This window comes from Lagenorhynchus albirostris, chromosome 1 (assembly GCF_949774975.1).
Source record: "Lagenorhynchus albirostris chromosome 1, mLagAlb1.1, whole genome shotgun sequence".
NCBI classification, from domain to species: Eukaryota; Metazoa; Chordata; class Mammalia; order Artiodactyla; family Delphinidae; genus Lagenorhynchus; species Lagenorhynchus albirostris.
This window is the reverse complement of record NC_083095.1, coordinates 43,494,389-43,555,336: the sequence shown is the minus strand read 5'-3', so window position 1 is coordinate 43,555,336 and position 60,948 is coordinate 43,494,389. Positions and strand designations below refer to the sequence as shown.

The following is a 60,948-nucleotide window of genomic DNA, read 5'->3' as shown; positions in this document are numbered from 1 at the left end:
AGAGTCCCATGGCGTGGATTCACTGGGATATGAATTCAAGCACTGTGACTAGTCTAGAACCCTAGCTCTATCTGTCTCCTATTGTGTAATAAATCATAAATCCATGAAGAGGAGCAACTCTACCCTACCCTCATCTTTGTACCATCTCTCACCTCCACCGTCTACATACTTAATCCAGAACCTTCTATATAACAGGCCCGTGTAAGTGTTTATTGGAAGAATGGATATATTACCGGACTTTCCCTCTCTTCTGCACTAGGCTCTGGGGAAGGAATTCTGGGTTTTTAATTAGTGCTAGGTCTTCAAATTAACATAAAGGAAACAAATCCTTAAATTCTCATTAAGCTCCTAATGAGCTTTACTATAGGCACAAAGTAGACAGCAGTGACCAGTTTGGGTCTTGCATCTATTGATCTATAATTGTCCCTATTGTCACGTGCATCGTGAAGACTCCAGTGAAGCATTTTGAGCCCCTCCATTTGAAGAAAATCTTGGATGCAGAAGCTGCTTTTTAAAAGCCAAGATGCGTGTTGGAGGGAATGTACCATAAGGACTGGGGCATGCCCCCTACCCAGAAAGCTGAAGGACCACTCCCTTCCCATGTGTGGTCTGTGCTGCATCCAGGTCTCAGCTGCAACCTTTACTCCCATCTCTGGCCCTTTCACCAAGTCTGCTGACGAGGACACCCATTATGTCGAGGGAGAGCCTTCCTCACTTAGAAGGGGAAGGAGTGTTCCAGTACACTTTGCAGCCTTTATTTTATTTTATTTTATTTTTTTAACGTCTTTATCGGAATATAATTGCTTTACAATGTTGTTGTGTTTCTGCTGTATAACAAAGTGAATCAGCTATACGTATACATATATCCCCATATCTCCTCTCTCTTGCGTCTCCCTCCCACCCTCCCTATCCCACCCTTCTAGGTGGACACAAAGCATGGAGTTGATCTCTGGCTGCTTCCCACTAGCTAGTTATTTTACATTTGGTAGTGTATATATGTCCATGCCACTTTCAATGGAGATGATTTCCAGCTGCCACTGAGTTGGTGGACCGGCCTGCTGGAAGCCAGCATGGTCTGCAGCTACTCTGTCATGTGTTTGAACACTCATGATGAGGTACCATAATGGAAGATATAAAATCAATTGTTACAACTATCAAACTGAGTAAAAAATCTCCACACACCTGGAAAGACTACCAAATGGTGAATCATGATCCCCCTGTATTAAGCAATACTTGACTCAACCCATTCCAGTAGAACAAAAGAGCTTGGAATATCCCTTGAGACAGGGTTTGACCTATGGGCCATGAGGCCCCTATGCCTGAGAATTTCTCATTCTGAGTCATTTGGGTCCTGGCTTCCTCTGTGGGAACAGCAGCCGGTTCTTCTTGTCACATGACCTGATTGAGAGGCAGGAGGTGAGTAATTGAGAGCTTAGACTGAGAAGCCAGCTGCCTGCTTTGAATCCTGGTTCTATCACTTTCTAGCTGTGTAAGTTAATGTCTCTTCATGTCTCAGTTCTGTGTTGTAAAAAGGGAATAAAAATGCTACTTATTTCACAGTGTTATTAAGGTTAATACGTGTGAAGCACTAGAAGAGTGACAGGCATGGTAAATCTTTATATGTTAAGTAATAATAACAGTAATAATGATGATGATGGAAATAAAGCTTTACAACTCTATGAAATAGGCAGCTTTTATTTCTACTTCAAAGATAAGGAATTGGTGGCTCAAAGCAGTTTCTAAGCTACTAAGAGATAGACTTTGGATTCCAAACCATGATCTTACCCACAACACCTCCCTAGACCCAGTTTCCTCAACTATAAAATAAGGGGGCAAGGCGGCTCTGAGGTTCCTTTCAGACCCTAACATTTGACAAACCCACTGCCCTCTGGTCCTGTGCTCTCAACAACATCTGCAGTTTCTCTCTTTCCAAGGGCTTTCCCCTTCCAACTTCAAATATGCCCAGATTGCCCTTAGTCTAAAAATTCTTCATTGTACCTTTCTGTCTATGCCAGCTTCAGTATTCCTCTCCTGTCCTTAAAGTTAGAAGGTGTAGAGACCACTCCCACAAATCACCCATCATCTCCCTCCCTCTGCAGTCTTTTTCTCACCTCTACTGCTCAACTTGTAGTGCTGTCATGAAGGTTGGTGATGACTTCCTTCTACCCAAACCCATTCGCCTTTTCTTATTTCTTCCCTGACTCAGCATCTCTGCATATGGACTATGTCAACATGTAATGATCTACAGTGGCAGGTGTCATCCCTGAAGGACCCTCTATATTTGTCAGACCTCTTTCTCTCTCTTAAGAACATGAACAATTTCAGATATTATATTGTGCCACTTTTTTACCCCTGCAACTCAACATCATGTATTGAGATTGTCCCATGTCAGTCACTAGGAACTACCTCATTAGTTTTGATTGCTGTGTATTATTTCAGCATGGATACACATATTTAATTACGCCTCTATTGATGGACATGTTCTTTGATTGCAAACAATGTTGTTTTTGTCCCCTAATTTAGATCCAGTTCCCTTTAAGTAATTAATTAATTTAAAAAAATGAAGTATAGTGGATTTACAATGTCATGTTAGTTTCAGGTATACGGCACAGTGACTCAGATATATATATATATGTTTTTTCTTTTTCAGATTCTTTTCCCTTATAGGTTATTACAAAATATTGAGTAGAGTAGTTCCTTGTGCTATACAGTAAGTCCTTGTTGGTTATATATTTTATATATAGTAGCGTGTATATGTTAATCCCAACCTCCTAATTTATCCCTCCCCCACCTTTTCCCTTTGGTAACCATAGGTTTGTTTTCTCTGACTGTGAGTCTCTTTCTGTTTTGGAAATAAGTTCATTTGTATCTTTTTTTGTTTCAGATTCCACATATAAGTGATATCATATAATATTTGTCTTTGTTGGCTTACTTCACTTAGTATGATAATCTCTAGGTCCACTCATGTTGCTGCAAATGGCATTACTTCATTCCTTTTTATGGCTGAGTAATATTCCATTGTATATATAGGCCACCTCTTCTTTCTTTCTTTCTTTATTATTTTTGGCTGTGTCGGGTCTTAGTTGCAGCACGCGGGATCTTCGTTGCGGCGCAGGCTTCTTGCTAGTTGTGGCGTGTGGTTTTCTCTCACTAGTTGTGGCACACAGGCTCCAGGGTTCGTGGGCTCTGTAGTTGTGGTGCAGGGGCTCTCTCATTGAAGCGTGCGAGCTCAGTAGTTGTGGCACGTGGGCTTAGTTTTCCCACAGCACGGGACCACCTCTTCTTTATCTGTTCATCTGTCAGTGGACACTTAGGTTGCTTCTGTGTCTTGGCTATTGCAAACAATGTTTTAATGATCATCCTTGAATATGCTTCTTTGGACAGAGGTGTGAGTATTTTTCTAGGGTAAATGCCAAGATGGATTTACTGGGTTATAGGATATTAAATTTTAATAATTAGTTGTCTTTATTTTAGCTGTCATCTTTTAGCTCAGCTCAGCTCAAATCGAGGATTAAGGCATGTTCCTAGCAGGGAGGCTATTCAGAGATCCTACTTCAGCAGTTTAAGATTCACCTAAGCTGACTCTGCCGCTGCCCCACCTCTGACCATGGTAACTCATTGTCTGAGCTCCTGCTTTTGTGTTTCCTTCTCTGTCTCAGCGACTTGCCCTGATTTCCTCTATGCCTGAGTCTCTGAACACTGTACCTGTATCTCTGAGACACTCAGCACCTATCTGTTGGAACCTTCACCAGTTACTGCTCTCCTCTCCTCCCCAGTACACTGGCCTGGATGAACTCATCAGTTCTTGGCTTCTACGCTGACCGACTTGTGGGATTCTGCTCTCATCTGTCCTTTCCCCTTAGTCTAGGGTACTAGTGCTACAGGACCCATTAGAGTCCATATTCTTCAGCTTTAGTTATGATATTAATACCTTAAAGACCCCTTTTTTGGCCTCCTACTCTATCCTGAAGTTCCGTCTGGACTCTGCCACTTCCCGGCCTGCTGGCTGTCCAAGCTTGCACAGTGTTACTGGGTTTCACATTACCCCACAATACTGATGATTTTCTATTTCTAACCATATCTCTTTTTTTCCCCAGTGAGAAACTTCCTTTCTTTTTCTTTTCCCTGTTGTTTGATATCCTTCAAGGCTAGGTCTTCGTTCTGCTATTCTTTCTAAGCACTTACTTCTTCAATATTTTCCTACTCTTACTTACCTTAACAGACTTAAATACAGTTTATTCCCAAGCATAAATATCCAGCCTTCACCCTTCCCCATGCTCCATGAGTGCATTTCCAATTGTCTGCGTAACATCTCCATTTGAATGTTTCCCATCACTTCAATTTCAATATGTCTAAACCCAACAGAATCATCTGCTACAATTTTACCCCATCTGTTCCCTTTCCAGTTTTCTCTGTCTCTGTAAACGATATCACATTTTCTTGATCACCCAGACTAGAAATCTTGGACCTATATCTGATTTCTTTATTTCTTCACCTCTTATAGACAATCCAACACTGAATCCTGCTGAAGTTTTTCCTTTGAAAATAACGTTGTGGGTGACTTCTGAATGAAAAGTGGATTGGGTACATGAATTTATCTCTTTTCCGAAATGCCACTAAAATGGCAGCCAAGGTATGTTTTAAAAGGTAAAACCCCATGCAAGACAGGAAAAGGAAAAAACTACAAGTTGGACAGTACATGATAAATGATAACTTATTTAGCACATCCCTGAAAAAGCTAAACTATGAGCCAAGAGCAAAAGAGATCCTAAGAGCGTCTAATTTTTTTTTTTATCTCCAAGCAACTCAATGGCCCAGAAATTTGGAAGCACAAGGTACATCAAAAAGTGTGGGTGAAGGCAGGATTAAAGAGAAGGAAAATTTGTAAGTCTTTTTAAGGCAGTTAGAACCCTAGTTGTCTTTCCTGATCATCCCCGTCCCAAAAAAGACTAGAGATTTATTCTTAGCAACAATGGATTTCTGGCCTGGGAGCACCAGTAACTGTTGTAGGCTGGTGCTGTATCAACTAAAAGTTTGTATGCTGAGTGCTGAGAGTGTTGGTTCTCTTTACCTGCTAGTCCCCTTTGAGGCAGGAAATGGAGGGTACTTTTCTGGAAACTCTAGCCGGCTCAAGAGAAAAGACCTAGAGATACTAACACCAGTGAGTCGCCAGTGACATGGTCTGGCCATATCATCTTCCAGGAAAACCCACAATAAACAGGCACATCTATTCAACTTTTCAGTGCCCCACTTTTATTATTTTTTGTTTATTTATTTTTTACATCTTTATTGGAGTATAATGGCTTTACAATGGTGTGTTAGTTTCTGCTTTATAACAAAGTGAATCAGTTATACATACACATATGTTCCCATATCTCTTCCCTCTTGCATCTCCCTCCCTCCCACCCTCCCTATCCCATCCCTCCAGGCGGTCACAAAGCACCGAGCAGATATCCCTGTGCTATGCGGCTGCTTCCCACTAGCTTTCTACCTTACGTTTGGTAGTGTATATATGTCCATGCCTCTCTCTCGCTTTGTCACAGCTTACCCTTCCCCCTCCCCATATCCTCAAGTCCATTCTCTAGTAGGTCTGTGTCTTTATTCCTGTCTTACCCCTAGGTTCTTCATGACATTTTTTTTTCTTAAATTCCATATATATGTGTTAGCATACGGTATTTGTCTTTTTCTTTCCAACTTACTTCACTCTGTATGACAGACTCTAGGTCCATCCACCTCATTACAAATAGCTCAATTTCGTTTCTTTTTATGGCTCAGTAATATTCCATTGTATATATGTGCCACATCTTCTTTACCCATCCATCTCATGATGGACACTTAGGTTGCTTCCATCTCCAGGCTATTGTAAATAGAGCTGCAAAGAACATTTTGGTACATGACTCTTTTTTCTTTTATGTGGTACGCGGGCCTCTCACTGTCGTGGCCTCTCCTGTTGCGGAGCACAGGCTCCAGATGTGCAGGCTCAGCGGCCTTGGCTCACGGGCCCAGCCACTCCATGGCATGTGGGATCTTCCTGGACTGGGGCACGAACCCGTGGCCCCTGCATCAGCAGGCGGACTCTCAACCACTGCGCCACGAGGGAAGCCCTACATGACTCTTTTTGAATTATGGTTTTCTCAGGGTATATGCCCAGTAGTGGGATTGCTGGGTCATATGGTTGTTCTATTCATAGTTTTTTAAGGAACCTCCATACTGTTCTCCATAGTGACTGTACCAATTTACATTCCCACCAACAGTGCAAGAGGGTTCCCTTTTCTCCACACTCTCTCCAGCATTTATTGTTTCTAGATTTTTGATGATGGCCATCCTGACTGGTGTGAGATGATATCTCATTGTAGTTTTGATTTGCATTTCTCTAATGGTTAATGATGTTGAGCATTCTTTCATGTGTTTGTTGGCAGTCTGTATATCTTCTTTGGAGATACGTCTATTTAGGTCTTCTGTCCATGTTTGGATTGAGTTGTTTGTTTTTTTGTTATTGAGCTGCATGAGCTGCTTATAAATTTTGGAGATTAACCCTTTGTCAGTTGTTTCATTTGCGAATATTTTCTCCCATTCTGAGAGTTGCCTTTTCGTCTTGTTTATGGTTCCCTTTGCTGGGCAAAAGCTTTTAAGTTTCATTAGGTCCCATTTGTTTATTTTTGTTTTTATTTTCATTTCTCTAGGAGGTGGGTCAAAAAGGATCTTGCTGTGATTTATGTCCTAGAGTGTTCTGCCTATGTTTTCCTCTAAGAGTTTGATAGTTTCTGGCCTTACATTTAGGTCTTTAATCCATTTTGAGCTTATTTTTTTGTATGGTGTTAGGGAGTGATCTAATCTCATACTTTTACATGTAGCTGTCCAGTTTTCCCGGCACCACTTATTGAAGAGGCTGTCCTTTCTCCACTGTACATTCCTGCCTCCTTTATCAAAGATAAGGTGACCATATGTGTGTGGGTTTATCTCTGGGCTTTCTATCCTGTTCCATTGATCTATCTTTCTGTTTTTGTGCCAGTACCATACTGTCTTGATTACTGTAGCTTTGTAGTATAGTCTGAAGTTAGGGTGCTGGATTCCTCCAGCTCCATTTTTCGTTCTCAAGATTTCTTTGGCTATTCAGGGTCTTTTGTGTTTCCATACAAATTGTGAAAATTTTTGTTCTAGTTCTGTGAAAAATGCCAGTGGTAGTTTGATAGGGATTGCATTGAATCTGTAGATTGCTTTGGGTAGTATACTCATTTTCACAATGTTGATTCTTCCAATCCAAGAACATGGTATATCTCTCCATCTATTTGTATCATCTTTAATTTCTTTCATCAGTGTCTTATAATTTTCTGCATATAGGTCTTTTGTCTCCTTAGGTAGCTTTATTCCTAGATATTTTATTCTTTTTGTTGCAATGGTAAATGGGAGTGTTTTCTTGATTTCACTTTCAGATTTTTCATCCTTAGTGTATAGCAATGCCAGAGATTTCTGTGCATTAATTTTGTATCCTGCTACTTTACCAAATTCATTCATTAGCTCTAGTAGTTTTCTGGTAGCATCTTTAGGATTCTCTATATGTAGTATCATGTCATCTGCAAACAGTGGCAGCTTTACTTCTTCTTTTCCGATTTGGATTGTTTTATTTCCTTTTCTTCTCTGATTGCTGTGGCTAAAACTTCCAATGCTATGTTGAATAAGAGTGGTGAGAGTGGGCAACGTTGTCTTGTTCCTGATCTTACTGGAAATGCTTTCAGTTTTTCACCATTGAGGACGATGTTGGCCGTGGGTTTGTCATATATGGCCTTTATTATGTTGAGGAAAGTTCCCTCTATGCTTACTTTCTGCAGGGTTTTTACCATAAATCAGTGTTTAATTTTGTCAAAAGCTTTCTCTGCATCTATTGAGATGATCATATGGTTTTTCTCCTTCAATTTGTTAATATGGTGTATCACGTTGATTGATTTGCATATATTGAAGAATCCTTGCATCCCTGGAATAAACTCCACTTGCTCATGGTATATGATCCGTTTAATGTGTTTTTGGGTTCTGTTTGCTAGTATTTTGTTGAGGATTTTTGCATTTATGTTCATCAGTGATAATGGCATGCAGTTTTCTTTCTTTGTGACATCCTTGTCTGGTTTTGGTATCAGGGTGATGGTGGCCTCATAGAATGAGTTGGGGAGTGTTCCTCCCTCTGCTGTATTTTGGAAGAGTTTGAGAAGGATAGGTGTTAGCTCTTCTCTAAATGTTTCATAGAATTCTCCTGTGAAGCCATCTGTTCCTGGGCTTTTGTTTGTTGGACGATTTTTAATCACAGTTTCAATTTCAGTGCTTGTGAGTGGTCTGTTCATATTTTCTATTTCTTCCGAATTCAGTCTTGGAAGGTTGTGCATTTCTAAGAATTTGTCCATTTCTTCCAGGTTGTCCATTTTATTGGCATAGAGTTGCTTGTAGTAATCTCTCATGATCTTTTGTATTTCTGCAGTGTCAGTTGTTACTTCTCCTTTTTCATTTCTAATTCTATTGATTTGAGTCTTCTCCCTTTTTTTCTTGATGAGTCTGGCTAATGGTTTATCAATTTTGTTTATCTTCTCAAAGTACCAGCTTTTAGTTTTATTGATCTTTGCTATTGTTTCCTTCATTTCTTTTTCATTTATTTCTGATCTGATTTTTATGATTTCTTTCCTTCTGCTAAATTTGGGGGTTTTTTGTTCTTCTTTCTCTAATTGCTTTAGGTGCAAGGTTAGGTTGTTTATTCGAGATGTTTCCTGTTTCTTAAGGTAGGATTGTATTGCTATAAACTTCCCTTTTAGAACTGCCTTTGCTGCATCCCATAGATTTTGGGTCATCGTGTCTCCATTGTCATTTGTTTCTAGGTATTTTTTGATTTCCTCTTTGATTTCATCAGTGATCACTTCGTTATTAAGTAGTATATTGTTTAGCCTCCATGTGTTTGTATTTTTTACAGATCTTTTCCTGTAATTGATATCTAGTCTCATAGCTTTGTGGTCAGAAAAGATACTTGATACAATTTCAATTTTCTTAAATTTATCAAGGCTTGATTTGTGACCCAAGATATGATCTATCCTGGAGAATGTTCCATGAGCACTTGAGAAAAATGTGTATTCTGTTGTTTTTGGGTGGAATGTCCTTAAATATTAATTAAGTCCATCTTGTTTAATGTATCATTTAAAGCTTGTGTTTCCTTATTTATTTTCATTTTGGATGATCTGTGCATTGGTGAAAGTGGGGTGTTAAAGTCCCCTACTATGAATGGGTTACTGTCGATTTCCCCTTTTATGGCTGTTAGTATTTGCCTTATGTATTGAGGTGCTCCTATGTTGGGTGCATAAATATTTACAATTGTTATATCTTCTTCTTGGATCAGTCACTTGATCATTATGTAGTGTCCTTCTTTGCCTCTTGTAATAGTTTTTATTTTAAAGTCTATTTTGTCTGATATGAGAATTGCTACTCCAGCTTTCTTTTGGTTTCCATTTGCATGGAATATCTTTTTCCATCCCCTTACTTTCAGTCTGTATGTGTCTCTGGGTCTGAAGTGGGGTCTTGTAGACAGCAAATATATGGGTCTTGTTTTTGTATCCATTCAGCCAATCTGTGTCTTTTGGTGGGAGGATTTAGTCCATTTACATTTAAGGTAATTATCGATATGTATGTTCCTATTGCCATTTTCTTAATTATTTTGGGTATGTTATTGTAGGTCTTTTCCTTCTCTTGTGTTTCTTGCCTAGGGAAGTTCCTTTAGCAGTTTTGTTAAGCTGGTTTGGTGGTGCTGAACTCTCTCAGTTTTTGCTTGTCTCTAAAGGTTTTAATTTCTCCATCAAATCTGAATGAGATACTTGCTGGGTAGAGTAATCTTGGTTGCAGGTTTTTCTCCTTCATCACTTTAAATATGTCCTGCCACTCCCTTCTGGCTTGCAGAGTTTCTGCTGAAAGATCAGCTGTTAACCTTATGGGGATTCCCTTGTGAGTTATTTGTTGTTTTTCCCTTGCTGCTTTTAATATGTTTTCTTTGTATTTAATTTTTGACAGATTGATTGGTATTTGTTTGGCGTATTTCTCCTTGGATTTATCCCGTATGGGACTCTCTGTGCTTCCTGGACTTGGTTAACTATTTCCTTTCCCATATTAGGGAAGTTTTCAACTATAATCTCTTCAAATATTTTCTCAGTCCCTTTCTTTTTCTCTTCTTCTTTGCAAACCCCTATAATTCGAATGTTGGTGCATTTAATGTTGTCCCAGAGGTCTCTGAGACTGTCCTCAGTTCTTTTCATTGTTTTTTCTTTATTCTGCTCTGCAGTAGATATTTCCACTATTTTATCTTCCAGGTCACTTATCCGTTCTTCTGCCTCAGTTATTCTGCTATTGATCCCATCTAGAGTATTTTTAATTTCATTTATTGTGTTGTTCATCGTTGCCTGTTTCCTCTTTAGCTCTTCTAGGTCCTTGTTAAATGTTTCTTGCATTTTGTCTATTCTATTTCCAAGATTTTGGATCATCTTTACTATCATTATTCTGAATTCTTTTTCAGGTAGACTGCCTATTTCCTTTTCATTTGTTAGGTCTGGTGGGTTTTTATCTTGCTCCTTCATCTGCTCTGTTTTTTTCTGTCTTCTCATTTTGCTTATCTTACTGTGTTTGGGGTGTCCTTTTTGCAGGCTGCAGGCTCGTAGTTCTCGTTGTTTTTGTTGTCTGTCCTAGTGGCTAAGGTTGGTTCAGTGGGTTGTGTAGGCTTCCTGGTGGAGGGGACTAGTGCCTGTGTTCTGGTGGATGAGGCTGGATCTTGTCTTTCTGTTGGGCAGGTCCACGTCTGGTAGTGTGTTGTGGGGTGTCTGTGGACTTAGTATAATTTTAGGCAGCTTCTCTGCTAGTGGGTGGGTTTGTGTTCCTGTCTTGTTAGTTGTTTGGTATAGGATGTCCAGCACTGTAGCTTGCTGGTCATTGAGTGAAGCTGGGTGCTGGTGTTGAGATGGAGATCTCTGGGAGATTTTCGCCGTTTGATATTATGTGGAGCTGGGAGGTCTCTTGTGGCCCAGTGTCCTGAAGTTGGCTCTCCCACCTCAGAGGCACAGCACTGACTCCTGGCTGCAGCACCAAGAGCCTTTCATCCACACGACTTTTGGGAAGTCTGAGGTCTTCTGCCAGTGTTCAGTAGGTGTTCTGTGGGAGTTGTTCCACGTGTAGATGTATTTCTGGTGTATCTGTGGGGAAGAAGGTGATCTCCACATCTTACTCTTCCACCCTCCCACTTTTAAATACGAACAGACATAGAAGGATTGCCAGACGTTTGAGGAAACCCTTTAATATGAAGGAACCTAAAACAAAAATATTAATTGGAGGAAACAGAAGATACAGGGAGAAGAAAACTGGAGAAAAAACAACTACCTTCTATTAATATTCTCAGTGATCTAGGAGAATATTTTACATCTGTGAAGCAAGCTACAGTTGCCATGTAAAAAAGAACATACAGAGAACAAAAAAGAGCTCTTAGAAATTCAAAGTATTATAGAAGCTATTTTTTTAAACTGTAAAGAAAGTTTGGAAAATAAGGTTTAAATTTCTGCAAAATATAAAGGAAAAAGATAAGGAGATGGAAAATAGGCAACAATGGAGAACAACAACAGAAACAAACAACATTCCAATGAAAGAGTAGCAAAAACAGAGAGGAGGAAGAAGGAAGTTATCAAAGAAGTAATTTATGAAAATCTCCCAGAATTGAAGGGCATGAGTTGCCAGACCAAAAGGTCCACTGAGTGCCTAACACAAGGGATGAAAGCACCAAGTCCAACCACTGTGAACTTTCAGAGCACATGGGACAAAGAGAAGATCCTAAAAGCCTTCAGATAGAAAACTCAAGTTTGAAACAAAGAATACAAATAAAATGGTATCAAACTTCTCTATAGGACTGCGGGAAGCTAAAAGACAATGGAGCAATGTCTTAAAATTCTGAAGGAATATTATTTCCACTGTAGAAATTTACACCTAATCACGCAAACATAATTTAGCATGAGTGCATAATAAAGACCTTTTCAGGCATGCTGTATCTCAAAAAACTTAACTGCCACGCACCCCTTCTTAAGAGGGTAATGGTAAATATGACTTACCAAAATGAGAAGGTATGAAGAGAAGTGAAAACTTGGGACCCAGGAAAATGTGATTCGACATAAGTGATAGACAAAAGAAATCCTAAAGATGAAGGTGAAAGCAAAATCCAAGATGATAGCTATGCGGGAAGCGTGGAGCAACCAGCCCATCCTTGGAGCAAGTCGGAGGGCTCAAGGCAAAATTTCTTCAGGATGAAACAAATGGCTGTATTTCTCCTCCTCCTCATTTGCCTCCTTTGCTTCCTTCCTCCTCTTCTTCCTTCTTCTTCTTGTATTATACTTTGGTTCCTTTAAAATTACTTTTGCTGTGAAATATTTTCCCTTTATTTCCGAAGTACTCCTTGATCACTGTAAGAGATCAAACAAAATACTAATGATAGCTAACTTTAATCAAGTAGTTGTTAAGTGTGAAGCACTCTGAAGTGTATTAATATTATCTGAAGATTGAGATAATCTTCATCCCAACCCTGTGAGATTGGAAGCCTTATTATGATGTCCACTCACAGTTGAGGGAACAAGGCACACAGAGGTTAAGAACTTGCCCAGTGACACACATAAAAAGTGGTAGGGTTGGGATTTGAACCTAGTCTGACTACTAAGCCTATGATCTTGACTACTGTGCTACGTTTTAAAGGAAATGTTAAATTCTCTCCCTATTACCTCAAATCCGTGAGGTAGTTTTTCTTAAAAGTTTGGCATGTATCTTGCCATATTTCTTCCATGTTTATATGAATATATGAACATATATATGGAGTTCTTTTCTTTTTAAAAAAGATTGAACCATATTGCATGTTTTCATTTTATTTCAATTAAAATTCACTGAATGCACATTTTGTGCTTGTCACTGTGCTAGGTATAGGGATGAAATAGGAGTTATATAGTTCCTGCTTGTAAGGAGCTCCTAGATTAATCAATTGAATATTCTGGTTTGTGGAGAGTTACTATCATAAAACATGATTTTTTTCAAAGAATTAGAGCACAATAAATATATTCAATGTTAAATTATACCAAATCTAAGCTTTCCTTTGATTCAGACACCACTTTGCTCTCTCGAAATACCTTTGCCTTTGTAGTGTGAACATCAGATATCTTTGAATAATAGAGCAAAAAATTCTGTTATGTGAATTTTCAGGTATTTGGATTCTAGGGAAGTAAGACTACACTAAGCATTTAATCAACCTCTCTGCCAACCCTCTTCTCTTAAATGCCATCCTCCCATGGCCTGATGCTGTGCCAATTTAATAACATTTTCTTGGCCCCAGGCCAGATCTCATGTAAGTTAAAAAAAACCCAAAAACCCAGGTAATGGTGTCTAGGTTGTTGATGTGTCTAATCCTTGAACTAGTGGCAAACTTTATGGTCTATTTAGCAAAGATTTTTGCTTCATCACTTCACCCTTGAGAGGACAAAATGGTAATAACTAAAGAATAAAACCTATTTAGTCAAAGACAAATTGTTGACTCTGGATGATGCTTGTTTGCTGAGTGCAGCAAGGAACAGATTTGTTCCTTGGAACAGATTTGTCTCGAGAACTGCTAAGTTTTTTCTTGTGTGCATTGGTGAATCTCGGTTAGCCACAGAGCTTGAGTTATAGCCGTTTTTACTGGAATTTGGAGATTGTCTCTTTGGCATGACTTGTCTTGGAGGTAATCAGCCACCTTGAATCTGGGTACACTTCCTCATTTGTAATCTTTATCTTGCATAGCTTTCCTATAGCCTTGTATTTTGTCTGATAACAGGAGAAAAAGTATTGATGTTAAACTGTATAAGAGAGTAAGATAATAGATCAGTCTCCAGTTCTTTATCTGTAGAATGCAGTATTCCATTGTAGGTGGTAGTGGTCTGTTTAAGGTCAGGGAATATATCAAATCCCCCAAAGACCTGAAATATGACCTCTCCAGCGTGACTGATGTTCCAGCATCTGGGAGCATGTTTGCTGGCTGTAATCCAGTTCCAGAGGCTACCGCAGAACAGCTGTGATTGCAATCCACAAATGATTTGTGAAGAGAAGTGTTTGAGCATGCTGGGATCACAACAATTTGTGCTGCTGCTTTTTTTTTTTCTTTTTTTTCTGATCAGCTTTACTGAAGAACAGTTTACAAACAATAAAATCCATAAACTTTAGGTGTACATTTCAACAAGTTTAGACAGATTTATACACCTGTGTAACTACTGCCTCAGTAAGTGTGCAGAATATTTCTGCCTTCCCAAAGAGTTCCCTTGTGCCCCATCCCAGTCATTCTTCTCTCCATTCCCCACACCCTTAGCCTCAGGCAACTGCTGATATGCTTTTTTTTTTTTGCGGTACACGGGCCTCTCACTGTTGCGCCCTCTCCCGTTGCGGAGCACAGGCTCTGGACGCGTGAGCTCAGCAGCCATGGCTCACGGGCCCAGCCGCTCCGCGGCATGTGGGATCTTCCCGGACCGGGGCACGAACCCGTGTCCCCTGCATCGGCAGGCGGACTCTCAACCACTGCGCTACCAGGGAAGCCCCCAGTACATGTTCTTTTGTGTCCACCTTCTGTAACTCAGTGTAACAATTTTGCGATCCATCCATGTTGTTTATGTGCATGTTCCTTCTTGATGTTATGTGACATTCCATTGTATGAATATATCACAATTTGTTTATCCCTTCACCTGTTGATCAATTGTTTTGGGTTGTTTCCAGTTGTTGGCTATTATGCGTAGAGTTGCTGTGAACATTTGTGTACAAGCTTTGAGTGGACCCAAGTTTCATTTCTCTTGGGTAAATGCATAAAAGTAAAATTGCTGAGTCATATGTTAAATGTATATTTAACTTTTTAAGAAACTGCCAACTTGTTTTCCAAAGTGGTTGTACCATTTCACATTCCCCAAAAAATAGATGACAGCTACAGCTGTTCCACATTCTTGCCAACATCTGGTATTTTCAGCCATTTAAATTTTGACTATTCTAGTGAGTATGTAGTGGTATCTCCTTGTAATTTTAATTTGGATGTCCATTTGCTTATTTTACATCCATCTATCCTCATTGTTGAAGTATCTGTTATCTTTTGCCCATTTAAAATCTTTATTTGCCCATTAAATTTTTAAAAATTTTCTCTAAGAAAATTTTCTTTTTCTTGAGTTCTAAGTGTTCTTTATGTATTCTGGAGAAAAATCTTTTTATCAGATATATGTTTTGCAAATATCTTCTCCTAGTCTAGATTTGCCTTTCCATTTTCTTAAGAGTATCTTTTGAAAAGCAACAGTTTTTAACCTCTGATGAAGTCTAATCTTTCAAATTTGTTTATGGTTTTTGCTTTTTGTATTCTGAGAAATCTTTGCCTAACTGTTCTGTTACTTTTTTTTTTTTTAAAAAAGCTTTTCTTTTGCTCAGCAAATGAAGATACTATGACTGTGTACTCAGACCAAGGCAATTAACTTAACAATTATGAGAGCTAATGAGAAGTGTAAATAAGGTGACCAGAATGAGATTCAGATCGCAACTTTCTTGTATCAGTCAGGGAGCTGGCAGGATGGCCCACATATTCAAAAGGGGTGACTGGAGGGACTATTTATAGAGGTCTGAGTAGGGTTAAGCACTCAGGATCTAACAACAGCAGGAAGCCAATACTAGCCCTTGGCCAAAGGGGCAAAGCTGTGGTTTTTGGTAGAGGAATACAGCCACTGTCAGCCCATTGCCCAGCAGGGAGTGAGTCAAGTGAGTAGATACTTCAAATTCTCTCCTCCCATCCTTTGAATCCTCTGCCAGTGCCACCCATTGGCCAAACTCAACTGGAAGATGGTAAGGAAGAGCAGCTGACAGAGTCAATAAAAATCAGCCTCTCAGAGCTGACTACTGGTTCATTGGCACAAAGAACCCAAATTGACTAGAGGGCAATCCCAGCTTCCAATTTAATGGAACATTGACTGTGTTTACTGGTGGAACCATTTCTCCCTTGGACAGGATGTCTTACAGAACATTAAGCTCAAGGTTTCAGCATCAACATAAAGAACCAGGACTCCTTATGTGGGTTATTAAGTCTAATAGTGAGAAGAGCCAATCCCAGTTCTATCTCTTGCTTTCCAGACATGAGCACTCTGGCTATGAGATAGCACTATATATTTACCTTGGGTTTGTTACATATACTGTGTCTTGTAGGAAGGCACCGTACCTGCAGAATTAGACTCTAGGCTTGGCTTTCAGAAATCTCAACCCTGAGTCCATGGAGATATGGTTTCTTTCAGAGTGGTCATAGGAGATTTCTTTTCTTTTTTTTTTTTTTAACATCTTTATTGGGGTATAATTGCTTTACAGTGGTGTGTTAGTTTCTGCTTTATAACAAAGTGAATCAGTTATACATATACATATGTTCCCATATCTCTTCCCTCTTGCATCTCCCTCCCTCCCACCCTCCCTATCCCACCCCTCCAGGCGGTCACAAAGCACCGAGCAGATATCCCTGTGCCATGCGGCTGCTTCCCACTAGCTATCTACCTTACGTTTGGTAGTGTATATATGTCCATGCCTCTCTCTCGCCCTGTCACAGCTCACCCTTCCCCCTCCCCATATCCTCAAGTCCGTTCTCCAGTAGGTCTGTGTCTTTATTCCTGTCTTACCCCTAGGTTCTTCATGACATTTTTTTCTTAAATTCCATATATATGTGTTAGCATACGGTATTTGTCTTTCTCTTTCTGACTTACTTCACTCTGTATGACAGACTCTAGGTCTATCCACCTCATTACAAAGAGCTCAATTTCGTTTCTTTTTATGGCTGAGTAATATTCCATTGTATATATGTGCCACATCTTCTTTATCCATTCATCCGATGATGGACACTTAGGTTGTTTCCATCTCCGGGCTATTGTAAATAGAGCTGCAGTGAACATTTTGGTACATGACTCTTTTTGAATTATGGTTTTCTCAGGGTATATGCCCAGTAGTGGGATTGCTGGGTCATATGGTAGTCATAGGAGATTTCTGATAACTTCTGCAGACCTTTAGCTGGAAATGCAAAGCCCTAAGCACATCCGTTTTTTCCTTTAAGCTCTCCAGCTCACTTAGAAGCAAGCAAACAACCCCATAGTTTGTATCATATTTCCACTAAAATATGGGACTACTTGGTCATCCAAAGCCTTTAACTTCTGTAGGGTCTTGACTCTAGGTGACTACAGACAGTACCTGAGGGAACTTTTTGGTCACCGTATGCCATGTGTAACTTTTGCCAGTGGAAACATGGCCATTAATGTCTTTAAATCTAGCCAGTCAGAGAACCAGTTGCAGATTCCCATCCTCACCCTTCTGCTTTCCTGGAAACCTTTCTGGTGTCAATAACTTTTGAAGTCAAGGTTCAGGGAGGAGAACAGAGTCCCTGTGAGAATGGCGGGACAGGGATTTATTACAGGGATTTGACCTTACGTAATTGTGGAGGGAGATGCAGAAGTGAAGGTCTGGAGGTGGGAGCGTCTCCCAAGACAATAGCTTTCCAGTTTTCACAGAAAGTTATATCCATCATCCCCAAACAGTCTTGCATTCCAAATCCAGCCACTAGAAGAGATGGTATTTTGTTGCTCTTCAGTTTGTTTCCACAGCAAAATTAAAGACTCTATGATTAGACAAAAAGACATTGTTTTCTTTTCCCACTTCAACCTGCTACATGTTATTGAATCCACTTGTTCATTCAACAAATGTTTCTGACTCACCTGCTGGAGTTCCAGGAGCTGGAGATACATATGTGAAGAAAACAGGCAGAAAATGCATGCCTTGTGGAGCTTGCATTCTAATAAGGGAAGACTACAAACTAAACAATTCAGTTGTTCTAGGAGGTTGGAAGATGAAGGGAAGGGGCTATTGAAAGGGAGACTGACAAGCCTGGGATCCGAATCCCCCCACATTGGGTGTCTCTGCATCTGGCCTTGGTCTCCCACAGTCTTGCCCTGCCTTGCCTGACATACCTTGTCTTTCCCTGCTCCCCAACACGAGCCCCACCTTCCTATGACATGAGTCCTTTCTCTCTGTTCTGGCGATAAGCCTTGTGTTTCCTGAAAATTGAGCGTCCATGCCCTCACAGCAGTTGCAGTGGGAGCCACTCCCAGTGCCTCCCCAGGCCTCCCCCTTTGATTCTGGGCCGTGACACACTCTCAAGCTAAGTTTTCAGCCTCATGTATTCCTGGCACATCTCCTCCTTCTGCCGCCTCTCTCACACGCACACAGCATCGGGGCAGAGTCACTGCTTCTGATCCTGACTTGCAAATTTACATTTTCCATGGGGCAAATCTCGAGCGGAGTCAGCAAAGTGAAACCATATCTCACTTGACAAAAAAGCGTTTTGGGTTGCTGGGGCAGAGAGAACGTGCGCAGTTGGGGAATCTAGATAAGAACGGCTGCAGAAAATAGACTGAGGTCAGGCAGGGTGCTGATCTGCAAGTCGACGTCACATATTTTCCTTGGAGAAATTAACAGGTCTTATCTCCCACCCCCAACAGGATTGGGATATTATTCCGCCTCGGAAAGAAAGGGCGATTGTCAGGGTGCACATCAAACACTCTTTCCTGGAGATATTGATGTTTCTCAGTGCTAGGGACCAGGGCAAGCTCAGTCATGGTTTCAGAACGCAAGTCATGGGAAGCACACTTCCTTACACCCAGGGACCCAAGGGTGTGATAGGTATTCTGTGTGTGCTTGCAAGATCTAGAGGCAGCGCGTGCTCTGAAGCCTTGGAAATTGTTTCCCCACAGCCTAGAGTCATGCTTCAGATCTTGTGTACCCCTGTTACTCAGGGTGATTAGGGGCCAACACTGCCTCATGAGCTCACCAGTGTGGGCTGGGCTATGGAGCTGACTCAGGCCTCATTGACTGTCCCCCTCTCCCAGCGCAGTCAGTCCTCAGGTGTCCGGGCAAGGTGGTCAGGCTCAAGCTTGCTTCTGAGTACTCTATAGTTGGATTTTCACAGTGGAGGCAAATTTCAGCTCCAAAGTTAACTCTCAGAAAATTCTCCTGGGAGTCTAAGGAAACAGCTGTAAAGCACTTTTCATGGGAGCACTTTACAGGTGAGAAATAGGCTTAACGAGGTCACGCAGGAAATGTATGGAGGATTCAGGACTTAGACCCAGATATCCTGACCCCAAAGCCTGTATTTTCATACTACATTTTGCCTATGGGACTGCAAAATATTTGTCAACCGTTCTTTTCTGAGACTACTGTTTTTCCTGGGAGTTTGTTTATATCAATAATTCTGATGTGATGGAAATCTTTCAGTGGAATGGCAGGAGGCAGCATATTTTATTGGAAAGAGCAGTCGATTAAAACTCAGAAGCCTTGAATTCAAGTCCCACCTTGGCCACTAGAGGGCTGTGTGACCCTGAGCCAGCTTCTTAACCTCTCTGGCCTTAGATTCTATTAAATAAGGGGCTCGAACTTGATATTTGTGTTATTTTACAGCTTTTGAATTCTCAAGGAAATCTCACTCTATTAGGGAAAACCATGCGGGTGCCACGGAAGACAGACCTTCTAAAAAACAAGCTCCAGTTCTGACTGCCCCATCAGGGCTTGACTTGCAAAGTCAAAGATTTGGTCTAAGAGTCCTTGTGGTGTCTGGATGACCATAGTGTTGTGTTTTTGTTTCAGTTATCTAGTGCTATGTAACCTAAGAGTAATGGCTTAAAATAACAAGGATTTAGTGTTTCCCACAACCCCGTGAGTTGGTTGGGCTCAATTGCGCAGTTCTTCTGCTCGCTCTGGGGTCATTCATGTGGCCGTATTCAGCTGGGCACTTAGTTGGGGATAGAGTGTCCAAGATGGCCTCATTTGCATACTGGGGCCTAGGTTCTGGCTATTGGCTGGAGCTCAACTCAAATTCTCTCTCCAGCATGATAGCTCTGACTTGTTTTCAAGGCAGTTCAAGGCTTTGAAGAAGGTGAAAATATGAGTTGCAAGACCTTAGCTTGGAAGTCATATGGCATCACTTCTGCCATATTCTTTTGGTCAACACAAGTCAGGCCCATTCCAGATTCAAGGGGAAGGGAACCTGACTTCTCCACCTCTTGATGGGAGTAGTGGCAAAGCCCCTTTGCAAAAGAGTACACAGCATACCATCCTTGGAAATAATCTGCAAAAGGAGAAGGAAACCAACTATGGAAGAACTGGTGATCTAGGAAAATAGCATCAGACCAGAAGACTCAGGATCCCTGAGTGTGTTCTATCGATCTGGGATCTCCTTAGAGTACACGTCAATTCCTAACAAAACCGTGGGCCTCTAGGAGTGCATTGGTAGAATGGATTAATTGTTACCAGTTGTCTGTTTTAAACCGTCACCATCCTTATTTTCGCTTTATTTCCTCATCTTCCCTGTACCTTTTCCCCATCTCTTACCCTCTACCCTGCTCTTATTTGGTCTCCAAATGCTTATACTTAAGCTACTTGACTTTTCAGGGTGGGGGGGAAGGTATTTAGTGGAGAGTCCTCTTCATTTGCAACTTAAATACGTGTGCATGTACAGACTCAAGGCTGTTCCTTTTATGGATTATTAGAGAGAGTGCCATCTGGGGACCACACTCCGACTGTCACAGGGTGTTTTTGTTTTTGTTTTTGATTTGTGTTCTTTGCATAGGTTTGCATTCCCCAATTGTGCATGTGCCCCAACAAAGTCTCCTGTTTTACTCCAAGGCTGCCCCCTTTTCACTTGTTTCTATTACCTGCCAGGCCCCCTGAGGCATCCTTGATCTAGTCCAACACCCCTGATTTACAAGCAAGGGAAACGAGGCCCAAGAATTGAGGTGATTGACTTCTCTAACCAAAGCAAAACAAAAGAAATCCAACCTCTGCTTTCTAATTTATTATCTTTTTTCGTTTTTATCAACAATCCCATGGTAGCGTTCATAGATGGGGTAATCAATACTTTGGGTGTTAGAAAAAGGCCTACAGCCTGGGCCACTGGTTTTCCTTCGAGTACACTTTCCAATACAGCATGTGCTGTTGGCCTGGAGTAAAAGGAAGGAAGTGTATTTGCTATTCTTCACGTTAGGCCAGCATGTTCCTGGGATTCTATGGGATCAGCTAGACGCTCCCTCAGCTCAGTCCCTAAATACTTGCTGGAGTTGAAGAAGTGTATTGCCTCATGGTAGCTATTGAGTGTGGGTCCCTGTGGCCTATTTTTATGTTACAAAGCCAAATCCTGGAACAAATGGAAGTTTGGGGGAATGAGAGAGTCAGAAGAGCCTGTGAGTTTATAGAATAGGTCAACTATTGAAAATATTGTTCACTTGGCAGATTATAAAATAGACCGAGAGAAATAAACTAGGAGATAATTATTTCTAAGCTTTCCTGGACTAGGGCTAAAGGCATTTCCTGAATATTCTGCTCTCAATGTGAACAGGGACATAGTGCCTGGCATCTAACCGATACTTAATAAACTTCTGCTGAGTGAGCAAATGCATGAATCAATGAGCGACCTATGCTGATTCATTCTCTTCTCTACTTAAACAGGATTGAATCGATTGCATTTTCTTCATTCTTTCTCTCCCTTTCTCCTTCCTGGTTTGAAAGTTATGCTCACTTTCATATTTTTAGTGGTTGCCCTTACTTCTGTTTTCCACCAGACACAAGGAAAATGTAAGTCTCCTTAAATTTAATTCCTGGTCCTGTGTTCCCCTCCAAAGAGGCAGCCACTCTTATAATCTTGTTATTTTTTCCTGAGATAGAGAGGTTGACTTTCTGTGATGTGAACAAAGCTGAAGTTCAGGGCCCCTCACTCGCATGTTCCAACATTTCAGTACGTATTTTACAAGTGGAAGTTAATTATTATCTCCATCCTACTCCGATGAAGAGATGCAATTCACACATAAAAAACTGCATGATTTTTTCCAATTTATATGGACAGAAATCTGGAGACTATGTGTAGAAATGGATATTGAGAGTGTGGGATTGAGGTAGAAGGTTGGGAAGCCTTAAAAGTGGGGCTGAGGTTTCAGAGAGAGAGGGCGTGAAGGGAGCAGGGGAGGAAGGGGAAGGAGAAAGAGAGGTAGGAAGAGGGAGAGGGAGAAAATTCTACCCGTGGACAACCGCTTTGGCCTATGCCCATGGGTTCCAGTCTTCTCTTGATCTTGCTGTTACCGAACCCAGGTCTGGCTGTTCGCTGCTCAAAAGCCCATAAAGAGCCCAGGTTGGCGGAAAGGAAAGTTTGCTTTATTATGGATGCTGGCAACCAGAGGGGTGGGGTGGAGTGGGGGAGGAGGGCGGATGCCTGTCCAAAAGCCGACTCCCCACTGACAATCAGGGGGCAAGAGCTTTTATAGACAGAGGGAGGGGGCTACATGCAGAAACAATACAGTCAGCTCTGACACTTGAAATTGGTCATCGGTGGTATGACTAGTGTCATCTCGATTGTTTTAGGTACTGTTAATCTTCAGTTCCAGGGTCCGTTTGTTTCCATTTCTTTGAGTCCAATTCTTGGAATTGTGGCAGCTTATGTCATGGCTACAGCCTGGTCATCATGTAGTTAACTTCTTCCACCTAGCGTGGGTTTCAGTATCTATAAGACAGCTCACAGGATATGGCTCAGAATATTATCTATAGCCCTTAAGGAGGAACTAAAGGTCCTTGACTGTGCTTAATGACTAAACTATTATTATTTGGTCTCCTTTGACTGTTTTCCTCTGTTTCTGCATTTTCTCACTTCTCTGATTAAACCTATTCTTTGGCTAAATTTTTTCCACAGACAAAAGGCAGGCTCAGGGCATGGGGGTGGCAGGGGGGAAGAACCTTAGGGTCTTGTTCCATTTCATTCCCACCCTAACTGCCCTTCCTATGGATGTTGAACTTGCTTAACCAGCCCCTACAATTATATAAGCCAATTCCTTGTAATAAGTCTCTGAATATATTATCTCCTACTGGTTCTACTTCTTTGGCTGAGCCCTGTTGTTCAACGTGTCTCCTGATTTCAAAGTGCACTCTTTTTTTTTTTTTTCTTCTTGCGGTATGCGGGCCTGTCACTGTTGTGGCCTCTCTCGTTGTGGAGCACAGGCTCCGGACGCGCAGGCTCAGCGGCCATGGCTCACGGGCCCAGCCGCTCCGCGGCATATGGGATCCTCCCGGACTGGGGCACGAACCTGTGTCCCCTGCATCGGCAGGCGGACCCTCAACCACTGCGCCACCAGGGAAGCCCCAAAGTGCACTTTTTCAATTTGTCCTGTTCCCGCCTTCTGGTTCTGTTCTGTTCCTTGATTTACACTCTGAACATTTCGAAAATTTTGATTTGGGAGCCTTTCAAAAATGATTTCCTTACTTTGAGTTCTCAATTGTAAATTCTCCCATTTGCTGAGTTGATACCTCCTTATTCCTGTGGTGTGTAACTTTTGTGTATGAACTTCACTTCAGCGATAGTTGTTCTCTAGGGAGGCCTGTGTGACCTGGGTCACGGAAGTATCCTCTTGTTGGATGGTCTCTATAGTAAAGTTTCACCAGGGGCCAAGTGGGTTTTCACCAGCTCCAGACCATTTTTCATGCTAATTTTTCATGAGGGAATCTTCTGGTGGGAGGTTTGCTGGGAGGTTCTGCTCAAGAGATTGGACCAAGACCCAGTACGAAGGAAAGAGTACCTGGAGACATACTGAACAGATGAGAGATGTCACTCATGGACTTGACAAGGTTAGGAATTCTTCACTGGACCAGAAGTAAAAACTGGCTGAACTGTGTATACATGCTTTACTGGCTGACAGGAAGATTATTTTGTTCTAATTTAAACCACCCCTCCCTTTACAGTAAACAGCATGATGGCAAGGTTACAGTAGAAAAAGAAAAATCGTGTGTCAGAGTAAAAACATCCATAGATGTAGAAGATTCCGATTTCATCACTGCTTCTGACATCAAGTCATCTTGCTTCTTTCTAGCCCCACCATCAACTGCAGCAAGTTGGATTCATGGATATCAGCCATTCTTATGATTTATTAAACCCGCTGCATGATATCCAGCAATATCATGGATAATTTGTGTTGAACTTGACACACAGCGGAGAGAATGCAACAGTTATGCTTCATCAGCCAAATTTAAGAGCGACTTTTTGGCCAGTCAACTATTATTTGATAATTGATCCTTCAGTTAACCATGCACCTGGGTGAAAAGATAGCTGATGATGAAATTAAATAAATAAATAAAATTTATTTATTTAATTAAATTAAATAAAATTAAATAAATTAAATTTTTGTTAATTAAATAATTAAATTTATAAATTTATTAAATTATTAAATAAATAAAATTAAATAAATAAAAGATAGCTGATGATGAAATTAAATGGGAAATTTTTAACCCATGCACCTGGGTTAAAAGATAGCTGATGATGAAATTAAATGGGAAGTTTTCATGAGTCAAGGCGTTCACCTCAAAGAAAAACATTCATTTCACAAACTGCAAGGCTTTTATAAATTACTACTGTGCAAATGGGTACTTTAAAAATGACGTTCTGGGCTCTGGCCTAATTTTCAAATTTCCTGCATTTTAGTTTTATACGTGCTGTGCTGTTCGAGGGAAATGGTGCTTTATTTACATTCTGGACATGAAACTTTCCTGGTTTATCCGTAAAAGCAGAATCTTGTTCTACTTGCTCATCCAAATAAGAACAAAGACAATAGAAAAACAGTGGTTAGAGGGGAAACATCCAAAGATATTTGCTTACCAATTTGCCATTTTTTATAGGCACTGGCCTTGAAATTCAGCAGCATATGGGATACACTGATTTGGGAAGAGAGAACAAACGTTATTGCTTTTGTGAAAACTAATGCTCTTGCCCAGGATGAAATGGAAAGTTAAGTCTAGTGAAAAGAGCATTGGACCAGGAGTCAGCCTGGGTTCAAGCCAGAGATCTACCACAAGTTAATATGCAATCTTGGGCAGGCTACTTCTCTCCTCTGGGTTTTGGTCTTCTTGAGCATAAAGTGAGGGGCTGACTTAGATAAGGTCTAAGATCCTTTCTCTCTCTGCATTCTATAGTGCCTGATCAATGACGCCCCTCCCTCTCGCATCACTCAAAGCTGTGAGTCTGGGAATAGACAGCTAGTGTGTATGTGTGTGCGCGCATGTGCTTCTCTTTTCCAGGCTCTTCTTTACAAGATGGCATAACCTCACTGTGGTAGGCAGCCCACGATGGTCCCTGGTGATCCTGGCCTCCTTCTTTTCATGCCTTTGTGCAGTCCCTCCAACCCTTGCCTTGAGTGTGGGCTGTACTTACGAATTCATTTCTAACAAATAGAAAACAGCGGAAGTGATGGGCTATCTTTTCTGAGATTAGGTTCCAAAAAGGCTGTGGCTTCCATCTTGCTCACTTGTTCTGGGAAAAGCCCACTGCCATGTTGTGAGCTGCCCTAGGAGAGGATCAGGTCTGTGACAAGGAGATGATATCTCTGTCCAACAACCAGCAGGGACTGAGTCCTGCCAACAACTAGGCAAGTGAGCTTGTGGCAGTTCCCCTACAAGCCACACCTGAATTCCTAACACTCCAAGACTCCGATGTGATAAATGAGTGTTGTTTTAAGCCGTTAAATTTTGCAGTAATCTATCATGCATCATTAGTTAACTAATATACTCATCAAAGGTGTTACCTTCTATCTTGGAAGCTTCTCGCATTACCATTACTGAGATTTCATTCTCCTTCTTCAAATTGGGTATATTTGGAGGCTGGGGGTTCTGTTAGAAAGGGAAACATCACCCTTTTTTGTCCTAAACATTTTTTTTAACAACTTTTTTTTTTTTTTTGCGGTACGCGGGCCTCTCACTGTTGTGGCCTCTCCCATTGTGGAGCACAGGCTCCGGACGCGCAGGCTCAGAGGCCATGGCTCACGGGCCCAGCCGCTCCGTGGCATGTGGGATCTTCCCGGACCAGGGCACGAACCCGTGTCCCCTGCATCGGCAGGTGGACTCTCAACCACTGCGCCACCAGGGAAGCCCCTTGTCCTAAACTTTTAATGCCAATAATAATAGCTTACTTTTGTTGAGTACTTCCTATGTGCTAAGCATTATGTGACGATGCTCATGGCAATTCTTTGAGGATCGGTACTATTGTTCTCATAGTATAGGTATGGAAATTGAGACTTGGAGAGGGTAATTAATACAAGAAGGTGAATAGTACACATGAAATTAAAGAGTAGGGGAAATAGAGTGGCAATGAAAAGGGAGGTGATACTATCACTACACTGTAAGCTGGTGAACTATAAAATGAGTATCAGGTTCAGGTTGGGGCACCTCACATTAAAAAGGATTTTTATATCACTTAGCATACCACGATCCAGGCATACCCATGTTGTTGCAAACAACAGAATTTCTATGTTTTTGTGTTGCATTATTGTAAATATATAATAAAACATTTTCTTGATTCATTCATCCATTGACAGGCACTTAGGTTGTTTCTATACCTTGGCTCTTGTGAATAACGCTGCATTGAGCATAGAGTTCAGATATCTCTTCGAGATAATGGTTTTATTTCCTTTGGGCAAATACTCAGAAGTGGGATTTCTGGATCATATGGTATTTCTATTTGTAAGTTTTTAAAGAGCTTCCATGCTGTTTTCCAAAGTGACAGTACCAATTTACATTCCCACCAACAGAGTACAAGGGTTTACTTTTCTCCACATCCCCTGCGGCATTTGCTATCTCTTGTCTTTTTGAGAATAGCCATTCTAACAGGTGTAAGATGATATCTCACTGTAGTGTTGATTTTCATTTCCCTGATGATTAGTGATGTTGAGCACCTTTTCATGTACCTGTTGGCCATTTGTATATCATCTTTCGAAAAATGTCTATTCGGGTCCTTTGCCCATTTTTAAATTGGGCTATTTTTTTTTTTTTTTTTTTTTTTTTGCTGTTGAGTTGTGTAAATTCCTTATATATTTTAAATAGGAACCTCTTATCAGATATTTGGTTTGCAAATATTTTCTTCTGTTCCCTAAGTTGTCTTTTAATTTTGTTAATGGTTTCTTTTGCTGAGCAGAAGCCTTTTAGTTTGATATAGTTTCACATGTTTGTTCTGCTCTTGCTGCCTTTGCTTTGGTGTCACATCCAAAACCTCACTGCCAAGACCAATGTCAAGGAGCTTGCCCCCTATATTTCCTTCTAAGAGGTTTATAGTTTCAGGTCTTATATTCATGTCTTTAATCCATTTTGGCTTGATTTTTTAGTATGGTGTAAGATAGGGCAGACAAAGAAAATACTGCATGATATCACTTATGTGTGGAATGTAGAAAAAAAAGGGAAACTCATAGAAACAGAGAGTAGAAAAGTGGTTGCCTTGGGAGTGGGGGAAATAGGGAGAGGTTGATAAAAGTGTATAAACTTTTAGTTATAAGATGAATAAGGTCTGAGGATCTAACGTATAACATGGTGACTGTAGCTGATAACACTGTATTGTATAATTGAAATTTGCTATGAGCGTAGAATTTAAATGTTCTCACCGAAAAAGTAAATATGTGAGGTGATAGATGTGTTAATTAACTAAAAAAAAAAGATTTTTATAAATTGAAGTGGGATGTCCTCAGGGATATGACTATTTAGCTTAAAGGAAAAATCCAGGAGGAGTATGACCTGCCTCTGTGTAAGAGAAATTTGACTTCCTTGTGTGGCAGTGGGAAACAGAGTTAGAATCATCAGGTGGTAGTTTCAGAAAGGCACATGTCAGCTCCTTACAGGGAGGAACTCCCACAATAACAAGAGTCTTGTTTCCCCTGTGTGCTCAGGTGAAGGCTGGATGGCCACTCGCTTGGGACAGCACAGAGGAGATTTGGGCATTGGACAGGGCTGGAATGAAAGTTCCATGAAGAGTTTTCCAACTGAGATTTTGTGATTCTGGACATTGATCTGAATTACGATAAGGAGCCCAGACCTCTTTTCTATCATCCAAATGAATGATTCTTTCCTTTCTCATCTTTTCATTCCTCTAGCCAGAACTCTTACTGAAGAGGCTAAATAAAATGTCATATCTGAAACAGAATTTTGTCTGTGGTCTGAGCTGTTCACAACTCCCTGGCTCTAGTACAAAACCAGGTTGGGTGTCTGTAAAGAGATCCAGAACACCTCTGTCCTCCATGCCAGCCTGGGCTACACCCCAGCCATACACTTTAGGAAAAACAGAACATTGATAAGACCATTGACATTTAAAAAAAAAATATTTTTTAGCCAGTATCCTTAATCTCTCTCCCTCACAGTGATACTAATTCTTGCCAATTCAGTAAGAGGTGCAATCCCAAGTACTGTAAAAATATATCAGTAAGTACTTGCTTATGGAGAGGGTGTGGAGAAAAGGGAACCCTCTTGCACTGTTGGTGGGAATGTAAATTGATACAGCCACTATGGAGAACAGTATGGAGGTTCCTTAAAAAACTAAAAATAGAGCTACCATATGACCCAGCAATCCCACTACTGGGCATATACCCTGCAAAAACCATAATTCAAAAAGAGTCATGTACCACAACGTTCATTGCAGCTCTGTTTACAATAGCCAGGACATGGAAGCAATCTAAGTGTCCATCGACAGATGAATGGATAAAAAAGATATGGCACATATATACAACGGAATATTACTCAGCCATAAAAAGAAATGAAATTGAGTTATTTGTAGTGAGGTGGATGGACGTAGAGTCTGTCATACAGAGTGGAGTAAGTCAGAAAGAGAGAAATAAATACCGTATGCTAACACATAAATATATGGAATCTAAAAAGAAAAAAAAAAGGTTCTGAAGAACCTAGGGGCAGGACAGGAATAAAGATGCAGACATAGAGAATGGACTTGAGGACACAGGGAGGGGGAAGCATAAACTGGGACAAAGTGAGAGAGTGGCATGGACATATATACACTACCAAATGTAAAAGAGATAGCTGGTGGGAAGCAGCCGCATAGCATGGGGAGATCAGCTCGGTGCTTTGTGACCACCTAGAGGGGTGGGATAGGGAGGGTGGGAGGGAGATGCAGGAGGGAGGGGATATGGGGATATATGTATACATATAGCTGATTCACTTTGTTATAAACCAGAAACTAACACACCATTGTAAAGCAATTATACTCCAATAAAGATGTTAAAAAAATGCATTTGCTTAATAAATGGATAAATCTTTAAAAAAAGTTTTAGTCAATTTATAGTATGTGTTAATTTCATGTGTACCACAAAGTGATTCAGATACATATATATACACACACACACATATATATATACGCACACACATATACATATAATTTTCCATTATAGGTTATTACAAGATATTGAATATTATTCCTTGTGTTACACAGTAAATCCCTGTTGCTTATCTATTTTATGTATAGTAGTGTTTATCTGTTAATCCCATACTCCTCATTTATTCCTCCCCACCTCCCTTTTCCCTTTGGTGACCATAAGTTTGCTTTCTATGTCTGTGAGTCTGTTTGTTTTGTAAATAGATTCATTTGTATTTGTTTTTAGATTCCACATATAAGTGATACGTTTCTCTGTCTGACTTACTTCACTTGGTATGATAATCTCTAGGTCCATCCATGTTACTACAAATGGAAATATTTCATTCTTTTTTATGGCTGAGTAGTATTCCATTGTATATATATACCACATCTTCTTTATCCATTCATCTATTGATGGGCACTTCGGTTGCTTCCATGTCTTGGCTATGTAAATAGTGTTGCTATGAACATTGAGGTGCATATATCTTTTTGAATTATAATTTTTGTCTTTTCCAGATTTATGCCCTGGAGTGGGATTCCTGGATCATGTGGTAGCTCTATTTTTAGTTGTTGTTGTTTTTTTTTAAGGAACATCCATACTGTTTTCCATAGTGGCTGAACCAATTTACATTCCCACCAACAGTGTAGGAGGGTTCCCTTTTTTCCGTACCCTCTCCAGCATGTATTATTTGTAGACTTTTTGATGATAGCCATTATGACCAGTGTGAGGTGATACCTCATTGTGTTTTTGATTTGTATTTCTCTAATAATTAGTGATGTTGAGCACATTTTCATGTGCCTGTTGGCCATCTGTATGTCTTTTTTGGAGAAATGTCTATTTAGGTCTTCTGCCCATTATTTGATTAGGTTGTTTCTTTTTTTGATATTGAGTTGTACCAACTGTTTGTATATTTTGGAAATTAACCCTTGTCGGTCACATCATTTGCAAATATTTTCTCCCATTCTGTGGGTTGTCTTTTTGTTTTGTTGATGGTTTCCTTTGCTATGCAAAAGCTTCTAGGTTTGATTAGGTCTCTTTGTTTATTTTTGCTTTTATTTCTTTGGCCTTGGGAGACTGATCTAAGAAAATATTCCTATGATTTATGTTAGAGAATATTTTGACTATGTTCTCTTCTAGGGGTTTTATGCTGTCATATGTTATATTTAGGTCTTTAAACCATTTTGTGTTTTTTTGTATATGGTGTTAGGGAATGTTCTAACTTCATTGATTTACATGAGGCTGTCCAGCTTTCCCATACATCACTTGTTGAAGAGACTGTCTTCCTCCACTGTATATTCTTGCCTGCTTTGTTAAAGATTAATTATGCATAACTGTGTGGATTTATTTCTGGGCTTTCTATTCTGTTGCACTTATCTATATGTCTGTTTCTGTGCAAATACCATGCTGTTTTGATTACTGTAGCTTTGTAGTATTGTCTGAAGTCTGGGATAGTTATGCCTCCAGCTCTTTTTTCCCTCAGAATTGCTGGATCTTTTGTGGTTCCATATGAATTTTAGGATTATTTGTTCTAGTTCTGTGAAAAATGTCATGGGTAATTTGATAGGGATTGCATTAAATCTGTAGATTACTTTGGGTAGTATGGCCATTTTAACAATATTAGTTCTTCCAATCCAAGAGCATGGACTATCTTTCCATTTCTTTGAACCATCTTCAATTCCTTTACCAGTGTTTTATAGTTTTCAGTGTATAGATCTTTCACCTCCTTGGTTAGGTTTATTCCTAGGTTTTTTGTTTTTTTTTTTTTGACACAATTTTAAAAGGGATTTTTTTTCAATGAGAAGGTTCAACAAAGGTATCTTATCTTTTTAATAATAAAACCTTAAAAACAACAAAAAATAAAAGGGATTTTTTTTACTTTCTCTTTCTGATATTTGTTAGTGTGAATAAATGCAACAGATTTCTGTATATTAATCTTGTATCCTGCTACTTTGCTGAATTCATTTATTAGTTCTAATAGTTTTTGTGTAGAACCTTTAGGGTTTTCTATAGAGTGTCATGTCATCTGCAAATAGTGACAGTTTTATCTCTTCCCTTCCAATCTGGATACCTTTTATTTGCTTCTCTTGTCTGATTGCTGTGGTGGCTAAGACTTCCAATACTATGCTGAATAGAAGTGATGAGAGTGGGCATCCTTGTCTTGTTTCAGAATTTATCCAGGAGGCTTTCAGCTTTGCACCATTGGCTGTGGGTTTGTCATTAAATGGATAAATCTTTTTTTTTTTTTTTTTGTGATACGTGGGCTTCTCACTGTTGTGGCCTCTCCTGCTGCAGAGCACAGGCTCCAGACGCACAGGCTCAGCAGCCATGGCTCACGGGCCCAGCCGCTCCACGGCATGTGGGATCTTCCCAGACCGGGGCACGAGCCCATGTCCCCTGCATCGGCAGGCGGACTCTGAACCACTGCGCCACCAGGGAAGCCCTGGATAAATCTTTATCTTGGCAGGACTGAGATTCCTTCCTTCCTTCCTTCCTCCCACTGAGTACCTATTGTGAGCTATTTCTGGGTATGCATAGATGAGCAGATCAGAGTCTCTGTTGTCAAAAGCTCACAAATGCTTTCTTGAAGTACCTAGCTCCATAGCATTTTGATTATTTAATTATCAACAGATACCAGAAATGATATGACTATTTGACAAAACAGGTGATTGAATCTTGGCATGATATGATATATTCTGTAATTACACCAGGAACTGTCATTTTTATGGTTCAGAAATGTATTGTTTTCATTAGATAAATATTCCTGGTAATATGTGGTTCTCATTTGGGAGAGATGGACTGGCAGTTCTCTAAGAATCATAGTCCATTCAAATACACCAACTCCAAAACTGTTGTTTTTTAACAGCAGTTTTTCTGGATGATTCAGAAGACACTTTGGAACCTGTAGGACCTGAGGATTAATATTATGAATGTGGGCTTTTATATTACCATAGATGTAAAGAGAGAAGGTAAGGATGGCGAGCAGATACAGATGTGCCAGAGGGGCTCTCGGAAAACTGCAAGTTACGTGATAAAAGTTAACACCATTATTCAAATTAGGCAATAGCTGTATCTTGAATAGCTCTCTTTCATGGCCAGGAATAGGAAGAGCTTCAGAGTCCAGTTCAAAAATAATCGATGATGTTAACATTTCTAAGAGAAGAAACCTATCAACCAGAAGTAGGTGATAAACATGAAACAGAAAACGCTGCAGTGTCCATTCAGCACTGATCAGTGTTTCAGGATCATGTGCAGGTGTTCTGAAGGAAAGGGGAAACTTTTATGTAAAAGGAGGGCATTGGACTGGTGTTAGCTGAAAGAAATAGAATTATTAAAAATAAAAATATAGGTAAAGTTTAAAAATTACACGTCAAAGCTGGATTCTATAGAAGGCTTTAAGAAAGAAGATGAAAACTGAAAGTATTTTAATGTGAAGATGAATTAATGCAAATAAAAGTACAACAGGATGGAAAATTTGGATGATTGTGGCAGATAAATCATATAACCAATAAGATACAGAAGATGGAGAGCACCTATTTCTGCCTTTTGGGGACTTTAAGAGTCGGATAAGCCAAGGACACTGATGGAAGTAGAGCAGAGGTCTTGGCAAAGGCTGAATTTCAGTGCATCGCTTTCAGTTACCTAAGTAAATTGAACCCCTAATGACATTATAACAAGAACATCCATATATAAGGGAAGTAATCAGGGAAAGATTAACTTCAGACCTGTTAGCTTTTCCCTTGAGGGAAAAGGAGTTTAGAAAAGATTTGTGTAGCAAAGAATAAGCTGTTAGATAGAATGTCTATTTGCTGGACTCTTGTGTGTACCATGTGTACATGTATTGACTGTTTTGGTCATAACCAGTATCTGTAAATCAAGTGTTGCAAATATAAGATGTCTACCTGTTAATATAATTAACTGAAGGAAACTTCATCCTGTAATTTGGTGGAACACATTCTTCTAGTGGACTGTGTAATTGGCTCGGAGTGGGAGCAATTGTACCAGTCAGTTCCTCACATTCCTCTCCTTACCCATCTGCTCTTGTCCAGCAGGGATGAACCCATCCTCCCAAGGGAGTGAGAGTTGAAATGGAAATGAAAAACAAAAGGGAAGAGTTTAATCATACATTTTACTGTCCTTGCTTTGATTTCAGGCTCACCAAGAAACCTTTTCACGAACGCACAAGCTACCCAGATAGATTTGCCTCTTAGGGAAAGGTTGTCCTAACCTTACTAATGTGAGGGTTTTGTTGCATGTGACAGTTCAGTTTATGATTATCAATGAATACATTTTCTGTTTGTAGTCCTGTGGTCATTAGTCTAGGGGTTCTTAAACTTGAGCATGCATTGGAATCACCGGCATCACCTGAGCATGTGCTTGGTTAATTTCAAACAGGACTTATTAAAACTAGATTCCTGGGCCCCACCCCCAGAGATTCTGCTTCACTGGGTCTGTAATAAGGCACAAGAATGTGCATTTCTACCAAGGTCTCAGGTGTGCTGCTGTGCTGTAACAGCATCGCAATTTGAGAATGACTGGGCTGTCTTTAGGACATGAAGAAGACTTAGTTTCTGAGTCCACAGTGCAGAGGACCAGACCTGAAATGTTGGTGACTTCTAGGTAAATGCCATCTTACGAGGTTTCTTGCTGCCATCTAACTATCCTGTCCCTGGAGATCGCCCTATCTTGGAAAGTATCTTTTAATTATTGATCAGAGTTATGACCTGTAGGTCAAATCTGCCCTGATCTTATGATTTATATCAGAAACTGTTTACTTTAATGAATTCCTGATTTTCACTTTGATTACTTGCTCTTTACAGATGTCATAAGAGCGGGCAGCTCTATTATTGCCTTCTAAAGAAGGCAATCTGGCTTCTTTTCTGCAAGTTGATGACAATATCTAAAAGTCAAAGTGGTCTTTTCCAGAATAACTTCTTCCTTTCCACTCTGTTATCAGTATCTTCTGACTTTCTAGAATTCAGGGCAGTTTCTATCACTTCTACAGTTTCTATCACTTCTAATATCAAATGAAGATTCCTTGCTAGTTTCAACCCAGTTATTCTTCCAGTTCTTTACAAATTTTTCCAGTTAGTTGCAATTTCAAATTGTTGTCCTTGCCTCTGTTTCTTCCCTCTCTCTGCTCATTTCTGGCAGTTTGAACTTGCATGACATGAAAAACACTCAGTCTATTTTGTCCTGACTGACAGAAGCTGGCCAAATAATTGTTTCTTTCCAAAGCTATGTTCTTCTTCTAAATTTCCCTCTTTATCCCTCTAACCAAGTTATTCTTAAGCTTCTAGAGAATTTCTGCCTCATAGAAGTAAAACGTGAGTCACAAACGCAAGACTTAGATATAATTTTAAGATTTCTAGTAGGTACATTAAAAAAGTAAAAAGAAACGAGTGAAATGAATTTTATAATATTTTTTATATAACCTAACACATCCAAAATATTCTCATTTCAATATGTAATGAGTATAGAGCTATTAATGAAATAGCCTACCTTCTCTTTTTCACCCCAAGTCTTTAAACTCCAGGATACGTGACACAGCACATCTCAATTTGGACTAGCCATAGTTCAACAGCTACATGTGACTAGTGGCTAGTGTACTGAACAGTTGTGGACTTAGTGCCTCTAAATTCTCTGAATTGATTCCCCCAGAATAATGCAGCTAAGTTCACACTATTTTGAAAATTCTGTCAGAGAGCCCAGGTTAGATTTCTCGCTCTTAAGATCCCTCAAGTTCCCAAAGGATCTGGGGTTCCTACCTCCTGCAAATAATGACAAAGCAGCTTTTGCTTTTGTGACACGTGTGGGAGCACGCTGGCTAATCAGTGCTCCAAAACCCAGGGCGTCTGCTCTTTCTGTCTCTGGGTTCTTGGCATGACCACCTCCACATCATCACCTCCTGTTCTTAACTTTACCTCCAGTTGCTACAGGAGGTGGCAGGAGAGAAATAAAAATAATTAGAATTAATAGAGACTTCTTGTCCTAGCTTGCCAGATAAACCAGCATTGCCTGCGCTAGTGTTCTTTGTCTTTGTGACAAGGGTTTATTGAAAAGTAAGAAAGAGGGTTTGTACTTAAATATCAGAAACATTCAAATGCTTGGCTGGTTACACTGTTCACTCTTTTATCACTTGCGTTGTCCTTCTCCAAATCATTTGTCCTCTGGTGGATCTTGACAAAGCACCTGCACAAAATTAACAGGCGTGCAAAGCCTGGGTGAACAAAATTGATTTGCCTATAATGTGTTTGTGAAGCGATCAGGACGTGGTTGAAGTGATTTTAATTTCAAAGCCCAAGTCACCAGTCTGTCTTTTTGTCATGCAATTAGTTCCACTGGCTGGGCAAGAATGCCGTGATGCAAAGTGCCGGGGGGAACTGACCAATGGGAATGACACCCCTTTTTTGGCTTCCTCCTAGTGTTCCTCATGCCAAGCTTCTTTTTTCTCCCTCATTTATTTTGGGTAAAAATCCCCTGCTCGGCACCAGGCTCTGTGACTTTGCTTGGCATAGTGCTGTGGATAAGTGGTTTGAAGAAGTCCTGGAGGGAGGTAAACAGACAGAGGAAATCCTAACAACAGCTACTTCTGGACTGTCTGGCAGTGTGTTTTTATTTACTATATTCAACAACCCCAAATGATAGGCATTAATATCCTCATTGTACTGAACGTGAGATCAAGGGGCTGAGAGATGTTGGTAATTCACTAAAGCCCGCATCTCAGAAGTACAGAGTCGGGGCTACAACATGGGTGCCCTCAAACTCCGCACTGTGCTGCCCGTTCAGTCACCCACAGAATCCATCGCCTCTTGGACTCTGGGGAGGAACCAAGTTTGGATAAAGCGACAGGATAATAGGAACCTCAACAAGGTACTTCCACCACGAGGGCAGGCACTTTGTCAGTACCCTGCAAACCCAACTGAACCTGGCTCAAGGAAGGCACATCATAGGGACATAGGAGACCCACCCCCGTTTGTTCAGTGACTGAAACACGCTATCTCAACTGACTCTCCCAGCGACCATGGGGGGTAGTAAGGAAAGGTATTATTACCTTTATTTATGAATACTTGACCTGAGTTAAAGGGACAGTGACTTAAACAAGTGTCTGAGTTGTGATTGTTGTTGTTTTCATTGCCATGGTAACAACTTAAAGGTTGAAATGCCTGGAAGCAGGGACCATTTCCTATCCATTTTGTATCCCTTTCACCACAGTGCAAAGAGAGGACATGTCTATGATCACAGAAAGTTCTATCCGTGCTGCTCTAGAGGCAGGGAGAGACCAGTGGGTGACAATCTAACATAATACCCTACTTCAGAGCGAGAAGTAGAACTTGGTAATTTTTGAATGAATAAATGAATGAATACCATAACGGAAGTATTTTCTTAATATAGACTGAGCTAATTAGGGTGATCAGTTATAGGTTGAATTAGTGCTTTCCAGGGTAGCTGACTCAATTTTTCAAAATGAATTATCAAAAAGAGCAAAACAGCTCATTTCTTAGAGATGTCAGAATGTAATTTTAAATGCCATGCTAAGTAATGGCAAGATGCTGGAGTGGGTTAGTCAGTGATCACTACGATTTAACAGCAATTCAAAAACAAGGCAAGAGCAATGTTTGTACCATTATGACATTTAAATGGTCAAAACCAACTCTACTTAGATAACGAATTAATTCATATTTACTAATAATATACCTCATTTATTTTCTACCATTTTTCATGAAGTTTGAAGTGTGTCACGATTATTGTTTTAATTAATATCATGCCATCTACCAATGCCAGGAGACTGTCATTGTCTCTTCAAGTAATGACAGAGAAATGAAAAAATGGTAAGGTTTTTATTGACTACGATACCCAGCCAGCAGATGTGATATCCGAAGTTCCCTTTTCTTGCCCCATGACCATCTCACCTACACTTCTGGGGCCACTTGAATTAAAAGAGAATTGTACAACAGATGCCAGAAAGGGCAGGTTATCTTAAATTGCTAGATGCCCTGAGATAACCAGGCTGTTAGGAAAGAAGTGCCTTTTATCAGTTCAGTAACAAAGGCTGTGGTACATTTAATCCCTTTTGGCCCTTCCTTTAACCAACCTCCTCTATGAGAATGTCTGTCCTTAACTAAGACTGATCTAATACAGCTCGGGGGCAGGGGGGCATATCTCCAGTGTAAAGCAACCCATTCACTCCTTTCCTGGGTGTCTGTAAGCGCCAGGCACTATGCTAGAAACACGATGATGAATGCCACACAATCCCTGCTCTCAAGGAACCCGTGGTCTACTGGGAACTCAGATGAGTAGACTGACAATGGCCACAGAGGGCGACCAGTGCTATAATGGAGTAAGCAGAGGTGTCTAAGGAAGTCACATTGTTTAGCTTGGGGGATGAGAAAAAACCTTCCACGAAAATAGGAATAAATCATGTCATGAAGTCTAGGTAAGAGTTATTCAGGTGATGAGAGAGGAAAAGCAAGTACAAGAAAGAAAGCATGTCTTGATTGAAGAACTATAAGAAGGATGGTGTCACTAAAGCACAGAGATTCCAGGGGGCTGCAGGGGGTGGTGTGGTAGAAGGTGTGCTGTCCAGTATGGTAGCCAAGAGCCACATGCGGCTAACTAATATTAACTTAAAAGTAATTAAAAGTAAATAAAATTAGAAATGCAGTCCCTCGATTGCATTAGCCATATTTAAAGAGCACAATAGCCAGTTGTGGCTACTATGTTGGACAGTGCAGATATAGAATATTTCCATCATCACAGAAAGTTCTACTGTATGGTGCTTCTCTAGAGGTAGGCAGGAGCCAATCAGTGATGAACTTTGAATGACCTGCAAAAGTGTTTGGAACTTACTCTGAGGACAATGAGATGTCACTGAAGAGTTCTATATAGGGAAGTAGAATGATCAAATTTATATGTTAGAAAAGTCATTCTGCAGGGTACAAAAGGGATTAGAGAGAGGCAATACTGGGAGTTAGACCAGTAAAGTGAGTATTTCATTCATCAGGAAATGATAGGGTCATAGAATAGGTAGCATAGTAGAGAAGTGCATGGATTCAAGAAATATTAAGGGAAGCAATCAATAAGATTTATGGTTTAGATGTAGAGGGTGAGGAAGGCAGAAGTTAAGTTTGATCTCTGGCTTGGGCAGCCCGTGAATGATGGTACCATTAACCTAGACAGGCAACAAGGGAGAGGACGGAGTAGGTCTGAGGAGGAGAGATGATAGATTTAACTATGTTCTTGAACGTGAAGTGAACAATGGGGCATCCAAGTGAGGCTGCAGAAGGAATTTGGATAGTCAGATCTGAAGCTTGGGGGACAAATCTGGGCTGGAGATAAGTATTATGAAGCCATCACCACATGGATGACGTTAAAAGCCATGGAAGCAGATGAGATCTCTGAGGAAGAGAGTGTGGAGTGAGACACTAAGAAGGACAAGGACTGAACACGGACAGCAATGAGACCAGCCTAGGAAGAGGAGTCCAGAGGAGCAGCCAGTAAGGCAGAAAGAGAACCAGGAGACCATAATGGGATCTAGGTGAAGAGAACATTGCAGGAAAAAGGAGTGGTCATCATGCACATGCTACAGAGAGGACAATAAAGTAAGGGTTGAATAGTGTCAATATGGTTTTGCAAGAAAAAGGTCATTGGTGACTTTGGTGAATGCACTTCACCAGAGGAATGATGTGGGCAGAAGGTGGTGCCCAGAAGGTGGGTTGAAGAGTGAATGGGACTTGAAGTGACAGCAAATGTAAACAGCTCTAAAACTGGTGAAATAGATGTCCTCTCCATAACCATTATACCATTTTCAAATGTCTACCTCATATTAGAGATATTTCTAACCTCTTTTATGCTCTGTACTCCTGTAAGCGTGTTGAAAGTACAGATAGAGTCTTACATCTTCACGTCTTCATTGTTCCTAGTGTAGGTCTTGCATATGGAAGATACTCTGTTGATACTTAATTACTTTCCAGCTTTCAAATTGAAGGCTCTTATTGGACTTAAATATATGTAAAGTGTGTATCCTTTTCATGTACTTTCTCCTCTTATGCAATTTTTTCTGATTGAATGAAAAGGTCTCAGTTCCAGGTGAGAGAAAGGTAATGACAAGCCCATAATTTAATAGAACCTCATATTTTGAGAAAATTTTGTGAATTAGGGGAAAATCTCCCCCTCCCAAAAAAAACCCAGAAGAAATAGAACAAGTATGAATATGTTTTAATAAAAAAATTTATTATGATTATTTACACCAGTTCCTTGATAAGCATATAAATGTAAACTTTTATTGTTAGCATTATTTCACATATGACTTATGCAAATTCAGAGTTAATACTGTCGTTTGAGTGTACAGGTGGTGAGAAAATTTTATTATATTCACAGAATATACATACACGTGCGTTCAAAATGTGTTCCTCTCTAAGCCAGTGGTATGGACACAGTCCCAATGGCCCTGTTTCTGCTTCTCAGGTGGACACTGGGATCAGTGATATCATCCACATGCTCCTCACTCTTCTTTTCCTTCAGGCTGTTGATGAATCTCAGGGTAATTTCATCCCACTCCTCCGGCAATAGCATCAGCAGAAACCCAATGCAGATGATGATGGTAGCAGCCAGGCGGACGACATTGAATATCACCTCCTGCTTCAGGAGATCCACAGCTAGGGAAGGAACGGCAAGTCAGTCAGTCCATCACTGTTTCTAAGCTTCTCTGAAAACAAATGACCCCATCAGTGCTACTTCTAAGAGATTTCCAAAAGTCTCTCTTGTTCTCTCAAGCTCATCTTCTCTTTTTCCACGTCATTATCAATACCGCTCTCTCCATTTGCTTTCCATTCCCTCTCTCTAAATCGTACTTACCCTTCCAGGCAAATGCCATCTGATTGAATAACCTCTGCAGTTAAAAAATTTTTTTTTAAATTTTATATTGGGTATTGTTGATTAATAATGTTGTGTTAGTTTCAGGCGTACAGCAAAGTGATTCAGTTATACATGATACATGTATCTATTCTTTTTCAAATTCTTTTCCCATTTAGGTTATTACAGAATATTGAGCAGAGTTCCCTGTGCTATACAGTAGGTCCTTGTTGGTTACCTATTTTAAATATAGCAGTGTGTACATGCAGTTTTATTTCTTAATACTTTTCCTCTGCATCCCTTCATGCTTCTCCAGTTTCACTGGACCGCTGAAGATTTTTTAAATGAGCCAGGCTTATTAATGTCTAGGTCTTTGCACATGCTAGTCTTTTTAAAAATTTTAATTGAGGTAAATTTCATATAAAATAAAATTAACTGGCTTAAAGTGAGTTTAGTAGCATTTTGTACATTCGTTTTGTACAGCTTAATGTACAACCGCCTCCATCTGTTTCCAAAACATTTTCATTATTTCAAAATAAAACCCCGTACCCATTAAGCAGTTACTCCCCAGCCCACTACTCTCACCCCGCAACACCTGGCAACCGTCAGCCTGCTGTGTGTCTGTGGATTTACCTATTCTAGATATTTCCTATAAATGGAAGCATACAATATGTGACCTTTTGTATCTGGCTTCTTTTGCTTAGCATAATGTTTTCGAGGTTCAACCATATTGTAGTATGCATTAGGGCTTCATTCCTTTTTATGGCTGAGTAATATCCCATTGTATCACAACTTGTTTATCAATTCATCTCTGGATGGCCATTTAGGTGTTTCCACCTTTGGCTGTTGTAAATAGTATGAACATTCACATACAAGGATATTTTTGAGTCCCTGTTTTCAGTTTTGCAGGAATGTAACTAGGAGTGGAATCATATATATGCTGTTCTCTTTGCATGGAATGCTCTTCCCTCTTCATATGCACTTCATCCAGCTAAACCCTCTGTTAGATCCCTCCCTTTACTCTTCTTGCAGGAAGCCTCCTTGGATGCCCCTCCTGTGTGCGCTCAGAGCATTCAGTACATACCTCTATCAAAGCCATTCTCTCTCTACATTGTAATTACTCAGTTCCTTTCATCTCCTTTCTACACTACATGGTCCTGAGGGTAGAGGCTGTGTCTTAGTCAGGATCTATCACCAGGTGTTAGCACAGTTGTTAGCATATACTAAGTGCTCAGAAATTATTTATTGAATGAATGAATTCATGGATGAATGAATGGAATTCCTTGACAACTCCACTCCTCCCTGATATGACTTTCCTCTATATATCTTATAGTCCTTGGAGTCTTTTACACAATTTGGCATTTGATGATAAATTACTTTGTAGAGTTCTAAGTTATTTCATATATGTCGGTCTTGTTTTCCATATTCAGTGTAAGTTTCTTATGGGAACAATAATATCTTTTTTTCCCAGTCTCTTCTATAGTCATGATCACATAGTAAGTGCTCAATAAATATTTGCTGATTGTACTGGGGGTAAAGAAAGATGGCTACCTAAGACTTGGAAAAATAGAATTTTAAAATTAGAAGGACTATATAGTCATCCAGATAACCCACTTTCATTATTTGTTCCACGGACAGTTTAGCTAGAAAGATTTTCCTGGAAAAGTAGCTTCTCCTCTTGTCCCTGAAGTGAATCAAATTGCTTTTTTCTTATGTCTGTTCCAGAGGACCATCTGCTGTGCCCCCAGGAGAATCGTTCACAGCTCCCCATGGATAGTCTGATGGGGTGCCAACAGCTTGTATGTTTCCTACACTTTCATTAGTGATGTTTGAGAGTCCTATGCTGGGATGCCTTTTGTTTCCATAGGACTTCCTCTAAAAATACCACAAAATTATGTTGTCAGGGAGGTTACATGAAACCCAAATGATACATTTGGTATTTAATTCTAAAAGCACAACCAAGTTAAAACAGTGTTTGTAGCTGGAAATTTTAAATGTGATGCATAGTTATTCTGTTGTCTGCCACCTTCATGATATTTAAAAACATCTTCCCAGGCAAGTGACATAAGTCACAATTGCTCGAAGAAACAATTCAGGGTATAAAACAAACACAAGCAGGAGACTTCCTGTGCACACGTCAAATCGTACAGTACCTGCATTTCCAGGAACGCTGAGCACTGTTCCGATGGAGATGAGGATTGGGTATGTCAGCACCACACCAACATTCACCAGGATGTTGAAGGCTGTAAAATAAAGGAGGATATACAGGATAAAGGGGAATTGCTACGCTGGGCTCTTTCCTTCTTAACATAAAAGAATCCATGTCTATGCTAAACATGCCTTCTAAATTATCTGTACCATTGGTCAATTAATCCTCTAATTCTGGAGATGGATTCATATGTATTGTACCTGAAATAGTCATATTCCTTTTTCCTCCTCTGCTATCCTGGCTGCCTGATCTCTTGGTTGGCAAAGCGGGTAGGGAGCCATGCAAAGAAGTGAAATAATCAGTTCAGTACCCTGCTCATTAGCACTATAAAGTTGAGCCAGAGGTTGAAAGCTGGTGACTGATTGGGGCTTCCTCCCTTGTTACTTTACTATATCATGCTATATTCCTGAATAACTAAAAGGCCCTGGTGTTACTGCCTAACAGAAGATCTGTCCAAGGATGGCCTATGCTGCATTATTCCCTCTCTTTTGGGGTGAGCATTACATGAGCAAACAAAGTTGTGTGCAGTGTAATTCACCGAACCCCAGGCACCTTCTCCACATCCTGATTTGTGCACAGATAACCCCAGGGCAGGTCCACAGAACCAACTGTAGGTATAACTTGATACCGTTTAATACATATCTTCTGACATTTTTAGGTAAATATAAAGTTAGTTAAAATAATTATCTACACAAAAATGATCAAAAATACTTGTTTTTGAAAAGAAAATGATAAATTACATAGCATTATTTTAATAGATTTCAAGCTAATGTTTGTTTTAGGGGTTAGAGAAATTAGTCTTAACGACTACAAAAAGTCCTCAATTCAGAAAGGATCTCTGTGGAAATGACTCAAAACCCTGTTGCCCGTTCTCTGTAGAACCAAAGATGGGTCTAGAACCATTCCAGTTAGGACAGTGTTTATTCTTCTACTGTTATCTATAATTTCTTACTTTAATTAAGCTCACTAACTTAGTCATCTGGAGTCACTCCTGCTTGTTGGTTAGAGACGGTGGGTTGGACTTTCACAAAACTTGGGCTTGTTCATAATTTTCATACAATAGTAGTGGCAATAAAGGCAGAGGACCTTCCTAAGTTGATAACTACTCCTTTATGGCAGAGCTGCAATGGGAATGAATATTCCAGCATCTCAACTCTCTCCTCAAGTTTGGGGAGTCAAATATGACCTGTTCTAACAAATCAGGAATTTATTAAACACAGCACAGACTCTGCTAAACTTCCCAACTGTCATTTTAGTGGCTGAACTGGATATTTTAGCAGATCGATAGGAAGTATTGGTATTTGTTTGAGAACTGAGCTTTTCTCACTCAACAAGAACCGAGTGGCTTCACTGCAATGGGTGTCTGCTTTTCCTTAGTGCGTTAGGTGGAACACTTACAAGCTCTTTTGACAATCTCAGGACAAGAATACATAATTCAATATGTTGTCTATAGCACGGGGCCCTGCCCGAGTTTAAGTGGGCCTCAGACATGTCAGGTGAATGGATGATGTCAATCTGCACGTGGGCTATGGCCAAGCCAGAGCAGGAATGAGGCCAGGTGAACCTAAGCAGATTGAAGCCATAGTTACAGGTGATGGGGGGTGGGGTCAGAGTTCAGCCTGCTCTTTGCCTCTCAGATCTGTCTCCAGCCCTGCTCTCACTAGATCATATCTGATTCCTATGGAGAAGAGAAGGTGGCACTAAAAGCTCAAGAGCAGAAGCACTGAAGATTGTAAAACCCTGGGGTGTGTAACACAGTCAGGAGAGAGGCTGTCTCCTCATTTTGTCACAGGGCAACCCTGGCACAGAGAGGGCTCCAGGCACGGGGATGAGCCTGTGGGCAGCTCTAAGCTGGGTGGCACTGCACCCAGTGCAGTGTGGAGATCATGCTGCTTGGTTGAGAACTGCAGGGTCCGGCTAGCATGGGTGATGCCCAGCCTGAGCAGGCTTGCTTAGGAGCACGTATTAGAGGTGCCAAGGGATCAACGTGGGCGGAGGGCTACTTTGCAGCAAGCTGGAGATCACGGTCACAGCTGGGGCCAAGAGGTAGTGAAATTTGGGCTATGGTTATTCCCAATTAGATTGTTTCTGGCCAGGAAGAGATCTAGGCACTTTTAATTAGGGTGTTTTGGTCTTATGGAAAGACTGCTATTGATTTCTACTACTCAATTTAGCACAGGTTATGAGCGGCCATAACTACACATTTTTGGTCTTCAAAAGTAGAATTTAAAGGATCAACAGTTAATGTTTGATCTTTCTCATGAGTGTTTCCTGTCTAGTTGAAGAGCTCCCCTTAGGGGCCTGGGCCAGAGTAGAAGAAGATGATCCAATGTCTTTGTGGGAACGAAAACAAGGGCATTCTTTTTCCCTCCTTACTTGCAGTGCTGTTTCAGACTATGTCACCTTGATAAATAAGGTCAACTGAGGGGCGGCAGATGTCCTGCAGGTCCAGTATGGCAGGTGAACATGGAGTAGGCAGAGGGTGCTGTTACCGGGTGGAACGGGGGGAGAGGAGCAGAACGAAAGGGGTTTGATTCTGAGCAGAGACACTGAGTCATTGGGTGTTTGTTGTTGTTCAACGGCTTGGTGAGGAAAGAGTGGGCTTGTTATATTGAGGTTCCTCTCACATTAAATGAAAGCACAGCTGGAAAGTGGGAGCCCCCCAGCTGGTCAGGTGAAGCAGACAGCCTCAGAGTCATGGGGAGTTGGGAGACAGAACATGAGAAACACTCCAGGTGGCTATTTCTTGGTCATCTGCTAGGCACAGCCTACTTAGCAGGGCCACCTCGTCCTGTTCTGTCATCTTCTCTTTCTCGGTGAGGGTTTCCCATCTCAAACTCATTCTCCAGACACGACCAGAGTAGACTGTTTAGAATGCAGATGTAAGCCTGTCACCTCCCTGCTTAAAGATCATTAAGTGGATTTGAAAGCCAATCCCCTCAACATGGCGTTCCAGGCCCTCCGTGACCTGCTGCCCTCCCGAATGACATCTCCTTCCTTCCTCCCCAGTTCCTTCTGCACTTGGTGCTCCTGCCATTTTGATCCACTTTGAGTCCCTTGAATCCCCCATCCACTCTCCCCCCCGCCTGACACACTGTGCCACACATGGAACACAATGACATCATACAGTACATCGTGAAGCATGGACGAGGCTACTTGAGGATCCGTGGTGATCAGCTCAGCACTTAACCCATGGGAGGCATACTAGCTGGATAGCTCTGATCTAATCAAGCAATAATCTGCAAAGAACTTTGCAACCATTAACCAACGTTAGGTAAGTTTGGGAAATAGAGGACAGGGGTACCCAAAGGAATAATCTTACTATGACAATTTAACTCTCCAAGGAGAGGTCAAGTGACATAGGAAATGGAAGGCAAAACCCAGGGCCACTTACCCAGCCAGAGCCCTGCCATCCCGCAGAGACAGCCCCACGGCAGAGCTGCAAACGAGGACCAGTGCTCCACCTTGGTGAGATACAGGATGACCGGGGTGAAGGAGATGAAGATTAAGTTGAAGAAACCCAAAGTGGAGACAAAGTGTGCTGCTTCACCAAAGTTGGCACTTCCGAGAAACATCTTAAACAAAACCTAGAACGAGAGAGGAACTCATTAGCCACACAGTCAGGGACATTGTTGTATCAGAAGGGCAATTTCTACATCATGAACTAACTGGCCTAGGGTTTATGCTCTATGTCTTCTTATCCCACCGTCTCCATGGCACTAAATGTGCTGCTGAGATAAGGAATTCAGATGCCCTCTAGCCTTCATATGAAACAGCAAATGCCATAAAATGAATTCCACTTTCTGTGCCACAGGGATACTGCACGCTGGGAAAAACACCACCATCAGTTATGGCTATGGCGTGGATGATAAATAAGAGTGCAGGCAAGCCCAGAAACATCTAGGATTGAGGTGCCGTCAGTTCTTCTCTTCAAGCATGGGATTCATTTTACCCTTATTTTGACAGGTGCTGAAAACTAAATTGGACAGAGAGAGCCTATCATTATATTACTGAGAGAAATAGTAACAATGCCATGGATTTATAAGCACTTTTCTCTCTGAGCCTAAAATATTTTCACAAGTACCGTATTCTCCAGATTTAAAAAAAGATGGTCTTTGTTTTCTGGATTATAAATCTGTGTGTAGAAAAAGATGGCAAGGAGACATATATAGCTAACCTAAATCACACATCAGGCTGGGGAGGAGCCAGTTCTCTGGTCCATATTTCTTGGCTTTTTAACCCCTCTGCTTCCTTTATTAATCCTTAAACAATGTAGCACAGAGTATCTCTTTTCTATGGTGCACATACGATTTTGTGCATGTCAGCAAAATATTACCACTCCCAGAATGAATACATCTGTAACATGGTCAGGAGAATTCTCTCTATAAAAGAGCCATCCCAGGCATATAGCAAGTCCGGGCATTGCTTTTAATTTCAACTAAACGTATCATTTTTTTCTCTTGAGAGACTTAAGAGAACTTGAGCACGTGCTCGTGGTATTTGGTCCCATCACACATCTCCGTGGGGTCTCAGTTGGGGGCAAGTTAGACACCAATGGTGATTGAGTGAACACCTGTCAAGCTTGTCACAGAATCAGTGGGCCAGGAAATGTCGATATGGAAATAGACACAATGTCCTCTGAGCGGCAGAGTTGATGAATAATCGGAACAGGCATCCAGGGGGGATGCAAAGGGCATTTTCTGCCTTTCAGAGAGGATTTTCTCATTGAAACCCCAAGAGAGGTGAAAGTGGAACAGTTCTTTAGCTACATCCAGAAAGTTGGCTCTGAAAAGTGGAGCTTCTGTGAATAACCTTTTAGATCTGCTCTCTTAATCCTCACTTCTGAAGTCAGGGACAGTGACTCCGAATAGAGCTTTCACTGATGACAGGCCACCCCAGGGGAGAAAGAACTGTGAGTACAAACCCAGAGTATCCATCAGAGAGGAAAAGAGGCTCTTCATTTAGCTCATAACACGGCACGGGGTTAATATGCAACAAACAGTAAACTCTCAAGGTATTTTTAATACCTCATGGTAGTTGAAATAATGACCTCGGTAGTTAATTAAAGAAACATAGGGGAGAAGTCTTCCCCGGCTCCTGCTATAACTGATGGATGATTTGGGAGGGTTCGGGGCACGGACCACGGGCTTTGGAGTTGACCAGTCCGAGTTTAAATCTTGGCTCTATCACTTCCTGGCTGGATGATCTTGGACAAGTTACTTAATCTTTCGAAGTCTCAGTTTCCTCATCTGGAAAGTGGGGATAAGTACCTATGCCTCATAAAGGTGCATTATTAACACAGGTGAAAATTTCTAGTAAGCACCCAGCCTGTAGCAAGTACTCAATAATTGGTACTTGTTATTATTTAAACCATCTTTTTTTTTGCTAGTCAAGATTTTCTTTGTCCTTCCTTCTTTTATTACTTAAAAGTCTAAGCTACAAATGACAGTTGAGTACATAAGGAAGTGCACAAAATACCTTATACAGTGCAGATGTCGAGGCCGAGCCCACTGCAAATGCTACTCCTATGATGGAATCAGCGTGGAAATTATCTGCATACGCCATCATGACGATGCCAGTGATTGCCATTATTGCGGCAACTATCTATCAAGTAGAATGCAAAGAGAAAAAATTTTTTAATTGATGCCTCCATACCCCAGAGAAGCAATTGAAGGCTTCGTGGGAGTTGCTACATGCTTCCTCAAACCCAATTACCTCTTGTACATCACTGTTTAAATGTAGGAAAGGTCAGTATTAGCAAGAAATCCGTATGCTCATGAGACATCCAGGCAGAAAATATAGAAGCTGCTCACATTCTAATTAAGGGCTAGTAATTGTAGTTTAATTTTTAGATCAACTTCCTAGAGATTAATACCCATAGTGGTGAAATAAATTTAATAGGAAGTCACTTCTTAGCATTTTCATCTGTACTGTGTTCTTTTTCCTCAGACAATTCAGCATACATTTTAATCAGCTCCTTGGATCAATGCATGTTTCTGAACATCTCCACATAACCAGAACTTGATTATGGAGACATAATATTGATGCAGCTAGGAGGACACTTTTAGGCCAAAGTGAAAAAAGGAAAGAGAATAATCTTTCAGAGTGATTTATAAGGAGCGAGCTGAGTTCGCACTGTCACTTGGAATGTCAAACGGAGGCTAGTTCTTCCTTTTGTTTACATGCAAATTAAGCCACAGAAAGATAATTTCATTCAATTATTCTAGAGCATTAGCTGTATAAAGTGAAATATTAAGAATTTGATTGAAATCATAATGGTTGACTGTAAATTAATATGATCCTTGGTATATTCCAAACAGGAGTCCACTTCCTTTGTGAAACGCTGGTTGGCATCTCTTTAATTTACCTTGAACTGGTTCTACTGGAAAACATTTTAGAGCTACAATAAACAGTAAAATGACAACCCTGGAATAGGAAACACTATGTCATTTCCTTGTGAAATAGTCTCACTGACTTCAAAATCATGATGCAACTTTGTGGGAAATTTAAATATACCTGGTGATCGATTTTGTTAAGCTTCAGTTCTGAGGATTCGCAAGCAAATCAGTTCCTCTGTAGATAGATTTCTCACATGTGGGATATTTTTTGACCCTTTGAAATATTATTAGTGAATTATTCATTACAACAAAATGTAGATCTTCAACATGCAACTGTAGACTTGCTGAAGGCCAGTGCAAAGTATGATAACGATGGCACATATAATTTAGATGCTGTTAAAGCATTTCTTTTGTTAATGACCACCCAAAGCAAGGGCACAGCTGGTTTCAGAGCCAGCTCCATACTAAAGCATCTTTTATGAAAAGCAGCAGGAGTACTTGAGAACAGAAGCCGACTTGTCAGCAGTGAAAAACTGTCTTCATAAAGTGTTATCCAGGAGGCTGCTTTGTGTGTGGGGGGGTCATTGCTCTTGCTGACTGAGTATCACAGTCTCTAAACCTTCTAGCCATGTGTTCCAGTTAGACTATGCCTCAAACTATAGGGAATAGAATTTAATACAAATGCACACAATGTGAGGTGTCAAGGAAATTTTCCAAACAGGAAGTCATAGACTCATAAATAAACATGGTGAAGTGGTTACCTAGACCTGGGAATTCTGTGAGACTTATCATTTTCTTTGATTTGGGGATTTATAGTTCAGCCAGGGATTTGCAACATTTCTTTGGGCAATCTGATGTCAGAGAAATGAAAAGTTATGTTAAACACTGGCAGTTTCTGACTTGTTTTTGTGTTAATTAATGTTCATAGGTTAAAGCATTCATGTTCACAGATAGATTTCCCTCAAAATACTGAACTTGTAGGATAATAAATTTGAATTAATACTTGTTTTCTTTTTACCAAACATCAGATGTATTTTCTTAGTCAAAAAAATAGGTAGTTTCTTCAAGACAGGGGTAATAGAACACAGTGTTAATCCTAATGAAACTTTAACATGATGTGCTGTTTAATATTTAAAATTATTAAAATTATTCTATAATATACAATATCTGGGTTTAAGCAATTGTGTATAATATATAATTCTTGGCTTAGGGAATTCTGAAAACAAACAGTCCATACAAAAAATTTTAAAAAAAGGGAAAAACCAAAAACACTGTCTGGAAAGTGTTGAACATTTAATACCATTATCCCCAGGATATGACCCGGTTGGGAACACTTTTCTGAGTCAGCCATTAGTAAAAATACATATGCACTGTATTTATTTCTATTATAAGTTTTCTCAAGATAGGAATTGGACGTGGACATAGATTACATAATTTTATAGCAATTCAGAATTATTGTCATGATGAGCGTCTTAAAGGTCTCCATTACATTTTATATTTAAGTGCTTGTGAAAATATTAGCTCAGACCACTTAAATTGTCATATCAATTATACCAGTGTCTCTTTGAATTGCGGTCACGGAGAGAAGCATTTTTCACTTCAGGGGGCCAGACAGTGCTGTTAGTTAAGTTCCAAAAGCATGAAAATCTGAATACTTCCAATGTTAGAAAAATTCCTCTCTATGGTTGAACAGGTATTTATAGGTTAATAATTTATAGGTTATATAGGTTACCTGGAGGGAAAAGAGAAATTATTTTCCACATTTCTATTTAAATTTCACAGCTATCTGATAGAACAAGTTCTCTATGGCCATGTTTAAAATTTTTTTTTCAGTATGTTTCTTATCTACACAGTTGGAACTAAGGGAAGGGAGCTCAGCTAATCTAGAAAATGCAGGGAAGCGTTGGGTGGCAGGCTCATTTGGAGTGGTTGTTTGGATGATCTTAGAGTGGTTCTGCCTGGAACTATTGGTTAATTGCAGAGTAAATATTCTTGAGATTTCTGGAGAATATGTAACCCAAGCACAGGTCTGAGTCATGTGCGTTTTCAGAAGTAATCAATCGTTAAGGAAGGATTACTAGTCTGTCTTCTCAACAAAAAAAGTACAAAATGATCCTTCTTGTGCTCAGGATGCTGGAAATGTACCTGCAGGAAGCCAGCGCTTTAAGTACCGTGTCAGAAGGGCTCACGTGTGACATCCACATGCTGACAAACACAGCAGTGCTTCTGAGCACATTGGCGTCCACATGAGGGACTCCTCTGCCGATGGTGCCACGTCATGGGGCCACCTGCTTGGCTTCAGAAAAACATGGCTCTCCTCACAACCTACTCCAGTTGCAGCCCCATAACCAACCAGAGGTGTCTAAATAAGACGGAAACCCACCACAAGCGTTACTTGAATCTGACCTGGGTGAGAATGTTAGTAACCATAGTGATCATAAAGCGGCCGATGCCTCACTTTTAACCTTCTAAACCTCTGGGTTCTCTCGTGTCATGGTGTGCCCACCTGGGGTGAATACCCTGAGGAAGAGGATTTATTTAGCCCATTATCTTTGCGTGCTCCTTGAGCGACATCACCACCCGAGCCAACTACCTTCCTCTGTGGGCTCACTTCCCTCCCAGAGTCTCTGCGTGAACTCTCAGGGCCAATCAGAGGGGGACGATGAGGGGGACCTGTTCTTAGAGCCCAAAGAGGGCTTTAACAGTAAACATTTGGTGATCTCACTGAAATGTATACTACCTGTGGCCCTGCCTGAAAGCAAGGTTTCTTTCCCATCCCAAAGAATTAGTTTGTATAGATAAAGCCTAGAGAAATAGCTGGCTTTTGGCTGATTTTTGTTTTCTTTTATCTTCATTGTTTTCCTCTTTTGACTGAGGGCCTCAAAACCCAAAAGGGTCCAGCCCTGCTCTGCATCTCCGGGAGCGTTTAAGAGCCTCATTACAGTCACTGTGTTTCCCACTGACGAATGATTTCCAGAACTATCATTCGCATAACAATATCAGCTCTTCTAGGATTCAGGGTATTGAGATGAACCTTTAACTGCTTCTCTTTCTAACTGTAACCCAAACATCTTTCCTTAATTTGCCGTGTGGTTAACCCTGTTTCTGGAGCTGGATGGAGCAGGTAGGAGCTTCCCCGGCTTTCAATGGACCTTGAATCCCAAGCCTACATCAGGCTCTGAAATGGGGGGCCTCAAAGCTATACTGCTGGCCAGACTGCACTCAAGTTCAAGACTCAAGGTTAGCAGCTGAAGGTGGGATACACATTCATAGTTTGGCCAATGAGACCTGCACTGGTGATCATCCTTCTTCCCTCTGAGTGTATTTGGATAGAGTCCATTTTCAGGGAACCATGGCTACACAGAATCCTTAAACTTGTCCACATGTTACGTTTAAGCTTCCATAAAGTAGAGCCATCTGTTTTACTCAAAGCCACTGAAATTGGACAAGAGTTGACGTGTGAGAAATGAAAGAGGTGGGCAGTCCACAGCTGTCCGGATACTCTGTGTGTGTGTGTGTGTGTGTGTGTGTGTGTGTGTGTGTGTGTGTGTGTGAGGGGGAGGTGGGTGGGTCCCTGGGTCGGGGCAGGTCAAGCCTGAGACTCAAACTAAGATTCCCATCCTCCACCCCACTGCCACACACATACACATCTGTTTTTATATGAAAAAAAACCCATCTGAAAATGATCCCAAAGGAAGACCAGGATGGAAGAGAAGGAAAGAAATCCCGGAAGGAAAGACTCCAGAGTACGTGTGGAAGGTAAAGGAGACCTATTGACTGCACCTTGTTGACAGGGGTTATGGGTTCCTTGAGGGCATAAAATCGGAGAGCCTTCCCACCTCAGCTTTCCCCTCCCTGTATTCGTGAATCATTCTCCTGCCAAGAGCAGGATGAAAGGGGAAGAGCCCCACTACCCATCCTCTACTGCCTCCAGAGGGAAGCATGAAGGTTCTAGACAGAGCAGTCTGCACTTCCCAGGAATGAAGAGTTAACTGCAGAAATGCCAATCAGAGGCAAGATGGAAACAAGATTGTCTTGAATCTTATCTAAATATGTAATATTGGCACAAATCAGTAGCAGCTCAGCTCCAAGGTCCTGATTGATTTAGAGTGCCCTGGAGCCCAATTTGAATTCAGAGAAGAGCAGTTTAAGCAATGAAAGATTCCATTTAACTGTCATACCCCAGTCAGTTCTTGGCGGATGGAGGAAAGTCTCCAAAAGTTTGGGAAACTAAACACATAAGGACCCAATTATACCTAGAAAATAGGTGGCTACCAAGCTGAAGGGGGACACAAATTCATTTCCTCAATCTGCTATAAAAGCTGGGGTCTGCTGAACCATTCATCGCCCACCAATTTTCTTCACATGTTCAAGGAAATTTGAAAATGAATGAACATTTTCAATTAATAATATAAAAATAAGGGGGGGACAAGATCTGAAAGAAAGGGTGTTAATTTTCTAGTCTGACATTTACTTTTCATTGGAGTGAAATGGATGCCAGTGATAGAGAAGAAAACCTGAAGCAGTGGCTCATTTTTTTTTTTTTTTGAGGAGAACCTTTTTTTATTGATATTCTGTGATCAATATCAATGTCATTGATATTCAGTGATATTCTTGTTCTGATGAATTTAAGAATGCTAGCTAAACAAAACAGGATCTTGGAGATGGGAAAAACACCCGTCTTCAATGCTGCAAGAGCTGGATTCTCACTTAGCAACATTTTTGCAATTAAAAAGAAAGGTCTTTTAAAGAAGTTTACTAATTTCCACATGATTATCATACATCAGCTGTAAGCAACTACTTATGAGTTTTTTTAACACACCAAAACTCACCAGCAAACTGGCTGAAAGAATTTCATAATAGAAAACTAAATGTATGGCAGACTACCGTTCCATCTGTGATTCAATAAAAATTCCAAGGAAACTAAATATTAACAAGTTATTCAAAACATATAATTAGTTTTTATGTGAGCATTGCTAATTCTGGCCAACTGGTGCTCCAGATAAACCCGTATTTACTGATATTATAATTTAAAGCATCCTTTATTCGGTTCATCGTGTCATTTTGACGTGAAAAATAGAAGTAGGGGGGCTTCCCTGGTGGCACAGTGGTTGAGAGTCCGCCTGCCGATGCAGGGGACGCGGGTTCGTGCCCCGGTCTGGGAAGATCCCACATGCCGCGGAGCGGCTGGGCCCGTGAGCCATGGCCGCTGAGCCTGCGCGTCCGGAGCCTGTGCTCGGCGACGGGAGAGGCCGCAACGGTGAGAGGCCCGCGTACCGCAAAAAAAAAAAAAAAAAGAAGTAGGGGAGGCCATATGTTTTATCTTAAGGGTGATAATTCTTGGGGTCATGCAAATGAGAATCATAATCCCCAAACTATCTTTTTCTGAGCTACTGAAGACTTAGAATGAGTCAGAAATATACATTTTGATTTGATGACTGAAAGCAACCCTTTAACTATTAAAAAAAAAAGAGTAGTCCAAGTGGGGTGGCATCTACAGGCTGTGTCCTATTTATGGGTGTAGGCAATAAGAGCTGCATTTATGTTGTCAGTATTGTATTTGTCCTCCTCTAATTTCTCAAATGACCTAATTATACATGTTCTCAATATGTCTCAGAAGGAAAAGAACTGCTGATGTGGTCAAAAGGCAAAATGCTGAATATGTTTCAGTGCTTCTTATATTCCATGGCCTGATTATGGGCATTATTAAAATTACACCTTGACATTCTTCTAGAACATGGCATTAAACACTTCCTAATGTTTCACAGTGAGAAGTAAAGCACCTCCTGTCATTTAAAAAGAAAAATACCTGACTTCTCCCAGCATGCCTGACATTAATACTTACTATTTTGTCATTATGATGTCTTAATTTACGTATTTACTTGTTAACAACTACTTATTGGCTACTCAACAATTTTTCTATCAGGTCTTATTACTTACAGATGCTGTATTCGTTTCCTGAGGCTGCTGTAACAAATTACCACAAACTTGGTTACTAAAAACAGCAGAAATCTATTCTCTCATAGTTCTGGAGGCCAGAAGTTCAAAATTGGGCAGGGCCACGCTCCCAACAGCAACTCTGGGAGAGAATAGTATTACATTCCTGCCTCTTCCAGGTTCTGGCGGCTGCCCTGGCTTTCCTGGGCTTGTGGCTGCATCACTCCAATCTCTATCTCTGTGGTCACATTGCCTTCTCCTCTTCTGTGTGTCTTTCCTGTGTGTGTCTTTTATAAGGATACTTGTTATTGGGTTTAGGAGCCACCCAGATCAACCAGGATGATCTCCTCTTTGCAAAATCCTTAAGTTAATTATGTCTGCAAAGACTATTTTTCCAAGTAAGGTCACATTCACAGGTTCTGGGGATTAGAGTGTGGACACCTTATTGGGGGCCACCATTAAACCCACCACAGATGCAAATTTTAAGATAGAAATGCTTTGTAGCTTCTAGGCAGATTTCCTAAATCTGCCATTTAAATGTTACACAGCTGAGCTTTTCCCCCTAAAAGTCCTCAAATAAACATCAAGCTTCTTTTGATATGACCCCTTGCATAAGTAAGTTCCATGGTTAAATGCATTCATTCACTCTAATACAACTGATTTGCTCACTGGTAAATCTAATAGTGAACGTATCTATTTCCTTTTGGTATTCACATGACACTGAAAGAGTAGAAAAGCCCCTAAATCTCCTTTCTTGCCCTCTCTTCTGACAAGGCCCTCCAAATACTCATGGGTGATCCAACGTGGTAGTAGATAGACAAGAGAAAGATCTTGTAAGCATGAGTTCATTCACTATATCCTTAAATACGTAGAGTCTCTACTTTGTCCCTTGTATCATTCTAGGTGTTAGAGATAGAGGTAGAACTAGTTTCATGGGCATATGACCTGTGCAGATGCAGTGGGCTCCCTGATGTTGCCATGTTGAAACTAGTCACAATTTTTTTTTTTTTTTTTTTTGCGGTACGTGGGCCTCTCACTGTTGTGGCCTCTCCCGTTGCAGAGCACAGCCTCCAGACGCGCAGGCTCAGCGGCCATGGCTCACAGGCCCAGCTGCTCCGCGGCATGTGGGACCCTCCCGGACCGGGGCACGAACCCGTGTCCCCTGCATTGGCAGGCGGACTCTCAACCACTGCGCCACCAGGGAAGCCCTAGTCACAATTTTTTTCAACAGGAGGCCTGCATTTTCACTTTTCCACAAATTATGTAGCCCAAGCTGAATGGATCAGTGAGCAATGTAAAGAAGGTTCTTGTTCTCAAGTACTTGTCAGGGCACGTGATGGTGGACAGACAGTACCAATGCTCCATGTGTGAAAACATGATGCTAAGCCCTTTGGGTGTGAAATCTAAGATTAGCTATGGAGAATGAGTATGGGACCACATCTGGTATAGTTTAATGGTATCATGGGCTGATTCAGTTTCTTGTGTTTTCTTCTGCTGTAGCTTTTCACTTGTTCATGTCAAGTTTCAGTTCTGAATTTCTGAGCAGCATTTCCCAAGATACAACCAGAATTAGCTAATTGGCTAGTAAGATGAAGTTTTCAGGATGATACCTGTCACAAACTCTCTCTGATATAAACATGAATTTCAGCATTTAGCAGGGCAAGGACCCTGGAATCATTGCAACAAGAGCAATATTTTGATAGCAAAACGTGTTTCAAATCCAGTCTTGGACATCTCTTTCGGAGAACAATAATTGTGTGATGTTTATCTTCTGGAAGGCTATTTGTTTGGACATCCTTTCAAAGAACTGTTTACTCAATATTTTCATCATGGTGGCATACCAGATTATATGAATGAGATCTGGCTCCTTACATCTGCGTGGTTTTCCATCAATCTAACAAAGATCAGGCATACAAAAAAAATTTTATTTTTAAATCCATGTTACCTGTGAAAGGGATAAACTCAAAACTGAAGTGGCTGGTGGAAGTTTAATGCAGTTCAATTAAGGATTTGTACCCCAAAGTAAGAGTTTTTGGTTTTAGTTCCATATCTAGTTAGTCACACTAGATATATAGCCACTTTTAACAGCATCGTGCCATTACTGGTGACTTTAATTACTGTTCGGTAACCTTATCTACTTCCACCAATATTAATTAAATCTATCTCTGGGGAGAAAAGACATGAGGGAGTTGTCCCAACATATGTTGATTGGAAAAAAAGCAAATCATAATCTTTACTGTGGCTAATTTTCTCAGACCCTTCTTTCCCGAGGACAGAAGGAGGTGATCACACCATTAATTCTAAGAAAAGAACTTCTTTTCCCTGAGTGCCTCCTGTTGAAATCAGCTGACTGATTCCAATGGAAACAATCTCTTTATCTTCTCATGATGTTGTAACTGCCTGGGCGTCCTAACGCAACTTCAAATTTCAATCTGTACTCAGAACCAATGGGAAAAGTTTTGCAGAAACTCCACAAAACAAAGCAGCTCTCCTGATACCAAGGATCTATGATTAAATGCGGCCTTACGCATTGAATCAAGTGTGCCATTACCCTCACTCCCATGAACCTGTCTTTCAGCACGATCCACGACAGCAAGAAGACAAAGGCTTTGTTACAACAGAACAGAGCAGAGACATCTGTGGCTGTCAGCTTCTTTAAAGCCAGTAAATACAGGTAATTAGTCAAAGTCCATAGAATAGAAAAGGGAGCAGTTCTTTTAAGAAAGAGCTTCAATGTCAGACCATCTTCTCCAAAAATTCGACTGCATTCCCTAGAGAAGAAATAGAGGTTAATAGTCAGGTATTAATTTTAACACATCTTGTGTAGACTAACTCTTGACAGCCATTTTTAGCCAAGAGCACAAACCCTGAAGACCCATCATTCATCTGTGGAACCTACTGAACCCAGTTCTGCCACCTACGGGCTGTGAGTGCAAAGGGCTCCATGGAGGAGTCCACATCTCCCCAGGCACAGAGCTAAGCCTTTCCTACCCATTCTCTGGAGATTCCTGGGGGTAGCCATTGTGCTGTTGCCAAACATCCTCAGAGAAGCCCGGAGAAATCCAGAAATGAATGGTTGCTGGAATTACTAGCTATTCGAAGAGACAGATGATTCTTTCCCAGTGGACGCATACAACAGGGTCAAGATGGTTCGTACTGTTTGAATAGGCTACAGACCACATGCAGCCTCACATATCATGTGTAGGCGTGCACAGCTTGGGATTTTATTATTCCTAAAACTTTATGCCTTTTTCTGACATATCTGCCCAACGGACAAATTTCTTTTTCCTCTAGCATTTTTAAGGCAGAAAAAAATGAAGGAAGCATCTGTGATAAGCCCCAAATGGTAAAATAAATAAATAAAATTCAGGTTGCATTTATGTACAAACACCTGGCCATTCTGGAGGAATTGTCTGAATTCATTGTGTAAAAATAGTCATTTCAGTTAAATCTTTGATTTGCTTGGTTTCTGACTAAATTGATTATTTAGCCCAAAGGATTGTTTTAATCAAAATGTTGAAGCTAGCGATACATATAGGCAACATCAAAAGTGATAGAATAGCAGTGCCTTTTTGATTATGGACTGAAAACAGGCTCTGAAAATTCAGCTTTATTTTTTTCACTCAGTTGTACGTGAACATTCAAGCTTTCATTGGGCAACTATCTGTGCCAGGCATTGTATTTTCAAGAGTAGTATAAATATTCTGTTTAAAGCAACAAGTTATTCATATTTGCACATTCATAATGTTTATAAATCTATTTAAATGGCTCTATGTAATACTAGTTTCTGGTTTCTCTTCTAGCTCTTTCTGAAGAGAAATAATTATGCCTCAAAGTATTGCAAAGCAAAGTAATCTCCAGCCAGTGTTTGCCTCCCATGTATGAAGCAATGTACCCCATAGGAGGACCACATGGGGGGAGGGCGTGACAAAGTGGTGAGGCTCCAGGCACAGGGATACGGCTTTCAGAATCAAGTCTCATAGTAAACGTTGCTTCCAAGCAGCTGAGAGCACACGGAATCATAGGCCAGTGATTCTGGGAAGGTTAAAAATGCATTTTGAACACATAGACAGTCATGTGGTGACTTTACTTTCATGTGGCAGACAACTAACATGGAAAGACTTTTGTAAAATGGAAATGGGATTCCCAAAGCTAAATTTTAACTTGAAGGAGACAAAACATCAATGGAGGGACTAAATAAGCCAGAGGCAAAGCCTTTTGCAAAGTAAACAGAAATTACACGTGCTCACACACACAGGTAAATGGATGGGCTCTCTGTTTTGTTTTATTGACGTGTAGTTGATTTACATTATTATAAAATGGATGGCCTGTTTTGTATTACTGAAGTGTAGTTGATTTACAGTATTATAAAATGGATGGCCTTTCTAAAGCCCTACCTTTGAGATACTCAAATCAGAGTTACACACAGAGCAAGCAGCAGTTTTCATAGAGCAACTGGGCACACATTTTGTGTGCTGTACTTACAAAGGGATTTGCTCTGTGAGGAAGTCTGCCAGGGAGAGCTGGAGTGGAGAGTCGTGGGTTTATCCTGACATCTATAACTGCTAAATGTCCTTTAAAATACACGTTTATTAAGAACCACAACAAATCCATTTCTGATTAAAGTATTTCTTTTCTTATCACTGGTCTTAGCCAGTGATGGTTCTTCCTTCCCAGAGCCCACCATCATGCTGGGTAGAGTGCTCTCCAGCAAAGACTTTGGATTCAGGAGAGGGAACACCCTGCCCCATGGGGAAGCCAGTGGAGGCACATGGATGGGGAGAGTCCCCCAGGCAAAGGGCTGCTGCCCGGCAGAGGCTCTTGGCCTGGCTCATCCTGACCCCCAGGTATTGGCTTCCTCCTTGTTACCCTTTCTTCTTCCCTTCTCGTCTCACTGCCAACCTTCTCCCCACTTGTCACTGCTGTTACAAGAATTAATAAAAATGCTCTCCATTCAAACGCCAGTTCACCTGGGTAAAACCTTTTGCCATTTAAGCAGTAAGTGCTGGGAAATGTGATTTTTTTTTTTAAAAAAAGATGGATTTCTATGGAGAAGGAAATAACAATAGTAGGTCTCTCCTTGGGATGATGAGATCAGAATTTCTAGACAAGAGGCATTGACAGGAGGCAAAACTTGGAAAGAATCTTAGAAGTCGGGGGACACTAATAACGTAACTATGCTCATCATTGTTCCAGCAGCTACTAGTTATGGAACCCTTTCTGTATGTCAGATGGCATCTTAAGCACATTTCATAGCTTCCTGACACATGACAAATTTATCTTTGGCTCTAGTTTCATGCTTTCTAGAGATTTTTTCCCTTAAGAAATTACCCTTTGATACCCTTTTGATATACCATCAAAACTATGGTATATAATTTTTTTCTTCTTAAATTTCAAATTCACCTGAGGCAATTGAATTCTCTTGATAGTCTATAAATGGAATGATTGACATATCAAAAACTACTTCCAAATGAACAATCCTTACCACCTAGATTTGATACCTTACTGAAAATTCTGTTGATGGTAGTGATAAGAAAAAGACTGGAAATGCTTTCATAGCATTCAAGAGAAAAGGAGGAAATAGGTATAGGGTCTGGCGCTATGGGACAAATCCTGTTTTCAGTCTTATATACTATATTTTCCCCTTGTTCTGCCACGAGAGCTTCAGGGGGTGCCTTCTTGGCCGATGGTGTTAACGAGTCTACAGGGAGAAAAGATCAAGGATCTCAGCATTTTCTGGCAATGTTTACCTCTCACGTGGAGGGGTTTTCACAATGTTTTCTGCTCGACAATAAAAGCTCTTTGATTCAGTTTCAGAAATGCGCAACTTCACACTAGGCACTAACAGGAGGAGGTGTCTTGTCAACTTACAGGTCTCACTAAATTCAGAGTTAGTTCAACATGAGAGATGCGGTGAAGATGAGACTCATTCCCCAAACAACACTCCTGTCAGCAGGAACCTCTTGTAAATGTATTCTCTTCAATAAAACTGACTTGGCTTGCTTTGAGGTGTTCTGAGGTATTACTTCCCAGACTAAACTTTTGCTGTTTTTATCAGCACGTGTGTCTAAACCATAGGAACACATGCTATGGGTAAATGGAGGTATTTTCAAACAGGGAGAATTTTATTCTGATAATCATGTCCCTTGCAATCATGTATTAAATATTGTTATTAATAAAGATCTTATGCCCCAGCATCATGTCTACTTTGATGGGAAGAAATAGAAAGTATTTTTAGCAATCCCAAACAGGTATAAGGCTTTTTTCTTTCCTCCAAACCAGAAAACATTTATCATTCTTGAATTGGTTTTTGTTTCTTTAATGATAGCTGAACGTTCACAGACACACGTGGAAAATC

The 60,948-nt window shown here is 40.6% G+C and overlaps 1 protein-coding gene and 1 long non-coding RNA gene across 2 annotated transcripts in view; one reads left to right on the top strand and one right to left on the bottom strand.

Annotated features, from left to right (window-relative positions):
- Positions 1-3,478: 3,478 nt before the first annotated feature.
- Positions 3,479-27,883, top strand: LOC132530017 (uncharacterized). The gene is made up of 3 exons (XR_009543622.1): positions 3,479-3,610; positions 4,505-4,633; positions 27,786-27,883. It is a non-coding gene; the product is annotated as an uncharacterized LOC132530017 (long non-coding RNA).
- An 11,785-nt stretch (positions 27,884-39,668) lies between these two features.
- SLC35F4 (solute carrier family 35 member F4) overlaps positions 39,669-60,948 on the bottom strand; it is a 281,919-nt gene continuing 260,639 nt past the window's right edge. Inside the window, exons 4-8 of the mRNA XM_060167065.1 lie at positions 57,142-57,361; positions 47,794-47,919; positions 45,710-45,902; positions 42,260-42,349; positions 39,669-39,910 (exon numbers count right to left, since the gene is read on the bottom strand). Of these exons, the coding sequence (XP_060023048.1) occupies positions 39,669-39,910; positions 42,260-42,349; positions 45,710-45,902; positions 47,794-47,919; positions 57,142-57,361 (871 nt within the window). The remainder of the gene's footprint in view (positions 39,911-42,259; positions 42,350-45,709; positions 45,903-47,793; positions 47,920-57,141; positions 57,362-60,948) is intronic.